General features: G+C 43.5%; 1 long non-coding RNA gene across 1 annotated transcript; it reads left to right on the top strand.

Moving 5' to 3' along the window:
• Positions 1 to 25,812: 25,812 nt before the first annotated feature.
• Positions 25,813 to 35,091, top strand: LOC123483180. The gene is made up of 3 exons (XR_006658104.1): positions 25,813 to 25,831; positions 31,865 to 31,981; positions 35,059 to 35,091. It is a non-coding gene; the product is annotated as an uncharacterized LOC123483180 (long non-coding RNA).
• Positions 35,092 to 72,089: the final 36,998 nt, after the last annotated feature.

The raw sequence follows: 72,089 nt of genomic DNA on the forward strand, positions 1-72,089 counted from the left end.
AACACTCACGGTGTGTTGGAGGGTGGTAAAGCAACACTCACGGTGTGATGGAGAGTGGTAAAGCAACACTCACGGTGTGATGGAGAGTGGTAAAGCAACACTCACGGTGTGATAGAGAGTGGTAAAGTAACACTCACGGTGTGATGGAGAGTGGTAAAGCAACACTCACGGTGTGATGGAGAGTGGTAAAACAACACTCACGGTGTGATGGAGAGTGGTAAAGCAACACTCACGGTGTGATGGAGAGTGGTAAAGCAACACTCACGGTGTGATGAAGAGTGGTAAAGCAACACTCACGGTGTTCAGATGTAAAATAAATAAGTGTTAGCTTCCTCAGCACCATGCACCCACTGTTGCCCGGCGGTGACCAGAAGAAGAAACCGGAGACAGTGACAGACTACAATCACACAAAGGTATATACAGTATCTCTACCATATACAGATAGCCTTCCCATCTGCCAAACACCAAATAGGATCCCCTTTTATTATATTACATTCATATTATTACTATTAGTATTATCATTCTATATAATTATAACCTTTTCTATTCTATTTTATTTTATGTAAAAGGTTGGTGTGGATGCTAGACCAGATGTCCAGACTGTACTCTGTAAAAGGGGGGTACTCTCCTCTGGCCTGTTGACTGTACTCTGTAAAAGGGGTACTCTCCTCTGGCCTGTTGACTGTACTCTGTAAAAGGGGTACTCTCCTCTGGCCTGTTGACTGTACTCTGTAAAAGGGGGTACTCTCCTCTGGCCTGTTGACTGTACTCTGTAAAAGGGGGTACTCTCCTCTGGCCTGTTGACTGTACTCTGTAAAAGGGGTACTCTCCGCTGGCCTGTTGACTGTACTCTGTAAAAGGGGGTACTCTCCTCTGGCCTGTTGACTGTACTCTGTAAAAGGGGGTACTCTCCTCTGGCCTGTTGACTGTACTCTGTAAAAGGGGGTACTCTCCTCTGGCCTGTTGACTGTACTCTGTTAAAGGGGTACTCTCCTCTGGCCTGTTGACTGTACTCTGTAAAAGGGGTACTCTCCTCTGGCCTGTTGACTGTACTCTGTAAAAGGGGGTACTCTCCTCTGGCCTGTTGACTGTACTCTGTAAAAGGGGGTATCGTATCTGAAGATTATGCCTTTGTTAAATGTTTTTCATGACGAAATGGAATGTTGGTTATGTTAGTATAATGTAACATATAATAGACAGGAAGTGTATTGTAAACTGGCCAGAAGAGGGAGCCCATCTTGTTGCATTGGTTATAAATAGGGGTACACGAAGAAGATAGGACAGAGCAGACATTAGAATTGGACGACACTGCTCTCCGGACCACACGTGTGTCTGTAAACTCATGCTGAAGCTTGTGGTCTGAATAAACCTTATGATCAATGTTCAGTATGAGCCGACTCCTTTTGTTGACAGCAATAATTGCCACCATTCATCATATACGACATAATGGCGCCCAACGTGGGGCTGGTTTGCGTCTCCTCTGTGTTTCAGTCAATCGCCGGGCTAACTCTCTCTGAGGGAAAAAAGGGTGAGTGTTCTTACCGCTTCGGAGTTTGTTAGATTGGATATGACTTGTGTACACTGAGGAGATGTTCCATTATAACCTGGCCTCAGGTGGCGTTATGGCTGTTAACTGGGAGTCTGAACGAAAATATTTTAAATTTGGTTGATGTGTAAACGCTGTTTACAACAATGGATTGTACAAATGGATTGGTAGAGAATAATGTTGGGAAGATATCTGCATAGTTAGGGCACCGTGAATACGGAAAAGACCTCGAAAGGGGCGACTCGTAATAATAATTATTATTATTATTGAGTGGGCTACAAATCCTGTGTGAAGTGTTAGGCTTTGGCAGGTTGATTCCTTAAGCGGGAATTATGAAGTGAATGGTTGTATTTATGTTATACTCCTCCTCTGGTCGACGGGAAATTGGTTGGGGATAACCGCTTGATATGAGATTCATCTTTCAAGGCAACAAAAAGTTAGACGGGGAGATAATTGTGATGATGATGATTTGGCCACGGTGCGGGGTGTTCATTTGTATAGCTAGTAGGCCGCAGTTAGCTGGAGGCTAGGGCTAAGGCTGGATTGTTTCGGGTCACGTGGTACATCGTGGCTAAATGCTGATGTTAATGCTTAAGGCTAACGGCTAATTGTGTTTTGTGCCACGGTGTACCTTAGGCTAAGCTAAAGGCTAATGCTACAGGCTAATTGTGTTGCGTGCTACATGCTAACGGATATCCTTAGAGATTCCATTGCGATGGGTGAAAGTCTTTTAAACTTGTTTATGTGTTTGTAAGTCAGGTTATATGTTTTGTGAGCGCTGGTAAATGTTGTTTGATTATAAGGGGGAAATGGGAAGTTACAGCTGGCTGTTATTCTTTCTGTTTGGGGAGAGAGAAGAGAGAATCTTTCTTCCACGGTGAAATTGTATTGAGGAATGGGTATGCGCATGCGTTTAATTTTGCGACACTACAGTACCAAACGTGGGAGTTGGAGTTTATGGCACGAGATTAGGGAACGTTTTGTTTTACGGCACCATGAGGGGGATGCTGAGACTCAAGTATGAGGTTAAAATTATATTTGCGCATGCGTGATTTCTACGGGGCTAAAAACTACAACATGTGGTTATGTGCTAAGCCTACAAAGCACGGCATTATGGGTAAGGGTCATAGGTCCCATGTGACGCGGCAAGGGATAATAGTCACAGAATAAGAGAGATTTTGGGAAAAAAATCTCTTAGGTGTTAAACGGCTGTTGTTCGAACGGGAAACTATTTTGGCGAGATGTGGTAAAGTTATAAATCAAATATATGTTGACGGAGTACAATTAATTAAATTAAAAGACGATTAAAATTAAATGAAATGTTTTGGAGCGATCTATGTAATAAATGATATTTGCGCATGCGGGGGATTCTGCAAAACAACACATTGGTTAAACTGCAGGGGAGACAGAGGAACACAGACGACGGAACAAATAGGCACAGGGAGAGTTTAACACGAATCTTATAAGTTTAAACTGCGATTGGTTAAAGATGAAACTTGTTTTGTAGCCTATTGAATTTATAAATTAAATATAGGATAACGGATTATAATAGATTGAATTAAATAATTAAATGACGGATTGAAAGCAAAAGGTTTTTAGGGCGATCTATCATTAGTCCTGAGTTAAAGTCTTACAGTGAATAATGTAGAACAAACGAATATTGAATGGTTGGAAATACTCAGTGATTGCATTGACTACTAAAGTCTTTTTCTGTGTATGTTCTTCTGTCATATGAGAGGAGCAATAGGACTAGACGACAGACGAGAGCAAAGGAGAGAGAGAGAGGACGGGCTGACGTGCACGTCACGTGGCAGAGGATCAAGTCAAAAAGGTTTTGGTACTGATTATGGTTACAAAATCTTTCCCGAACAGAATATGTGATGTTATGACGAGTTTACATGGGCTTGGCAAATTCTATTTCAATAAAAGTTACATTTTGGAGGCTATGTGCATCACTGGGCTGGATTACAGTTCGATTGGAAATCAGGTACTGACATTATTTTGCAATTATGATACTTGGGGTTTATATCATAGGAAGAAACAAGGGGTTATGGGAATTGGAGTAATGCAGGATTGTAAGGTTAGAAGGCTTTGTTTATGGGTATTTTAGTCTGAAGATGACTAACTTGCATTTACTTGCATTTGATGGGTTGTGGTAATATACTCAACACTAATGGATAAGTTGGTGACATAGGATATAGGAATAAAATTGGGTTTAATTATTCAGGATTTATTTGGAGTTGTTAGGGTTATATTAATAATTACAGGGGGGGAAGTCTATATAACTTATACAGTCTAGAATAAGATAGTTCACAATAAAGGAATATAAAGGGCTTGATATAGGGGAAAATTGATTAAAATAGTCCTTTTTTAATCAAAGTAATCAAAGTAGGGTTAGAGTAGTGTTAGGAGAGACTAATGGCAGAAGTTAGTACACCTTTTTCACATATGGATTCAGCAGAAAGACATCATCCAGCAGGGTGATTATGGCATCAGAGATGAAGACGAATACGAGCAGAAACGCACGATGAAGATGAATTCAAAACTCCAGAAGGAAGGAAAACCGGGATGTCTGGGAACTTAAGGAGATGAGGATGATGAACATGAGAGTGATTGAGAGAGGTCATGCATGGGAGGTGACTCTGTGATCAGAAGGAAGTGGCAAGAGAGGAAAGAAGGATACTGGAGACTTGATCTCTGATGAAAGTTGAACGAAGAAGGAGACAAGATATTCGAGTTCTGATGAAGAAAAGTAAGAAGATGATGGAAGATGATATTTCAAAGACAGAATTTAGAAGAGAACCTTTTGAAGAATACTGATATGTCAACGCATCGAGAAGAACAGGACGAAGAAACTCTGAGAAGTCAATTATAACTGGTGGTGGAGAAGAAGAAAATAAGTGTTGGTTATGAAGAATCAGAGGGAACCAAATCAACAATCACTGTTACAGTTTCAACTGAACAATATCAAATGCAATTGTACCAGCCAAGGGGGGACCAGATGTTCCATATCGACTGTCAGTTTCTGGACAGACACAGAATTGGAGAAGAAGAAACAGAGGAAGATCAACGAGCAAGTGAAGATCACCTGTGCTTCAGGTGAACACTAAATATTCTAGAGTGCCGAGAATATCCGGAAGGGGTGCATTGCTGAGAGCATCGATTAGAGAAGAAGAGAAAATAGCTAACAGTTGAAACAACCGACCATTAGAAGTGATAGTGAATAGGGGAAAATGTATGTGTTCAGCCTAAAGAGGTTAAACATCTCACTATGTAAAATTAATTAGGGTAGGATAGGGATTTGAGGTAGTAAAACAGTTTAAATACTCTTAGGGAATCAATTGAGCTCTGCTATAGAAGTCAAATAGGAATTAAAAGAGACAATATACCAATGACATTGTGGGAAGAGATGCATGGTGTAAATTGAAGTATTCAATCAGAGGCACACTAGACGACTGACTGTCTGGTAGACTATTTTAAGAAGTAGGGGTTTTGGGGAATCATTTGCTTAAAAGATAAATATCATAGGAAGGATGATAATGTATTAGATTGCCTGTTAGACAATCTGTCTGGGAAAAAACTTAATAGGGGTGACTGTTATTTTGGGTTACATTCTTACACTAAGAGATTTGAGGTTAGGCTAAAAGGTGTTTAGTCGGTTTTGCCAAGTCTGTGTGTAATGAGTCAGAAGCAGGTGGGGAACTTTCCCAATCACATATTCCAAAAATTTGGTGGTAAGAGATTTTGTCAATAGATCAGGGGAAAAGGTTTTAAATGTTATGAGAGAAAAGATTAGATTAAAATAAGTTAGGGGTAGGCTAGGTTGAAGGGACTCTGAGACAGTAAGCTAAGTTTCAAAGTTAGTAGTAAGACAGAGAGAGAACAGTGAGGAAGGACATTTTAAAGTTTAGTGGGAAGATATGGTAGGAGTTTAAATCGGTTAGGAGCAGATGCATTGAGAAAGTATGTGTTGCTGAATGATTTGAGGGTGATTGAGTATCTATATTTACAGTTTCCAGCAGGGAGATCAATGTCATTATAGGTGTATTTTGTGTAATCAAAAGTTTAAAGTTTAGAGGTAGAACTGAAAGGGGGAAAAAGTGATACTAGTGGTGATTTGATGGAAGTACAAGGAAAGAGTTCAGAGCTTAGGGGGAAAACTAGGGATGAGGTAGTAACAATAATGACATCAACACGTGAGTCTATTAAAATAACAGGTAGAAGTAATTTAACTCTTTCAACATTGATAGTTATTAAAGCCATAAATATAGCGCATTTGATTAAGGGTCCAGCATCAATTATAGGGGGAAAATACTGTTATGAGGGTTAGGAGAATAATAATTATAATATGCCATTTAGGATGATGACGTTTCTTTCACAGAGAGAGAGAGAGAGAGATAATTAGGGAGGATAAGTATGGTTAGCAGGATCAGAAGTAGGAGCTGTTGCACCTACTCAAATAAGGGATTATTTTGCGTAATGTTACAGAGAAAGGTTAGGGAGAATATATGTGTACTTATCTAGTGCAAGCATTAGAAGTTGTTCCGGTTAAGAATTATTGGTTAAAGGGCTATGTAATTTGTAAGGTGATGCTTATAATGGAAGATTTGAAGTCTGTAAAACTTTCCACAGTCACAGAGGGAGTTAAGGATAAGTTTATTACAGTAGTCACTCCAACAGTGAATAATACACATAGGATATGGGTAGCTTTTCCACTAGAGGGAATTAAGGGTTTTAATTCATCAACTAAATCAACAACGTTAATGGTAACTTTGGGAAGGGATTAATGATACGATGGTAATAGCAAATGTAGGAAGGATGACAACTTTTCTGAAATTAAAGGAGGCAGCAAGAGAGACTCAGGGGTTTAGGTTACGACGAATAGGGTTAAAAAAAGGAGAACAGATAGTAGTAGAGAGAATATAGATTCATCATGGAGGACAGGATGAGGGTCTTTGATTTTGATGACAGATAGGGAGAGGTATCTGATCAGTGCCGCTCGTTCTTCTGTTGTGGAAATTAGAGATAGATTAACTCATTCTGTAAGGTCAGTGAGGAATCTTGAGGGTCCATGTCTGTTGAGAATTCCATCCCAAACCTGTTAGACGGTTGCGCAGCCTCTGTCAGGTGTGGGTCAGTCTTGAGCTTTGTCATGACTGTGGAATTGGCAACAGTCATTGACAGATAAAATAATGTCGTTGTCAGAACAGTAGGGTTTAGGTGTTCTTGGGTAAATGGATTACCCTATGGGAATTGTTAGATGTAAAGTCAGGTAACAGTGGAAACCTGAAGTATTCAGGTGAAATATTGAGGGATAAAAGTTGTTTTTGCTCTAATAAAACATATGAGGTAAGGGGTATGTTTATGGGAAGATCAGTGTGATGTTATATGATAACCTGGGATAAGTATGACCTTAAGGGTAGTAATGACAAATAATAGGTTACTTTTTATATATCAGGTAGTAAGAAGAGCAGGACTTTGATGGTTAAAAGATTAGCTTTTGACTGACAATGTGACTATGGGAATTTTAGAGATATTTGGTGGGTTTGTGATGATAGAGTATATTCTTACCCTATGGGGGACAGGATTTGGTTACATGTCAACGTTGAAGCTTCCATATGAGGTTTTACCATTATAAGAGGGATAGCATTGGACACAGCTAAATCTAGGGTTAAAAGGGTGACATTACATTTACATTTTAGTCATTTAGCAGACACATGGCGACATGTCATAGTCTTCAAGCCTATCATTGAAGGGTAAGTCTAAGGGAGAAAGGGGGACTTCATTCATGGTATGGTGTAACATTTGGGAAGATCATATTGATAAATATTAGTTATACTTTGAGTCCAGATAGTTCAGATAATATCACTGGGGTTATAGATGCATTATAAGGGATGCATTTGAAAGGATTTGGTTGCAAGATCAATTAGGCCCAGTAGGGGCAGTGATGGGTCAGATTCTAGTTTAAGCTTTGATAACACTGTGTGATGTTTGTACTGACTTTTGAGAAAGTTATGAGATTGAGATAGGTTGGAGAAGTGGTGCCTGGAGACAACACTCAGATGCCGGTGTGGACTGTTCCTGATCTGGATAAAGATGGACAAGTGGAACTGAGGGATAAATATCATTTTGGATTATTTGATGATTTTTCAAATTATTTTTTCAATATTAGTGTGATTTTTAGTATGATTTTTTATGAATCAAGGGGGGATAGGTTAATGTTATTCATACATCATGGATATGTCATTTTTTATATTCTTAAATTGATGTTGAGGTTTAATTTGAAAAAGTTGTTTTGCAAAGGATACTGTTTGGTCGTTTCTTTTCTTTTTCATTCCAGAAGCATTTGGGAGAACATGTGGAGATTGGAATACTCAAGCAAAGACAATATGAAGGGACAATATGACTGGAGGAGATGAAACAAGGAGGGTGTGGCTGATTCCATCATCAACAAGTCCATTGGAAGAGGGACATTACAGGGAGATGAAGTGTAGTGGACTACATTCCAGTGTCTGCAATGAAATATAGACATGTGTAATACATAATTGTGTCATATTCTTAGGTATTGATTTTAGTAGAATGATGTTTGATGTTATTGAATGCAGATGAGGATCTTAGATGCTTTTGTTTATTTCGATGGGGTTAGGGACAGAAGGTCTAGGAAGGGAGAGATTCATTGTACGATTCGATGGGTTGACCAGTTGTACAATGGATATTTATGGATAGGATTTTGTTTACATGGGTATTTAATTACATCATAGTTTCAAATGCATTTACATGGTTAATGAGGTTATCTGGAGTACCGACGGTGGTTGCCTGGGGCAGAGGGACCGTGAGAGAATTTTACTGTCTTGATTGATATGGATGGATGGCTGCTGGACAGTTTTTCGCTCTCACACTCCATAGAGATTTATTCATAATTCATAGTAATGTGTTCACACTCCATAGAGATTTATTCATAATTCATAGTAATGTGTTCACACTCCATAGAGATTTCTTCATAGGTCATAGTAATGGATTCACACTTCATAAACAGGTATTTCATAGGAAGGTATTTACACTCTAGAGGAGAATGTGTTTGGTTTAATGTTAAAGATACTCAAGGAGATAAATGGTTAATGGTCATAATCTTATTCTGTTTGTTTTCGAGACGTTTATTTCGTCTCGAAAGGGGGGAATATCGTATCTGAAGATTATGCCTTTGTTAAATGTTTTTCATGACGAAATGGAATGTTGGTTATGTTAGTATAATGTAACATATAATAGACAGGAAGTGTATTGTAAACTGGCCAGAAGAGGGAGCCCATCTTGTTGCATTGGTTATAAATAGGGGTACACGAAGAAGATAGGACAGAGCAGACATTAGAATTGGACGACACTGCTCTCCGGACCACACGTGTGTCTGTAAACTCATGCTGAAGCTTGTGGTCTGAATAAACCTTATGATCAATGTTCAGTATGAGCCGACTCCTTTTGTTGACAGCAATAATTGCCACCATTCATCATATACGACAGGGGTACTCTCCTCTGGCCTGTTGACTGTACTCTGTAAAAGGGGGTACTCTCCTCTGGCCTGTTGACTGTACTCTGTAAAAGGGGGTACTCTCCTCTGGCCTGTTGACTGTACTCTGTAAAAGGGGGTACTCTCCTCTGGCCTGTTGACTGTACTCTGTAAAAGGGATACTCTCCTCTGGCCTGTTGACTGTACTCTGTAAAAGGGGGTACTCTCCTCTGGCCTGTTGACTGTACTCTGTAAAAGGGGTACTCTCCTCTGGCCTGTTGACTGTACTCTGTAAAAGGGGGTACTCTCCTCTGGTCTGTTGACTGTACTCTGTAAAAGGGTTACTCTCCTCTGGCCTGTTGACTGTACTCTGTAAAAGGGGGTACTCTCCTCTGGCCTGTTGACTGTACTCTGTAAAAGGGGGTACTCTCCTCTGGCCTGTTGACTGTACTCTGTAAAAGGGGTACTCTCCTCTGGCCTGTTGACTGTACTCTGTAAAAGGGGGTACTCTCCTCTGGTCTGTTGACTGTACTCTGTAAAAGGGGGTACTCTCCTCTGGCCTGTTGACTGTACTCTGTAAAAGGGGGTACTCTCCTCTGGCCTGTTGACTGTGCTCTGTAAAAGGGGGTACTCTCCTCTGGCCTGTTGACTGTGCTCTGTAAAAGGGGGTACTCTCCTCTGGCCTGTTGAGGGGTTCTACAATGTGCTCGACATGACTGCTATCAACACGTGTTGTACAAGCAATGCCTTGACAAGACAGTCAGCAGGAGACATTTCATCATGGATCTGGCATGTGAGCTTGGTGAGAACCACATGAACACAGAGAAAGAAGCTACAGTCACCAAGCAGGCCGCCAAGACAGCAGGTCCTGCTCTCCCTCTTCCACAAGCACCACAGCTCCCACTGGGGAAAAATACACAATGTCAAGACAGCAGGTCCTGTTCTCCCTCTTCCCCAAGAACCACAGCTCCCACTGGGGAAAAAAGACACAATGCCAAGACAGCAGGTCCTGTTCTCCCTCTTCCCCAAGAACCATAGCTCCCACTGGGGAAAAATACACAATGTCAAGTTGGCAGGTGCACACGAACAAGGCCCATGAAAACTGTGTGCAGGGAACCGATTTGATTGTGGGGCTTGCTCACACAAAGCCCGAAGCTGTGTGCTGAGTGTGGACCTGAAGCATAAAGAGAAAGACGTGATTGGTTCATGTGTAAAGGCTCGGTACAGTGTCTGATACAATCAACACATTATTGTTTTATATCTTGTCATAAATATATTTCCACAAATATTTATTTATGCAATTCATCCTTTACAATTGTTCATGCACTGGTGCTTTTGTTTAGGAATTCAGCAAATCATTTCACCTGAACACCTGGCTAGTTATATTATTATTATTATTATACTTTTTTCATTTGTACTTTGTCAAAATAAACTCTAAATGGACTTTATTAACTCTATTACTAATTGAATCTACAAATATAGTTGATTAAATGCTTTACACTGTAATGTTTTTATTGTAAGGGAAACAGAAATAGGCTATAGGCCTATTTTGTAGAATTAACTATTGTTGTTATTTTTTTATTGATATATTTCCACAAATATTTCTTCATGCAATTAACCCTTTACAATATATGATGCACTATTTATCAAGCGTTTATTTAACAAACCATGTTTGCACAGCTTGCACCTTGCTGGTTGATATGCATCTGATGCATATGGTAAAGTGGACGCCTGGTAACTTTCTCTAGCGGGTTCTTATATGCTGAAAGAACAGGCGGTTCTAGTGTTAAGGACTGGTAGATGGGTGTTGCTCATGCATTCACTCATGCTGACCGGCTCCAGTACTTTGTTCTTGACTAAAGCCTCCAAGTCAGCCTTGACTTTTGGTCTGATAGCATAAGGTACAGGTCCTGCTTTCAGAAACGTTGGTTTGCTGTCTGGCTTAATGCTAAGCTTCCCTGTAATGTCGTTCATACTACCCAGATGTCCATTAAAGACTTCTCCGTGTTTCTTTAAGATGGCAGGTAGGTCTGTGTCTCCATGTGTCATTGTATGCACTGATGGCCAGTCCAGTGTGATTTTCTCCAACTATGAACATCCCAGTAGTGATGCATAGTCTCCTTTCACAACAGAGTGGCAGCTTTTCAGTTTGTCTGTTTACCTGAACTGTGACATCAGTGATGCCTCTCACAGCGACAGATTCACCTGTGTAAGTCTTTAACACGAGGTGCGCTGGTTGAAGTGGAAGGTGTTTCATTGTCTTATTTCTGACACAAGAGATACAGCTGCCCCTGTGTCAATCTCCATACCCACCGGCTGTCCCTCTAGCAAGGGGGAGACATAGTAGCCGTGCGACCCGCCAGGAAAAAGTCTGGATTTTCAGTATGACTTCCTGGTCTGATGAGTCACTCACCTCAGTGTTCTCTTACTCAACAGTGTGAACATGTCTATGTGTCTTTCGTTGGAATGTCTGTTTCTTGTTTTCAGTTTTTTCCGTTCTCTTTTTGTTTCTGGAGACTTGTTAGATGTTGCCCTTTTTACCACAGGATGGACAATCCATGTCCTTACACCAGCATGAGACTTGATTTCCCGGTCTCTGATTTTCAGTTGAAACCCTGTGCACTTTTCCTTTTTTTGTGATCAACTTTTTATTTATTTTAAAGGAACATAAAGACAAGGACAAATAGCACCAGGAATGGTTATACAGCTAGAGACACAATACTGTTAAAATATATATCAGAACAAATAGCAGCAGGAATGGTTATACAGCTAGAGAAACAATACTGTTAAAATATATATCAGAACAAATAGCAGCAGGAATGGTTATACAGCTAGAAACACAATACTGTTAAAATATATATCAGTATATTATGGAAACTAGTTATTGCAGATAAATACAATTATAATAAACCACATATACAATCACCCACCTCAGCTGCATCAGCCCACCCTCCAACCCCTCCTGGGACCACCCCAACCCACCCTCCAACCCCTCCTGGGACCACCCCAACCCACCCTCCAACCCCTTCTGGGACCACCCCAACCCACCCTCCAACCCCTCCTGGGACCACCCCAACCCACCCTCCAACCCCTCCTGGGACCACCCCAACCCACCCTCCAACCCCTCCTGGGACCACCCCCAACCCACCCTCCAACCCTCCTGGGACCACCCCAACCCACCCTCCAACCCCTCCTGGGACCACCCCAACCCACCCTCCAACCCTCCTGGGACCACCCCCAACACACCCTCCAACCCTCCTGGGACCACCCCAACCCACCCTCCAACCCCTCCTGGGACCACCCCAACCCACCCTCCAACCCCTCCTGGGACCACCCCAACCCACCCTCCAACCCCTCCTGGGACCACCCCAACCCACCCTCAACCCTCCTGGGACCACCCCAACCCACCCTCCAACCCCTCCTGGGACCACCCCAACCCACCCTCCAACCCCTCCTGGGACCACCCCAACCCACCCTCCAACCCTCCTGGGACCACCCCAACCCACCCTCCAAACCCTCCTGGGTCCACCCCAACCCACCCTCCAACCCTCTTGGGACCACCCCAACACACCCAACCTGATCTCCATTAAATTAAATACTAAATCAAGGTGCACATTTGCACAAAATTATAATGAACGGTCAATCTGTCAATCTGATCAAACACTGATTCCAATGTCCTTTGCCAAGGTCAGATGACTTTCAGTCAACAGTCTGTTTGTGTAGCTTCACTCCGTAGCCCACAGAGCTCACACCCAGTGGCTCTCCAGGACCAGGTTCAGAGAACACCTGACTCACTGATAATAGTCTAACACCTGGAAGGACAAGGGATTCACTAAAATTATATTTAGTGGGTTTTAATGAAGGGTTTTAATTGAAGATATTGTTTAAAGATATTGTCCATCATGTTGTGTGCAGAAGAGGCTTTGGCCTTCTGGGCTTGTTCAATGACAAGGCCATTATGGAAAGAGTTGTTCAGCTGTAGAGACACATCAACACAGTAATTCAGTATATCTGGTCCATTATGGAAAGAGTTGTTCAGCTGTATAGACACATCAACACAGTAATTCAGTATATCTGGTCCTCCATTATGGAAAGAGTTGTTCAGCTGTATAGACACATCAACACAGTAATTCAGTATATCTGGTCCTCCATTATGGAAAGAGTTGTTCAGCTGTATAGACACATCACCACAGTAATTCAGTATATCTGGTCCTCCATTATGGAAAGAGTTGTTCAGCTGTAGAGACACATCAACACAGTAATTCAGTATATCTGGTCCTCCATTATGGAAAGAGTTGATCAGCTGTATAGACACATCAACACAGTAATTCAGTATATCTGGTCCTCCATTATGGAAAGAGTTGTTCAGCTGTAGAGACACATCAACACAGTAATTCAGTATATCTGGTCCTCCATTATGGAAAGAGTTGTTCAGCTGCATTGTGACGTTCTGGCTCCGGGACTCTTAGTTGTGAGCCAGGGTTGTCATTTTCTTTTGGGTGTATTTCTATGTGGGATCTAGTTGTTTCATTTCTAGGTTTGGGTTTTATGTTGATTAGTCATATGACTCCCAATCGGAGGTAACGAGTGTCAGCTGTCGGCTCGTTATCTCTGATTGGGAGCCATATTTATTCTGTATGTTTTCTTGTGGGCATTGTGGGTTATTGTTCCGTGTTTCAGTCGTTGTACTGTGGACTTCACGAGTCGTCTTTTGTTTTGTATTTCGGTGCTTTTTCCTATTAAAGTCATGTTCGTTCAACGCGCTGCGCTTTGGTCTCCTTCACTCCTAGACGATCGTGACAGAATAACCCACCATAAAGGAACCAAGCAGCGCGTCCAGGAGCAAAGGGTCTGGACATGGGAGGAGGCGCCGGGTCAGGAGAGAACGTTGGTGGATGTCCTCCTCGGCTGGGGACATATTACCCAGGAGGAGGCCGTCCGGTACCGGAGGGCGATGAAGGGGAGAACCTGGCAGGAGAGGAGCAACGGCATCGGCAGGGCCATCGTCGGAAGGACGAGAGGCAACCCCAAAAAGTTTTTGGGGGGGCACATGGCAGGCGACTGAGCAGCAGGAGGCTGCGACAAGGCAGATTCAGAAGGCTACCAGGTTAAGGGGGCTGACGGAGGCAGAGAAGGGACGGATTCAGGAGGCTACCAGGTTAAGGGGGCGACTGGGAAAGGCAGGGAAGGAAGGTGTAGAGGCACGGCGAGAGGTACTGGGGTGTGTAACCAGTCCGGTCCGGCCCGTTCCTAATCCCAGGTACAGCCAGTAGTGTGTGTCCCCAGTACGGTACGGCCTGTTCCGGCCCCTCGCACTAAGTGTACGGTGCGCGTCGCCAGCCCAGCCCGGCCTGTTCCTGAGCCTTATCGAAGCCTACGGTGCGCGTCGCCAGCCCAGCCCGGCCTGTTCCGGCCACTCGCACCAGGATACGGTGCGCGTCGCCGGCCCAGCCCGGCCTGTTCCTACTCCACGCACCAGGGATACGGTGCACTTCGCCAGCCCGGCCCGGCCTGTTCCGGCCACTCGCACCAGGGATACGGTGCGCGTCGCCAGCCCAGCCCGGCCTGTTCCTACTCCACGCACCAGGGATACGGTGCGCTCGCCAACTCGGCCCGGCCTGTTCCGGCCTCTCGCACCAGGGATACGGTGCGCGTCCGCCAGCCCAGCCCGGCCTGTTCCTGCTCTCCGCATTAGGCCTTATGTGCGTCCCCAGGGTCCAGCATGCCCTGTTGCTGCTCTCCGCACTAGGCCTTATGTGCGTCCCCAGGGCCTAGCATGCCCTGTTGCTGCTCTCCGCACTAGGCCTTATGTGCGTCCCCAGGGTCCAGCATGCCCTGTTGCTGCTCTCCGCACTAGGCCTTATGTGCGTCCCCAGGGCCAAGCATGCCCTGTTGCTGCTTCCCGCACTAGCCCTGAGATGCGTGTCCTCAGCCCGGTACCTCCAGTTCCGGCACCACGCATCAGGCCTACGGTGCGTCCCCAGGGCCAAGCATGCCCTGTTGCTTCTCCCCGCACTAGCCCTGAGATGCGTGTCCTCAGCCCGGTACCTCCAGTTCCCGGCACCACGCACCAGGCCTACGGTGCGCCTCAGACGGCCAGAGTCTGCCGTCTGCCCAACGGGCCTGAACTGTCCGTCTGCCCAACGCCGTCTGAACTGCCCCGTCTGCCCAACGCCGTCTGAACTGCCCGTCTGCCCAACGGCGCCTGAACTGCCCCGTCTGCCCAACGCCGTCTGAACTGCCCGTCTGCCCAACGCCGTCTGAACTGCCCGTCTGCCCAACGGCGCCTGAACTGCCCGTCTGCCCAACGCCCGTCTGAACTGCCCGTCTGCCCAACGCCGTCTGAACTGTCCGTCTGCCCAACGCCGTCTGAACTGCCCGTCTGTACTGAGCTTGCAAAGCCGCCCGTCTGCCATGAGCCTTCAGAGCCGTCCGCTCGGGGACCGGAGCCGCTGGAGCTCTCCGCCAGACAGGATCAGCCAGAGCCTTCCGCGAGACAGGATCAGCCAGAGCCTTCCCGCCAGACAGGATCAGCCAGAGCCTTCCGCCAGACAGGATCAGCCAGAGCCTTCCCGCCAGACAGGATCAGCCAGAGCCTTCCGGCCAGACAGGATCAGCCAGAGCCTTCCACGCCAGACAGGAGCAGCCAGAGCCTTCCGCCAGACGGGATCAGCCGGAGCCTTCCGCCAGCCATGAGTGGCCAGATCCGTCAGCCAGCCATGAGCAGCCAGATCCGTCAGCCAGCCATGAGCAGCCAGATCCGTCAGCCAGCCATGAGCCGCCCAGCCAGGATCCGCCAGAGCCGTCCAGCCAGGATCCGCCAGAGCCGTCCAGCCAGGATCCGCCAGAGCCAGCCAGCCAGGATCCGCCATTTAGTCAGGTGCTGCCCTTAGTCCAGTGCTGCCCCTTAGTCCAGTGCTGCCCCTTAGTCCGGTGCTGTCCCTTAGCCTGGTGCTGCCTCTTAGTCCGGTGCTGCCCATTAATCCAGGTGGGTTTAAGTGGAGGGTGGTCATTGGGAGGAGGTTAAGAAAGCGGGTAGTAACTATAGTGGGGTGGTGGTCAAGCCCGGAGCCGGAACCGCCTCCGGGGGAGCAACACCCACCCAGCCCTCCCCTATTGTGGGGTTGTGAGGCGCGGTCGCAGTCCGCGCCTTTAGGGGGGGGTACTGTGACGTTCTGGCTCCGGGACTCTTAGTTGTGAGCCAGGGTTGTCATTTTCTTTTGGGTGTATTTCTATGTGGGATCTAGTTGTTTCATTTCTAGGTTTGGGTTTTATGTTGATTAGTCATATGACTCCCAATCGGAGGTAACGAGTGTCAGCTGTCGGCTCGTTATCTCTGATTGGGAGCCATATTTATTCTGTATGTTTTCTTGTGGGCATTGTGGGTTATTGTTCCGTGTTTCAGTCGTTGTACTGTGGACTTCACGAGTCGTCTTTTTGTTTTGTATTTCGGTGCTTTTTCCTATTAAAGTCATGTTCGTTCAACGCGCTGCGCTTTGGTCTCCTTCACTCCTAGACGATCGTGACATGCATAGACACATCAACACAGTAATTCAGTATATCTGGTCCTCCATTATGGAAAGAGTTGTTCAGCTGTATAGACACATCACCACAGTAATTCAGTATATCTGGTCCTCCATTATGGAAAGAGTTGTTCAGCTGTAGAGACACATCAACACAGTAATTCAGTATATCTGGTCCTCCATTATGGAAAGAGTTGATCAGCTGTATAGACACATCAACACAGTAATTCAGTATATCTGGTCCTCCATTATGGAAAGAGTTGTTCAGCTGTAGAGACACATCAACACAGTAATTCAGTATATCTGGTCCTCCATTATGGAAAGAGTTGTTCAGCTGTATAGACACAACAACATAGTAATTCAGTATATCTGGTCCATTATGGAAAGAGTTGTTCAGCTGTAGAGACACAACAACACAGTAATTCAGTATATCTGGTCCATTATGGAAAAGAGTTGTTCAGCTGTATAGACACATCAACACAGTAATTCAGTATATCTGGTCCTCCATTATGGAAAGAGTTGTTCAGCTGTATAGACACATCAACACAGTAATTCAGTATATCTGGTCCTCCATTATGGAAAGAGTTGATCAGCTGTATAGACACATCAACACAGTAATTCAGTATATCTGGTCCTCCATTATGGAAAAGAGTTGTTCAGCTGTAGAGACACATCAACACAGTAATTCAGTATATCTGGTCCATTATGGAAAGAGTTGTTCAGCTGTAGAGACACATCAACACAGTAATTCAGTATATCTGGTCCTCCATTATGGAAAGAGTTGATCAGCTGTATAGACACATCAACACAGTAATTCAGTATATCTGCATTATGGAAAGAGTTGTTCAGCTGTAGAGACACATCAACACAGTAATTCAGTATATCTGGTCCTCCATTATGGAAAGAGTTGTTCAGCTGTATAGACACAACAACATAGTAATTCAGTATATCTGGTCCATTATGGAAAGAGTTGTTCAGCTGTAGAGACACATCAACACAGTAATTCAGTATATCTGGTCCTCCATTATGGAAAGAGTTGTTCAGCTGTATAGACACATCAACACAGTAATTCAGTATATCTGGTCCTCCATTATGGAAAGAGTTGTTCAGCTGTAGAGACACATCAACACAGTAATTCAGTATATCTGGTCCTCCATTATGGAAAGAGTTGATCAGCTGTATAGACACATCAACACAGTAATTCAGTATATCTGGTCCTCCATTATGGAAAGAGTTGTTCAGCTGTATAGACACATCAACACAGTAATTCAGTATATCTGGTCCTCCATTATGGAAAGAGTTGATCAGCTGTATAGACACATCAACACAGTAATTCAGTATATCTGGTCCTCCATTATGGAAAGAGTTGTTCAGCTGTAGAGACACATCAACACAGTAATTCAGTATATCTGGTCCTCCATTATGGAAAGAGTTGATCAGCTGTATAGACACATCAACACAGTAATTCAGTATATCTGGTCCTCCATTATGGAAAGAGTTGATCAGCTGTATAGACACATCAACACAGTAATTCAGTATATCTGGTCCTCCATTATGGAAAGAGTTGTTCAGCTGTAGAGACACATCAACACAGTAATTCAGTATATCTGGTCCATTATGGAAAGAGTTGTTCAGCTGTAGAGACACATCAACACAGTAATTCAGTATATCTGGTCCTCCATTATGGAAAGAGTTGTTCAGCTGTAGAGACACATCAACACAGTAATTCAGTATATCTGGTCCTCCATTATGGAAAGAGTTGTTCAGCTGTAGAGACACATCAACACAGTAATTCAGTATATCTGGTCCTCCATTATGGAAAGAGTTGATCAGCCATAGAGACACATCAACACAGTAATTCAGTATATCTGGTCCTCCATTATGGAAAGAGTTGATCAGCTGTAGAGACACATCAACACAGTAATTCAGTATATCTGGTCCTCCATTATGGAAAGAGTTGTTCAGCTGTATAGACACATCAACACAGTAATTCAGTATATCTGGTCCTCCATTATGGAAAGAGTTGATCAGCTGTAGAGACACATCAACACAGTAATTCAGTATATCTGGTCCTCCATTATGGAAAGAGTTGTTCAGCTGTATAGACACATCAACACAGTAATTCAGTATATCTGGTCCTCCATCATGGAAAGATGTGTTCAGCTGTATAGACACATCAACACAGTAATTCAGTATATCTGGTCCTCCATTATGGAAAGAGTTGTTCAGCTATAGAGACACATCAACACAGTAATTCAGTATATCTGGTCCTCCATTATGGAAAGAGTTGTCCAGCTGTATAGACACATCACCACAGTAATTCAGTATATATGGTCCTCCATTATGGAAAGAGTTGTTCAGCTGTATAGACACATCAACACAGTAATTCAGTATATCTGGTCCTCCATTATGGAAAGAGTTGTTCAGCTGTATAGACACATCAACACAGTAATTCAGTATATCTGGTCCTCCATTATGGAAAGAGTTGTTCAGCTGTATAGACACATCAACACAGTAATTCAGTATATCTGGTCCCCCATTATGGAAAGAGTTGTTCAGCTGTATAGACACATCAACACAGTAATTCAGTATATCTGGTCCCCCATTATGGAAAGAGTTGTTCAGCTGTATAGACACATCAACACAGTAATTCAGTATATCTGGTCCTCCACCATGGAAAGAGTTGTTCAGCTGTAGAGACACATCAACACAGTAATTCAGTATATCTGGTCCTGGTTGCCATAGTTACAGTAGGAGCCCATGTTGATGAGCTACAGGGATTTAGAATTTCAACACAAAAGCTTAAATGAAGAGAAAAGTTTCCTGTTTCAGGTCAGGGGCCGTATCCACAAACCATCTCAGAGTAGGAGTACTGATCTGGGATCAGTTTAGCCTTTTAGATCATAATGAATAAGATTATATGGACAGGTCCTAGATCAGCACTCCTACTATGAGGCCCAGTATCCTGTTTCAGGTCAGTTCTACCTTTCTGTCTGAAAATGGAATGTTCTGAACATCCTGAAATCATAGCTTCATACTAGACTCGGGTAAAGGACTCATAATGTTAGGTACTGTATTTTAGATGAACTTGATTTCCACTGATCTTTGCACCTTTGGGACTATTCCATTCCATTTAAACAATAACTTGTAGTTGTTTTAAGAATAAATTGTGGTGTGACAGTGACACTCTGACTCTACCTAGTGGTGTCCCCACAGAGTTACATATGGGGATCCCTCTCCACCTGCCATGTCATATCAACAAATATGGTTGAGGGTTTGCATCACTGGGTTCACTCAGGTGCTGTAGTACAGGACGTGTTCTGGATCTCTTTCTACACTGAGGACAGTCATAGTCTCCTGGAGGAGCAGGTTTCTCCCAGTATCTGGTGATGCACTGTCTGCAGAACCCGTGTCCACAGGTGATAGAGACTGGATCCCTCAGCACCTGCTGACACACTGCACACCTGGACTGATCCTCTGGCAGAGAGCTGAAGGAACATTATAAAAACATAAGGACATTGAGATTGTTCACTGCTATTTCTCAATGAATGTGATGTCATGATGAACTTTTTAACAGAGCAGAGTAAGCAACATGTACTGATATGTAGTTATGTCCCTTTCTCGCCAACCCAGGAAGTGAACTCAAAACCCTCTGAACAATAAAAGGTACTATTGAAAGTGCTGTCTCTCTCATATTACCTTTGATCAAATGGTGTACTTCTGCTGATAAAATGTGGAGATTGTCCATGGACCAGCCACTCTTCATAGAGACAGCTGGGAAACTGGAGACTCTACTCTCTGGGTCTGGTTGGAGTCTCTGACAGCTGGGTACTGGAGACTCTACTCTCTGGGTCTGGTTGGAGTCTATGACAGCTGGGTACTGGAGACTCTACTCTCTGGGTCTGGTTTGGAGTCTCTGACAGCTGGGTACTGTAGACTCTACTCTCTGGGTCTGGTTGGAGTCTCTGACAGCTGGGTACTGGAGACTCTACTCTCTGGGTCTGGTTGGAGTCTCTGACAGCTGGGTACTGGAGACTCTACTCTCTGGGTCTGGTTGGAGTCTCTGACAGCTGGGTACTGGAGACTCTACTCTCTGGGTCTGGTTGGAGTCTCTGACAGCTGGGTACTGGAGACTCTACTCTCTGGGTCTGGTTGGAGTCTCTGACAGCTGGGTACTGGAGACTCTACTCTCTGGGTCTGGTTGGAGTCTCTGACAGCTGGGTACTGGAGACTCTACTCTCTGGGTCTGGTTGGAGTCTCTGACAGCTGGGTACTGGAGACTCTACTCTCTGGGTCTGGTTGGAGTCTCTGACAGCTGGGTACTGGAGACTCTACTCTCTGGGTCTGGTTGGAGTCTCTGACATCTGGGTACTGGAGACTCTACTCTCTGCGTCTGGGTTGGAGTCTCTGACAGCTGGGTACTGGAGACTCTACTCTCTTGGTCTGGTTGGAGTCTCTGACAGCTGGGTACTGGAGACTCTACTCTCTGAGTCTGGTTGGAGTCTCTGACAGCTGGGTACTGGAGACTCTACTCTCTGGGTCTGGTTGGAGTCTCTGACAGCTGGGTAATGGAGACTCTACTCTCTGGGTCTGGTTGGAGTCTCTGACAGCTGGGTACTGGAGACTCTACTCTCTGGGTCTGGTTGGAGTCTCTGACAGCTGGGTACTGGAGACTCTACTCTCTGGGTCTGGTTGAGTCTCTGACAGCTGGGTACTGGAGACTCTACTCTCTGGGTCTGGTTGGAGTCTCTGACAGCTGGGTACTGGAGACTCTACTCTCTGGGTCTGGTTGGAGTCTCTGACAGCTGGGTACTGGAGACTCTACTCTCTGGGTCTGGTTGGAGTCTCTGACAGCTGGGTACTGTCTCTGACAGACAAACCCCAATATAATTTCAAATTAAATCAAATTGTATTTGCCACATGTGCCGAATACAACAGGTGTAGACATTACAGTGAAATGCTTACTTACAAGCCCTTAACCAACAATGCAGTTTTTTAAAGAAAAAAATAATATTTCATACAGTAATGATGATCAGTAGTATCAGAAATCACCCTGGATCATTAATAAACCCCATAGTATTTCATACAGTAATGATGATCAGTAGTATCAGAAATCACCCTGGATCATTAATAAACCCCATAGTATTTCATACAGTAATGTTGATCAGTAGTATGAGAAATACCCTGGATCATTATTAAAACCCATAGTATTTCATACAGTAATGATGATCAGTAGTATCAGAAATCACCCTGGATCATTATTAAACCCCATAGTATTTCATACAGTAATGATGATCAGTAGTATCAGAAATCACCCTGGATCATTATTCAACCCCATAGTATTTCATACAGTAATGATGATCAGTAGTATCAGAAATCACCCTGGATCATTATTAAACCCCATAGTATTTCATACAGTAATGATGATCAGTAGTATCAGAAATCACCCTGGATCATTATTAAACCCCATAGTATTTCATACAGTAATGATGATCAGTAGTATCAGAAATCACCCTGGATCATTATTAAACCCCATAGTATTTCATACAGTAATGATGATCAGAGTATCAGAAATCACCCTGCATCATTCATCATGTCAGACATTTCCCTCTATTTCTCCCCACATGGAACTGCTGATGTAAAAGGGCTTTATAAATAAATGATTGATATAACGTTGAACTCCCAACCTCCCAACCAGACTACAGTCTGTTACATTCTCACATTATCCACAGATCTGGGAGGAATTCCCCTTTATGATCTATAATGTATGGCAGTAATCTTACTTTGGGTCAAGGGCATTGGTCCACTGATAACATTGAGAGGATTGTACATGGACCAGTCATAGACAGACAGCTGGGTACTGGAGACTGCTCTCTGGGTCTGGGGGGTTGGCAGTGCCCCCTCCTCTCTCTCTTCAGAGACACTCATCTTAGGAGTGTGTTCCATCTTCCAGAATTACAGTGTGATAAAAAGACTCACACACCATTTAGAGACACACACTTCCTTGATTAAACTTTTTTTTTCATATACATATACTTACTAGAGTTTACAGGATATCCTGCTCTGTCCTCTCTCCAGTTTAGAGTTTATAGGATATCCTGCTCTGTCCTCTCTCCAGTTTAGAGTTTATAGGATATCCTGCTCTGTCCTCTCTCCAGTTTAGAGTTTATAGGATATCCTGCTCTGTCCTCTCTCCAGTTTAGAGTTGATAGGATATCCTGCTGTCCTCTCTCCAGTTTAGAGTTTATAGGATATCCTGCTCTGTCCTCTCTCCAGTTTAGAGTTTATACAATATCCTGCTCTGTCCTCTCTCCAGTTTAGAGTTTATAGGATATCCTGCTCTGTCCTCTCTCCAGTTTAGAGTTTATAGGATATCCTGCTCTGTCCTCTCTCCAGTTTAGAGTTTATAGGATATCCTGCTCTTTCATCTAAAAATATGTAATGGCTGGACAAGAACAAATATACTTTTATATAGGTATGCTTTCTACACACCATGAGGATAAACCATTAACCATGAGGTGTAGCTAACTGTTTTCTTTACTGACAACTGGGGATAGAGACAGACAGAGACAGAGAGAAACAGACCTCAGCTAACAGTTTTCTTTACTGACAACTGGGGTTAGAGACAGATGGAGACCGAGAGAGACACACACATCAGATAACAGTTTTCTTTACTGACAACTGGGGTTAGAGACAGACAGAGACTGAGAGAGACACAGACATCAAATACTCATGATCTTTGACCTTCCACCATTTCAGGCTTTTTTCACAGAAATTGCATGGTAACACTTTACATGGCAGATGATAGGCATTAAAATACATTCATAAAGCCCTTGACCATTTTAAATAATAGTATTTACATTTTAGTCATTTAACATACACTCTTATCCAAAGATAAGCAAGGGCACATCTACAGTTTTTTTACCTAGTCAGCTCAGGGTTTCGAACCAGCAACCTTTCGGTTACTGGTCCAACACCTTATCCGCTGGGCTACCTGCCACCAGTGTATGATGGGCATCTTACAACAACTACAGCTGACATTATTGTGGTCATGTTAAGTATTTCGTTTTTTATTGGGATCCCCAAATAGACGTTGCCAAGGCAATCATTTTTATTTGTATTTTTATTCAGGCTGCAAAGTAAGGATCCTACCAGGGATTATTGATGTATGATGTTGGTAGAATGTATACATTGGGATAGTAGTAAGGATCCTACCAGGGATTATTTATGTATGATGTTGGTAGAATGTATACATTGGGATAGTAGTAAGGATCCTACCAGGGATTATTGATGTATGATGTTGGTAGAATGTATACATTGGGATAGTAGTAAGGATCCTACCAGGGATTATTTATGTATGATGTTGGTAGAATGTATACATTGGGATGGTAGTAAGGATCCTACCAGGGATTATTGATGTATGATGTTGGTAGAATGTATACATTGGGATAGTAGTAAGGATCCTACCAGGGATTATTGATGTATGATGTTGGTAGAATGTATACATTGGGATAGTAGTAAGGATCCTACCAGGGATTATTGATGTATGATGTTGGTAGAATGTATACATTGGGATAGTAGTAAGGATCCTACCAGGGATTATTTATGTATGATGTTGGTAGAATGTATACATTGGGATAGTAGTAAGGATCCTACCAGGGATTATTTATGTATGATGTTGGTAGAATGTATACATTGGGATAGTTAGTAGTAAGAGGCCGGTGGGTAAATGACTAAGATTCAAGCCTCCCGTCAGTTAGGGAGATTTGTTTCTTTATTGTGTGTTTAGTTGTACCTTTACCTTCCTGTAGTTGGCCATTTGGAAGGATTCTGTATGGAGGAATGGTCTAAGATCACTCCAACTCAAAACATTTGAGAAAAAGGCTCAGTGCCGTTATCCTCGCAAGGGAGGTATTGAAAGGGAGAGCCAATTTTGACCCCTACCTTTTTGAGAAAAAAAGTATTACTTGTTAAACAAAATCTATTTCTCTGAGCAATTGTATTAGTATAAAATCATTTAATTTAATAATTTGGGACCCCACTGTATACTTCAAAGTTAGAGATATGTTGAAACTGGATCCCTCATAATGGTTCTACATTTTATAGTATGCCATGGCCTTTACTGGCCAAAGGTTAAACTACTGTTCTGTAAATGCTATACTATGGTGTTGTGCCACTAGACTTTGACCAGATATTATTGCATCCTAAGATCAACTGTACCTAGAACATAGATACAGAGCCACTTGTCATCAGGAAGGTGCTCTCTCAGCACAACGGAAAATATCTCAATGACTTGACATGTTCTGGTTGTGAATACAGGCTACAAGGTAAGAATCTTCCAAGGGATTATTGTAAAGTGTGTAGGGAAATTAAATATATGGTGTTATTATAGTATAGAGAATGACAGTAAAACACTCAGATCTAACATTCCATTTCACCTGGGACAGGTACGTGACAGTTCAATCATACAAAATGGCGCTAACTGGGCGTAGGCAAGTCAAATTCAAAAACATATTGTTCATATCTCGTATTATAGGATTCGTATATCGTGGTTATTTTACAATTTGTAAAAATGTTAATGTATCATAGTTCCTAAATCATCTTTCAGAATATCAGAACATTTGTTGTTTTCAAAATTACAATGAGCTCCTGCTTCCTGTGTAATTTGGTATGAAACCTGAAACGTACTTTTCTTAACATTGATATTATGAATTAAATTCAATAATATCATAATAATAGCAGACCTGTTGAACAAAGCAACACACTAGAATGTGTGGAATTATTACAAGAGAAAGTGAGACATTATTATTAATATTATATTATTATATTATTATTATTATTATTATTATTATTATAATTATATTATTATTATTATTAGTTCCACTACATGGAGAAAAGGTTAAAAATATCAGTCATGACTACGTGTTGATGTGATTGCAATAAATCACCTGACTGTTTGGACGTGTCAGTAAATGTTTTATTTCTAAGAGATAATGAATAAAATAGAAGAATTGACCTTCAATAATTAGTTGTCACTGTGTTCACCACAACCAACATGTTGGATCTCTGTTTAGGGGTCAGTGAACAAAAATGAGTCTCTCTGGGGAGAGAGAGGAGGGGGGCTCTGCCTCTAAAATGAGTCTCTGGGGAGAGAGAGGAGGGGGTCCCTGCCTCTAAAATGAATCTCTCTGGGGAGAGAGAGGAGGGGGTCCCTCGCTCTAAAACAAGTCTCTCTGGGGGACATGACACCAAAGCTAAGAGGTGAGATGACAATGTTGTTTAAGAATGTATAAGGAGTTTATTTCTAAAACGTTATATCTATATTTTCATGTTTGTTATTTTCCATCAGAAATGATTGCTTATGGGTACCTTCATGTGTCTGTCAGATATTGTTGTTCTGAGATTTTAATTAATAGATTTTTGTGTATGAATTTTTGTTTTGCAAAACGCTATATAGCTGGAATGAAATGTTTGTATCCTGTATATTTGACTGTGATATGTGGTTGTCTCACCAGCACACACACACACACACACACACACACACACACACACACCTTTACCAGCATACACACACACATCTATAGAAGTTTTGCATGACACAATCATTTATCCTACTCTTAGTTATTGTCTAATATGTTGTCATGCAGAACCTTATTGTTTTTACTAGTTCTGATCGTTGTTACAAGCGGAATTTTGACAATACTACCGTCAAATCAATACACTCTTCACTCCTGTTTAAACCAAAAAAGGGTTCTATCACCTGCTTAATATATGGAACCACTAAAAGTTCTATATAGAGTCCCTTTTATAGGGTTCTTTAATCAGAACTCTAGAGGTTCTTCTTCCCTGAACCAAAATGGCTCCATATAGAACCCTGCATGGTGCCATTTATGAATTATGGCTACTACTATTAAATAGGAATATTTTTAGCTAAGAATATAATTTATAGGACAATTGGAATGGTTGAAAAATCCCAATATTCATTTAAAATTATCCTTAGAAATAGCAGTGCTGGGGATTTGGAAAGCCATAGTCAGTCAATCAAAAATAGAATAATACTCTTATGAAAAATATTGATCTTTAATTTAGTCTGTGGATACTATGCGACTAGAAAGGTTAAACATGCATGTATGACATCACAGCACAGTTGAAAAAAATATGGCAGGTGGAAATCAAAAGAGGATGTTCTACGGAGATAGGTGGGTGGGACTGAGAGTAGCAGAGGGGGTGGGATTAAAAAAGATCATGATCGGTAATAGTCATTACTGTAAACACTATAGATGTCTGAGTATTATCTATTAAAAATGTATTGTGTATAATTAATTATTATTATTATTATTATTATTATTATATATATATAAAAGTAAGTACTGTGTATAAAAGTATTGTATGGGGGGTAGAATTGATCTTGGTTATATGCAAACACACTGTTGGCCAGGGAGGCATCTCTTTGTTTGAACGATGTCCCACGTCAACTCTGGCTGACTTCTTTACAATACAATACATTACAATACAGTACAACTTTGTCCATTAGTTACAGCAAACAACAAAATGTGTCGTCTGCTCCGTTCTTAACCCCCCCAAACAGCAGACCTCACACATACAGTTGAGACCAGCACAGGTTCAAGCTGCAGTGCAGCGCCCCTGGATGGAGAGCGTGTTGTGGGGTTAAGGGCCTTGCTCAAGGGCCCAATGAAAGGTGAATGTTTTGAGGACGTGAACCCAGCAGCCCTCCAGGGGTCAGATCAATTCCGTCCGTTCTTTCCAGCGCCCGGCCCAGGATTCAAACTGGACACTTTTCGGCCACAGGTCCAACGCCTGCCACAGCTCCAACTCATTTGCCGCTGGGCGAAAACCTGAGTTAATATTCAGAAATAAGCATGAGTTAATCTGCCAAAATGAAGACAAAATGTTATGCAGACATCATTATTATGATAACTTACATGAAGTTGTCATCAGCCACAAGAGAGAGAGCCTCTGATAGTTCTGGGTAACTGCCAGACTGAGCAAAACATAGATAGTGTGTTAAAAGACATGTAATGATTAACTAGGCTATTGAATCACCAACACTTATTATACATAATTATTATACAGAAATCATTGTCAAAAGCTGAAGAGAAACTGTTGCATGTAGGTCTATATTATTTATGGATTGATCATCTAGAAATATAGAAACATTATTTTAACTACTCCAAAGCAAATTGCATGTGGCGCAGGAACCACTGACTCGCTGCATTTTCCTATTATCAAGACACCTTCTGTTAACCCAGATCTCAAAATATTGTTTTTAAAAACTAAGAATTTTGTTTTACGTAATAATAATGATAATGACCGTCCATGTACGGTTTGGTGCCAAGCATATTGTCTAGTTAGGAGCAGAGTGAGGTGATCTTGGGGAATAACGACGGAGTTCGTTACAGTGTTGAGACACCGAAGTTTATTGTTCAATTTGCTTTTTGCTTTATGGTCAGGAGACAGTGTGAGTGTAGCCAGATCCCTTTCACTCACTATCCTTGTTTCATTTTGTGGTTCACCGGATTCATCATAATCTTCGAGACGAGGGAAAGACGAACGACCTGCTAGCTAGCCAAGCTAGTCGGTACAGCTAGCTAAGCTAGCTACTCTACCAGCAGCATCCTAGTTACCCTAGCTACCACTACATCATCACCGGCTGCCTGCATTTCTTGTGGATCGATGGAGCTCCCGGGTTGTTTCTTCCACCTGTTTAATACCGTGGAGGGCTTCTCTCTCTCTCTCGTTGACGGATGCTGGCTTCCTATGCTCCCTCTGTCCGGTTCTCCTCTCTTCACTAGATGGGCGGTAACTTTAGTGTTTAATCCCTCTGTGTCCAAGGACCGAACTTTTGAATATTATTTTCGGGGCGCCTCACGTTTGTAACGCTTTTTTCTGATAAAAACTAGTTTCATAATATTACCTTCTGTCCCTCGTTATAAAGTAATCTCGAAACAACAGGCCTTATGTTTGGGCATTTTTCACCCTACCAGCTCCTATTAGTTCTGTTGAGCTCCGTGACACCGACTCGCCTTCAGAACGTTCTATTCCCAGCCCATTGTTCTGCGTCACAATGCCAGCTTCACTATTGTTATCAATGAGACCTGCCTGCGTTAACCCTGTAGGTTTACCTCAGGTAACTTATTATTAACAAGGTTACGGCTACTAGGTGAGCGTTAACCCTGTAGGTTTACCTCAGGTAACTTATTATTAACAAGGTTACGGCTACTTGGTGAGCGGTAACCCTGTAGGTTTACCTCAGGTAACTTATTATTAACAAGGTTACGGCTACTTGGTGAGCGTTAACCCTGTAGGTTTACCTCAGGTAACTTATTATTAACAAGGTTACGGCTACTTGGTGAGCGCGCACACTGTTCACCTGAGTACTGTTGTAGTCACCTATAGTGAGGTGAGACACAGTTTAAGAGGCGATGGCTGGCGGATAGCCATCAAACATTAAACATTTTCTGGTCAAGGTTAACCATATTTGTTTAAAAAAAAAAAGTGTACAATCTAAACAAAACGCATGTCCTGTCCTCTTTTTCAAGATGTGGCCGATTTAAACAGCCAGCCATTTTTTTGACGACTTGTTGTTTCTAAGTGGCTGCTGGGTAATTTGATATGCATCGAACTCTTCGTTCGTAGGCATCAAATTGAGCGAATGCTGCGCAGGTTCACTGAGTTGCAAACCAAATGGGTATAATGGTGTGATTGTTGTCTAATCGGGTGGTGTAGCCTCAGATTATGAGCCTAGCAGGTGTCGTGAATGAGTTATGTAGTACCCACAGACGGCCACAGGGAGGTGCAAAAGAGCTATAAACCATACTGTCTTTTGCCTTAAAAACCCTAAACCTAACAATCAATCAAATGTATTTATAAAGCCCTTTTTACATCAGCAGATGTCACAAAGTGCTATACAGAAACTCTAACCCTACGTATAACCTATTTTAGCATTAACCCTAACCCTAATTCTAGGGTAGGATAGCCTAGAACACTTTTAGAAACTATTTTAGTAATAATATTATCTTAGTAAATACAATTATAGTACTAAATAGCATTTTGATTATTGTGTTTCTCAAAACCTGCGTTTTGCTGTTTGTTTTTCTGTTATTAGTTATGATATTTATAGTTGCAAGGCAGAACATTTGATAAACAAGAAGCATTTATTTTATTTTTCAAATGTGGTTTGAATTGGAGGACCTAGTAACCTCTATGTGAAAGTCCAGCTATTGGCGTGGGATAGGTGGGGCAGGTTTGAGACTGATCTAAGGAATTAACAAGAAAAATACACTTTATTTCTCAGCTGCCTCACCAGTGTCTGTACGTGAATTAACAACTTTTAATTGTTACATTTTTCCAATAGATGGCAGCATAAGAACACAAAGCAGCAGTTATAGGCTACAAGTAGCATTATGATTGACATAAAATAGCATGCAACCAAAGACTATATGTCCCAATATATCTCGTATTAGGCCTGTGTTGCTTTTGGAAGAGCAATTAAATAGTGACTATAGCAGGTGTTGAACCCCAGGTAAATAATCACTAGTCAATGCGCTAACCTCAACCCTAGTATACATGTATTATAAAAAATGATCTTAATATCTGATTTTGGGAGTAAACAACCTCGGAATAGAAAAGACAAGAGTGCGTCTTCCAGCCCACCAATAAATTACATCATGCTACCCTCCCGGTTAGCAAATGTACCTCAACATGCCCCTCGCTTGTGCTAGAAGGCAGAGTGCTCACTGCTGGTTGATGAATCTGACAATGAATGTACTAGGATAATACGTTTTTCTCGACCAGAGGTGACTAAATTAATATTCAGGCTTATTGATAATCGTTATAGTAATGAAGTATAATTTCAAAACATGAGCATAAAACAGGTAATAATAAACATGAATCATCATTATTTTATTTCACAGTAATCTGTTACATGCTTTTTCAGTCGTTCCTCTTGCATTAGCAGTGCTTCATATGTGTTCCCAGAAGATGTTTTTTACATCAGCAGTTGTCACAAAGTGCTTATATAGAAAACCAGTCTAAAACCCCAAAGAGCAAGCAATGCAGATGTTGAAGCAAGGTGGCTAGGAAAAACTCCCTAGAAAGGCAGAAACCTAGGAAGAAACCTAGAGAGGAACCAGGCTCTGAGGGGTGGCCAGTCCTCTTCTGGCTGTGCTGGGAGGAGATTATAACAGTACATGGCCATTAAGGCCAGATCGTTCTTCAAGATTTTAAAATGTTCATAGATGACTAGCAGGGTTAAATAATAATCATAGTCGTTATAGAGGGTGCAACACGTCAGCACCTCAGGAGTAAATGTCAGTTGGCTCTTCATAGCCGAGCATTCAGAGGTCGAGACAGCAGGTGTGGTAGCCTTAAGATGCTTTTGTCAGACTGGGCCCTGTATAAGAACTAAAATGTAATGTAATGTTTTACGTACAGATCTCATATTACTGTATTGCATTTTGTATATTTGTACAGATTTTTATTTAAAATGTAGTTATTTGTTACATTTGACTGTGTAAAACCTAGCAGTACTACGTATTTCTCTGAGAGTGAGGCAGATATATATTATTACTGTGTAAAACCTAGGAGTACTACTTATTTCTCTGAGAGTGAGACAGATATATATTATTACTGTGTTAAACCTAGCAGTACTACTTATTTCTCTGAGAGTGAGACAGATATATATATATATATATTATTACTGTGTATAACCCAGCAGTACTACTTTTTTCTCTGACAGTGAGGCAGATATATATTATTACTGTGTAATAACTAGCAGTACTACTTATTTCTCTGAGAGTGAGGCATATATATTATTACTGTGTAAAACCTAGCAGTACTACTTAATTCTCTGAGAGTGAGGCAGATATATATATTATTACTGTGTAAAACCTAGCAGTACTACTTATTTCTCTGAGAGTGAGACAGATATATATTATTACTGTGTAAAACCTAGCAGTACTACTTATTTCTCTGAGAGTGAGGCAGATATGTAGCATTTTGCAAAAAAACATGATTATTTGTCTCTCTGAAATGAAACCATCAAGTGATAGATTTTAAACAAATATATGTCTGTAATTGAACAACCCCATACCATGATTAGATAGTGAAAAAAATACACCAATCTCTTTCATAATTTCTTTAAACTATAAAAGCTAATTTACAAACATTTCTGAAAATGGATTTATAGGGTTTTGAAAAGAAACTCTTCTTATGTTTCCCCATCTGAGCTCAAGGTAGATGAGATACATAATGTTTGTCTCTGTTGTGTTGAAGCCCAATCAAGCAGGAGAGACCAGCCTCCCCTGTACCCAGCTGTGTGTCCATGAAGAGTGACCAGTCTATGGGTCATCCTATACTGTTTAGAGAGGGAGCCTTTTCTACTGAACAAAGGTAAGAAGAACTCATGGTTCATGGTCAGTGAGTTAAACAACACTGTCTCTAGTCATTTCTCCTCTCCCATTTTACCATTTATTTTCGTTGTTTTCACAATCCATAGGCCAATCCTTTTTCCATTTTTCATAGTCCTAAAACAATATTAAATAAACACAACACTCCCCTGTGTGTGTGTGTGTGTGTGTGTGTGTCTGTCAGTGTGTGTGTGTGCACTCCCTGGATGAGGAGATGTAATCTCTGTCCTGATTGCCTAGTCACTTTTACCCCTACCTACATGTAAAATATTACCTTAACTTCCTGGTACCCCTGCACATTGACTCGGTACCCCTTATAGCCTCATTACTACCTCAACTACCTGGTACCCCTGGACATTGACTCAGTACTGGTACTCCTTGTATATAGTCTAGTTATTACCTCAACTACCTGGTACCCCTGCACATTGACTCAGTACTGGTACTCCTTGTATATAGTCTAGTTACTACCTCAACTTCCTGGTACCCCTGCACGTTGACTCAGTACTCCTTATAGCCTCATTATTGTTATTTTATTATGTTACTATTTCCTTTTTTTATTTAGCTAATTTTTGTGACTTTTTAACTGCATTGTTGGGGAAGGGCTCATAAGTAAGCATTTCACGGTAAAGTGTACCACTGTTGTATTCGGCGCATGTTAGAAATACAATCTGATTTGATTTTAAGCTCATGCACAGAAATACGTCATTGGGTCTAAGGGTCGTCTTGTGCCGAACTGCACAGGTGCAGGCCGTCAAATCAAAGGCACTCCTTCGATATAAAGTTGTTTTTGACTAACATGTGTCAGTTTGTTGAACTACTTAAGACAGAACATTTTCCAAATGTAAAACTAAGGAAGTCATTTTTACCTCTCATTGACTTCCAAACCCCAAACCCTGGCCTGGTCTGCTTCATATGTGTTCCCAGAATACATTTTTTACATCAGCAGTTGTCACCAAGTGCTTATATAGAAACCCAGTCTAAAACCCCAAAGAGCAAGCAATGCAGATGTAGAAGCACGGTGGCTAGGAAAAACTCCCTAGAAAGGCAGGAACCTAGGAAGAAACCTAGAGAGGATGCTAGGGGGAGATTATAAGAGGATATGGCCATTAAGTTCAGATTGTTTTTCAAGATTTTAAAATTTTCATAGACGACTAGCAGGGTCAAATAATAATCACTGTGGTTATAGAGGTTGCAACAGGTCAGCACCTCAGGAGTAAATGTCGTTTGGCTTTTCATAGCCGAGCATTCAGAGGTCGAGACAGCAGGAGTGGTAGAGAGAGAGGGAGAGAGAGAGAGAGAGATGGTCGAAACAGCAGGTTCGGGACAAGGTCGCACGTATGTTGAACAGGTCAGAGTTCCAGATCCGCAGGCAGACCAGTAGAAACTGCATCAGCAGCATGACAAGGTATCACATCCGGTGGAGCATGTTTCAATACTGATAGGATCAAAAGAAGGGGAGCGCTGCTCTTGGATCAGCTTTCTCCATTCAAATCTTTCCTTAATATTATAATTATTTCACAATACTGACCACGGATCAGCTTCTAGAATAATATTACTACCTACGGCTGCAAATATTGAGGTAGTTTATTCTAATGCTTACCCAATAAAAATGCACTAAATCACAGATTCGGCACATCATTGGGCACATGTTAGGCTACACATCATGAAATATATTGAGACAAATTACAGACAGTAGCCTACAAGTAGCAACATAGAACTCAATTAATTAAACATGAAATGTATTTCAATATGATTTAAATAGGCCTATAGCCTGCTGTTTATATTTTAATGCAATTATCTCGGTTTTCATTTGAAGCATAATTTTATACATCACTTGTTTGTATCAATTGCAAAGATATTTGCAACTTTTGTATTTGTAGTCAACTTTGTTCTGAATTGATCAGCAACACAGAGAGACAGATAAACTATGTGATTCTATGTTTAGGGGAGATCTTCTGTGTTTAAAGTGACGCGGGAGGGCAAAAAAGCATCTAACGACGCACTTGGCTGTTCTACAAGTGGTCTGAGGCAGGTGTTAGATTATGAGCGTTTTCAAGTGCAACGTTAATAACAATGGTTTTTTGAACCAGCTCAGAGATTTTACAATGCTCCTACGAATGTTCTAACAATACACTATGATGCTCCTATGAATGTTCTAACAATACACTATGATGCTCCTATGAATGTTCTAACAATACACTATGATGCTCCTATGAATGTTCTAACAATACACTATGATGCTCCTATGAATGTTCTAACAATACACTATGATGCTCCTACGAATGCTCTAACAATACACTATGATGATCCTATGAATGTTCTAACAATACACTATGATGCTCCTATGAATGTTCTATCAATACACTATGATGCTCCTATGAATGTTCTAACAATACACTATGATGCTCCTATGAATGTTCTAACAATACACTATGATGCTCCTATGAATGTTCTAACAATACACTTGGCCTTAAGATGCTTTTGTGAGACTGGGCCCTGTATAAGAACATCTGCTAAATGACTAAAATGTAATGTTTTACGTACAGATCTCATATTACTGGATTAAATTTTTTATTTAAAATGTAGTTATTTGTTACATTTGACTGTGTAAAACCTAGATGTACTATTTATCTGAGAGTGAGGTAGATACATATATTATTACCGTGTAAAACCTAGCAGTACTACTTATTTCTCTGAGAGTGAGGCAGATATATATATATTATTACTGTATAAAACCTAGCAGTACTACTTATTTCTCTGAGAGTGAGGCAGTTATATATTATTACTGCGTAAAACCTAGCAGTACTACTTATTTCTCTGAGAGTGAGACAGATATATAGCATTTGGCAAAAAAAACTGCATTATCTGAAATAAACCATCAAGTGATTTTAAACAAAAAAACACACCCATTTCTTTTATAATTTCTTTCAACAATAAAAGCTAATTTACGAACTTTCTGAAAATGGAAATATAGCGATTTGTAAAGAAACTCTTCTTATGTTTCCCCATCTGAGCTCAGAGTAGATGAGAGACGTAATGTTTGTCTCTGTTGTGTTGAAGCCCAATCAAGCAGGAGAGACCAGCCTCCCCTGTACCCAGCTGTGTGTCCATGAAGAGTGACCAGTCTATGGATCAACCTTCAGGGTTTAGAGAGGGAGACTTTTCTAGTGAACAAAGGTAAGAAGAACTCATGGGTCATGGTCAGTGAGTTACACAACACTGTCTCTAGTCATTTCTCCTCTCCCATTTTACCATTTATTTTTGTTATTTTCATAATCCATAGGCTAATCCTTTTTTCCATTTTCATAGTCCTGAAACAATATTAAAGTAACACAACATTTCCCTCCCTGTGTGTGTGTGTGTGTGTGTGTGTGTGTGTGTGTGTGTGTGTGTGTGTGTGTGTGTGTGTGTGTGTGTGTGTGTGTGTGTGTGTGTGTGTTGTGTGTGTACTCCTGGATGGGGAAATGTAATCTCATGTTTTGTCCACAGAAACCAACAGGAGAGATCAGAGTCAAGAGATTCTCAGTGGTCAGTCTTCCCAGAGTCATCAAACAGACCTGGCCTCCATATTCAGTGTATGTGGTCCTGTTATGTACATTTGTTTTGTTTACCTCAAGTAAAGTTGATCTGTCAATCATTCATTAATGTGTTAATGAGAAAGCATTTATTCTCTTGCTTAACTTATTGACTTGATTTATTTCAGTTGCTTGAAGAGAATATTATGACATTTGTGAAGAAACGAGCTGAAGATGTTCAAGAGGATTCTTAGTCCAGAACTCCCAGAAGGCTTTGAGAGTCAGAAGCAGGATAAGGAAGTGGTGGATGCTGAAGATGAGAAGCAGGAGAGCAGTGCCAGAGAGGGGGCTCTGAAGATCACACTGCACGTCCTGAGGAAAATGAACCAGAAGGAGCTTGCTGACACACTGGAGAAAAGTAAGAGCTGTCTGCCTCATGTTGAATGCTGTTTTAGAACATTTAAAAGCTGTAGCTAAAGTACAGCTAAAGTAGCTGTGTAACTCAATGATATTGTAGCAGCCTTAACACAACACCTAGTGACCTCATCAAGTAGCAGCAGGGATGTGTTGTGGTGATTAAATTAGAGAGAGAGACAGAGAGAGAGAGAGAGAGAGAGAGACAGAAAGAGAGAGAGAGAGAGAGAGAGAGAGAGAGAGAGAGAGAGAGAGAGAGAGAGCATTAATGATACCATCATTAATACGAATAATAATATAATCAGTCACTCCAGTCTGTAATGCATTATGAAAACATTTACAGATTTATACAGACAGTTAAGAGAATAAATTGTTATAATTTAAACTTTATGACACAGTCTTACAATACTGTAGGCATTAAAACAGATGTAATATTAATATCCTCTGTGTTATTTCTTCATTCAGATGAGCTTGCTGTGATTTGCCAACGTGAACTCAAATCTAATCTAAAGAAGAAGTTTCAATGTGTATTTGAGGGGATCGCTAAACAAGGAAACCCAACACTTCTCAATAAGATCTACACAGAGCTCTACATCACAGAGGGTGGAACAGGAGAGGTCAATAATGAACATGAGCTGAGACAGATTGAGACAACAACCAGGAAACAAGCAAGACCAGAGACTGCAATCAAATGTAACGACATCTTCAAACCCTTAACTGGACAAGACAAACTTATCAGAACTGTGCTGACAAATGGAGTCGCTGGCATTGGAAAAACAGTCTCTGTGCAGAAGTTCATTCTGGACTGGGCTGAAGGAAAAGCAAATCAGGATGTCCAATTTGTATTTTCCTTCCCTTTTCGGGAGCTGAATTTGATGAACGGGGATAAACACACTTTGATTAAACTTCTCAATCACTTCTCAATGGAAACCAAAGAATCAAGAATCTCCAACTACGACAAGTACAAAGTTCTGTTCATCTTTGATGGTCTGGATGAGTGCCGACTGCCCCTAGACTTCCAGAAGAACAAGATCTGTTGTGACATCACAGAGTCAACGTCGGTGGATGTTCTGCTGACAAATCTCATCAAGGGAAATCTGCTTCCCTCTGCTCTCCTCTGGATAACTACCCGACCTGCAGCAGCCAATCAGATCCCTTCAGTGTGTGTTGACCAGGTGACAGAGGTACGAGGGTTCAATGACCCACAGAAGGAGGAGTACTTCAGGAAGAGATTCAGTGATGAGGACCTGGCCAGCAGAATCATCTCACACATAAAGACATCAAGGAGCCTCCACATCATGTGCCACATTCCAGTCTTCTGTTGGATTTCTGCAACAGTCCTTGAACACATGTTGAGTACAGACAAGACAGAAGAGATGCCCAAGACTCTGACTGAGATGTTCATACACCTTGTGGTGTTTCATACCAAACAGAAGAATGAAAAGTATCTTGGGAAAGAAGAGACAGGTCCACACTGGAATAAAGAGAGCATTCTGTCACTGGGAAAACTGGCTTTTCAACAGCTCGTGAAGGGCAATCTGATTTTCTATGAAGAAGATCTGAAAGAGGCTGGCATTGATGTCAATGAAGCCTCAGTGTACTCAGGATTGTGCACACAGCTCTTTAAAGAGGAATGTGGGCTGTACCAGGAGAAGGTGTACTGCTTCGTGCATCTGAGCATTCAGGAGTTTCTGGCTGCTGTATATGTGTTCCTCTCATTCATCAACAACAATGAGAATCTAATGGCAAAACCTCAATCAACGTCCAATAACTTTTCTGTGAGGATCAGACACAAGCGTAAAGTTAATGTCTACAAGAGTGCTGTGGATAAAGCCTTACAAAGTGAGACAGGAAACCTGGACCTGTTCCTCCGCTTCCTTCTGGGCCTCTCACTGGAGTCCAATCAGAAGCACTTACGAGGTCTACTGACAAAGACAAGAAGCAGCTTACAGAGCCATGAAGAAACAGTCAAGTACATCAAGGAGAAGATCAGAAAGAATCCCTCTCCAGAGAGGTGCATCAATCTGTTCCACTGTCTGAATGAACTGAATGACCATTCTCTAGTGGAGGGAGATCCAGAGATACCTGAGATCAGGAAGTCTGTCAAAAGCCAAACTGTCACCTGCACAGTGGTCAGCTCTGGTCTTTGTGTTGCTGACTTCAGAAAAGGAGCTGGATGTGTTTGACCTGAAGAAATACTCCAGATCAGAGGAAGGTCTTCTGAGGCTGCTGCCAGTGGTCAAAGCCTCCAGATCTGCTCTGTGAGTACATAGAATTACATTTAAGTACTAATCATCAGGAAGAAATATTCAGTTTGAGAGATATACAGTGGGGAGAACAAGTATTTGATACACTGCCGATTTTGCAGGTTTTCCTACTTACAAAGCATGTAGAGGTCTGTAATTTGTATCATAGGTACACTTCAACTGTGAGAGACGGAATCTAAAACAAAAATCTAGAAAATCACATTGTATGATTTTAAGTAATTAATTTGCATTTTATTGCATGACATAAGTATTTGATCACCTACCAACCAGTAAGAATTCGGCTCTCACAGACCTATTAGTTTTTCTTTAAGAAGCCCTCCTGTTCTCCACTCATTACCTGTATTAACTGCACCTGTTTGAACTCGTTACCTGTATAAAAGACACCTGTCCACACACTCAATCAAACAGACTCCAACCTCTCCACAATGACCAAGACCAGAGAGCTGTGTAAGGACATCAGGGATAAAATTGTAGACCTGCACAAGGCTGGGATGGGATACAGGACAATAGGCAAGTAGCTTGGTGAGAAGGCAACAACTGTTGGCGCAATTATTAGAAAATGGAAGAAGTTCAAGATGACGGTCAATCACCCTCGGTCTGGGGCTCCAGGCAAGATCTCACTTCGTGGGGCATCAATGATCATAAGGAAGGTGAGGGATCAGCCCAGAACTACACGGCAGGACCTGGTCAATGACCTGAAGAGAGCTGGGACCACAGTCTCAAAGAAAACCATTAGTAACACACTACGCCGTCATGGATTAAAATCCTGCAGCGCACGCAAGGTCCCCTTGCTCAAGCCAGCGCATGTCCAGGCCCGTCTGAAGTTTGCCAATGACCATTTGGATGATCCAGATGAGGAATGGGAGAAGGTCATGTGGTCTGATGAGACAAAAATAGAGCTTTTTGGTCTAAACTCCACTCGCCGTGTTTGGAGGAAGAAGAAGAATGAGTACAACCCCAAGAACACCATCCCAACCGTGAAGCATGGAGGTGGAAACATCATTCTTTGGGGATGCTTTTCTGCAAAGAGGACAGGACGACTGCACCGTATTGAGGGGAGGATGGATGGGGCCATGTATCGCGAGATCTTGGCCAACAACCTCCTTCCCTCAGTAAGAGCATTGAAGATGGGTCGTGGCTGGGTCTTCCAGCATGACAACGACCTGAAACACACAGCCAGGGCAACTAAGGAGTGGCTCCGTAAGAAGCATCTCAAGGTCCTGGATTGGCCTAGCCAGTCTCCATACATGAACCCAATAGAAAATCTTTGGAGGGAGCTGATAGTCCGTATTGCCCAGCCACAGCCCCGAAACCTGAAGGATCTGGAGAAGGTCTGTATGGAGGAGTGGGCCAAAATCCCTGCTGCAGTGTGTGCAAACCTGGTCAAAACCTACAGGAAACGTATGATCTCTGTAATTGCAAACAAAGGTTTCTGTACCAAATATTAAGTTCTGCTTTTCTGATGTATCAAATACTTATGTCATGCAATAAAATGCAAATTAATTACTTAAAAATCATACAATGTGATTTTTTGGATTTTTGTTTTAGATTCCGTCTCTCACAGTTGAAGTGTACCTATGATAAAAATTACTTAATTGCATCCACCATGGAGCCCAGTTTCATAACAGCTTTACACACTCTTGGCATTTTCTCAACCAGCTTCACCTGGAATGCTTTTCCAACAGTCTTGAAGGAGTTCCCACATATGCTGAGCACTTGTTGGCTGCTTTTCCTTCACTCTGCGATCCAACTCATCCCAAACCATCTCAATTGGGTTGAGGTTGGGTGATTGTGGAGGCCAGGTCATCTGATGCAGCACTCAATCACTCTCCTTCTTGGTCAAATAGAGGTGTGTTGAGTCATTGTCCTGTTAAAAAACAAATGATAGTCCCACTAAGCTTAAACCAGATGGGATGGCGTGACGCTTCAGAATGCTGTGGTAGCCATGCTGGTTAAGTGTCGTTAAATTCTAAATAAATCACAGACAGTGTCACCAGCAAAGCACCCCCACACCATAACACCTCCTCCTCCATGCTTTACGGTGGAAACTACACATGCGGAGATCATCCGTTCACCCACACCGCTTCTCACAAAGACACGGCGGTTGGAACCAACAATCTCAAATTTGGACTCTAGACCAAAGGACAAATGTTCACCGGTGTAATGTCCATTGCTCATGTTTTTTGGCTCAAGCAGGTCTCTTCTTCTTATTGGTGTCCTTTAGTAGTGATTTCTTTACAGCAATTCGACCATGAAGGCCTGATTCACACAGTCCCCTCTGAAAAGTTAATGTAGAGATGTGTCTGTGACTTGAACTCTGTGAAGCATTTATTTGGGCTGCAATTTCTGAGGCTGGTAACTCTAATGAACGTATCCTCTGCAGCAGAATAAACTTTAAAAGTTCTTGAAATGTTCCGTATTGACTGACCTTCATGTCTTAAAGTAATGATGGACTGTCGTTTCTCTTTGCTTATTTGATGTAACGTGTCAGTGTGCAGGGGTAGGACGGAGTCAGGCGCAGGACACAGAACTGAGTAAATAACAAACTTTACTCGGAAAAACAACAAATCTAATTTCCACGCAGGGAAACATAACAGCTCACAGCAGTATACAACAACAAACAAATAACAAACACGCACAAAACCATGAGGGAAGCAGAGGGTTAAATAGGGAAATAATCATAACGTGATGGGAACCAGGAACAATCAAGACAAAACAAATAGAAAAATAAACGTAGATCGGTGGCAGCTAGAAAGCCGGTGACGACGACTGCGATTGCTTCCGCACAAGGCGGCAGGTAGCTTAGTGGTTAAGAGCGTTGCGCCAGTAACCGAAATGTAAGTCGCTCTGGATAAGAGCGTCTGCTAAATGACTAAAAAAAAAAATAACAAGGAGAGGCACCAACTTGGGCGGAGATCGTGACATTTGACCAGGCACACATAGTCCACACCATATGTGTTTGGACAGTGAAGCTTACAGTTTTACATTTGGTGCTATGCTCCAGCAATTTGGATTTGAGATAGAATGTTTCATATTAGGCGACAGAACAGAATGTGTTGGATCATTGTCCTGTTGAAAAACAAAAGATAGTCCCACTAAGGCCAAACCAGATGGGATGGCGTATCGCTGCAGAATGCTGTGGAAGCCATGCTAGTTAAGTGTGCCTTGAATTCTAAATAAATCACAGACAGTGTCACCAGCAAAGCACCCCCACACCATAACACCTCCTCCTCCATGCTTTACGGTGGGAACTACACATGCCGAGATCATCCGTTCACCCACACCACGTCTCACAAAGACACGGCGGTTGGAACCAAAAATGTCCAATTTGGACTCCAGACCAAAGAACAAATGTCCACCGGTGTAATGTCCACTGCTCGTGATTCTTGGCCCAAGCAGGTCTCTTCTTCTTATTGGGGTCCTTTAGTAGTGATTTCTTTGCAGCAATTCGACCATGAAGGCCTGATTCACACAGTCCCCTCTGAACAGTTGATGTAGAGATGTGTCTGTGACTTGAACTCTGTGAAGCATTTATTTGGGCTGTAATTTCTGAGGCTGGTAACTCTAATGAACTTATCCTCTGCAGCAGAGGTAACTCTGGGTCTTCCATTCCTGGGGTGGTCCTAATGAGAGCCAGTTTCATCATAGCGCTTGATGGTTTTTGTGACTGCACTTGTTCTTAAAGTTCTTAAAATTTTCCGTATTGACTGACCTTCATGTCTTAAAGTAATGATGGACTGTTGTTTCTCTTTGCTTATTTTAGCTGTTCTTGCCATAATATGGACTTGGTCTTTTACCAAATAGGGCTATCTTCTGTATACCCCCCTACCTTGTCACAGCACAACTGATTGGTTCAACCACATTGAGAAGGAAAGAGATTCCACAAATTAACTTTTAAGAAGGCACACCAGTTAATTGAAATGCATTCCAGGTGACTACCTCATGAAGCTGGTTGAGAGAATGCCAAGAGTGTGCAAAGCTGTCATCAAGGCAACGGGTGGCTATTTGAAGAATCTCAAATATAACACATATTTTAATTTGTTTAACACTTCTTTGGTTACTACATGATTCCATATGTGTTATTTCATAGTTTTAATGTCTTCACTATTATTCTTCAATGTAAAAATTAGTTGTTGTTTTTTTTACAAATTTGAATGAGTAGGTGTGTTCAAACTTTTGACTGATAGTGTATATATACATATATGAATAGATATGGCAGGTTTCAGGACTCTGATGTATCTGAAAATGTTTTAAAATATATTTTCACCACCAAAGAATAGCAGTGTGGTTTTAATATGATTTTACTCTTGCAGGCTGTCAGGCAGTCTAGTCACAGAGGAAGGCTGTGATTCTCTGGTCTCAGCTCTGAAGTCAAACCCCTCACACCTGAGAGAGCTGGATCTGAGTAACAATGACCTGAAGGATTCAGGAGTGAAGCTGCTCTCTGCTGGACTGGGAATCCCCACTGTAAACTGGAGACTCTGAGGTCAGTATTCCTGTAGTTGGTCAACAAGTGATAACTGTTCACCAGATCCACATGTGTTTACCAGGTACACATAGTCCACACCATATGTGTTTGGACAGTGAAGCTTACAGTTTTAAATTTGACGCTATGCTCCAGGGATTTGAGATAAAACGTTTCATATTAGGCAACAGTATGTAATGTCACCTTTTATTTGATGTTAATGGTGAGAGGTTAGCATGTTTTGTTGTATCCTCTGTAACTCTCTCACTCATTATTATTCATGATTCATTCATTATTTTTCTTAATCATGGCATCATTAGGATTAATTTAGTAGTGTTTAGAAACCTGTTATCTACTCACTTAGACAGAAAATTACTCCAGTCATCATCCACCATTCAGTTACTATTGGGCAAAACATAACCCAAAACACAACCAAAACAAACTGCAAATGCAACCAACGAGTTTGGGACCAAATACTCAACTTTTGACTACTTTAATACACTATAAGTTAATTGGTCAGAATACTTATGACTTTTTCAAATGGGGGACTAGATACAGAAAGTGCTTTCATTTCTAAATGGTGAAACAGATATGTATGAAAATACCCTCAAATAAACGGTGACATTATATACTGTCACCTCATATGAAACATTTAATCTGAAATCCAAAATGCTGGAGTACAGAGCCACATTTAAAATGTTATCTTTGTCAAAATAGATATGGTGTGGACTGTATACTCAATACAATCTAAATCTGATACCTCACTGTCTGTCTTTTGACTGATACTGCTTGTTAAACTGCTCTTGGTCAGTCTACTCAAATATTTGTACTATATATGTTTCTCTCTACAATCAATATATGATCATTTCTAGTAATGAAACATTAATTTATTTATTAATAGATATGGCAGGTTTCAGGACACTGATTTATCTGAAAATGTTGAAAAAATATTTTGCCACTCTATTTTGACCACCAAAGAATAGCAGTGTGGTTTTAATATGATTTGACTCTTTGCAGGCTGTCAGGCTGTCTAGTCACAGAGGAAGGCTGTGCTTCTCTGGTCTCAGCTCTGAAGTCAAACCCCTCACACCTGAGAGAGCTGGACCTGAGTAACAATGACCTGAAGGATTCAGGAGTGAAGCTGCTCTCTCTGCTGGACTGGGGAATCCCCACTGTAAACTGGAGACTCTGAGGTCAGTATTCCTGTAGTTGGTCAACAAGTGATAACTGTTCACCAGATCCACATGTGTTTACCAGGCACACATAGTCCACACCATATGTGTTTGGGCAGTGAAGCTTACAGTTTTACATTTGGTGCTATGCTCCAGCATTTTGGATTTGAGATAGAATGTTTCATATTAGGCGACAGTACAGAATGTCACCTTTTATTTGAGGATATTTTCATACATATCTGTGTTACTGTTTAAAAATGAAATGACTTTATGTGTCTAGTTCTCCCATTTGTACATGTCGTAATAATTTGGACATATTCACTTCTATTGTATTAAAGTAGTCATAAGTTTAGTATTTGGTCCCATATTCCTTACCCACAGTAATTACCTCAAGCTTGTGATTCTACAAACTTGTTGAATGCATTTGCAGTTCGTCTTGGTTGTGTTTTGGATTATGTTTTTCCCAATAGAAACTGAATGGTGAATAATGTCCTGTCATTTTGGAGTCACTTCACTTGTATTGTCAGTAAGAATAGAAGATGTTTCTGAACACTTCTACATTCATGTGGATGCTACCATGATTATGAATAATCATGAATGAATTGTGAATGATGATGAATGAGAAAGTTACAGAGGAACAAGGATCATACCCCCTCTGTTATTGGTAATGGTGAGAGGTTAGCATGTTTTGTTGTAGCCTCTGTAACTTTCTCACTCATTATTATTCATGATTCAGTCATGATCTTTCTTAATCAACGCATCATCAGGATTAATTTAGTAGTGTTTAGAAACATGTTATCTACTCACTTAGACAGAAAATTACTCCAGTCATCATCCACCATTCAGTTACTATTGGGCAAAACATAACTCAAAACACAACCAAAACAAACTGCAAATGCAACCAACGAGTTTGGGACCAAATACTAAACTTTTGACTACTTTAATACGCTATAAGTGAATTTGTCAGAATATTTATGACTTCTTCAAATGGGGGGCCTGATAAATAATGTGCTTTCATTTCTAAATGGTGAAACAGATATGTATTAAAATATCATCAAATAAAAGGTGACATTATATACTGTCACCTCATTTGAAACATTTGATCTCAAATCCAAAATGCTGGAGTATAGAGCCACATTTAAAATGTTAGCTTCACTGTCAAACTAGATATGGTGTGGACTGTATAGTCAATATAATATAAATCTGATATCTCACTGTCTGTCTTTTGACTAATACTGCTTTTTAAACTGCTCTGGTCAGTCTACTCAAATATTTGTAATATGCAATTTTCTCTCTACACACAATATTATGATTTTTTCTAATAATTATATATATATGGCAGGTTTCAGGACACTGGTATAAATGAAAATGTATAAAAAAATATACTGCCACTATTTTCACCACCAATGAATAGCAGTGTGGTTTTAATATGATTTGACTCTTTGCAGGCTGTCAGGCTGTCTAGTCACAGAGGAAGGCTGTGCTTCTCTGGTCTCAGCTCTGAAGTCAAACCCCTCACACCTGAGAGAGCTGGACCTGAGCTACAATCACCCAGGAGACTCAGGAGTCAGACTGCTCTCTGCTGGACTGGAGGATCCACACTGCAGACTGGAGAAACTCAAGTATGTAGAGGGTTTATGTCAATGTTCATATCAGACATGTTGGAGTTATCAGGCTAGTTAAGACAAACATTCTGACCACCACTTGGACTAAGTTATATAAAGACTGTGTGTGTGTGTGTGTGTGTGGGTCCAGTGTGTGGGTCCAGTGTGTGTGTGTCCAGTGTTTGTGTGTGTGTGTGTGTGTGTGTGTGTGTGTGTGTGTGTGTGTGTGTGTGTGTGTGTGTGTGTGTGTGTGTGTGTGTGTGTGTGTGTGTGTGTGTGTGTGTGTGTGTGTGTGTGTGTGGGTCCAGTGTGTGGGTCCAGTGTGTGTGGGTGTGTGTCCAGTGTGTATGTTTGTGTGTGTGTGTGTGTGTGTGTGTCCAGTGTGTGTGTCCAGTGTGTGTGTGTGTGTGTGTCCAGTATGTTTGTGTGTCCAGTGTGTGTCCAGTGTGTGTGTGTCCAGTGTGTGTGTGTGTCCAGTGTGTGTTTGTCTGTGTTTGTCCAGTGTGTGTGGACACACACACACACACACACACACACACACACACACTTGGACACAGACAAACCTACACAAACACACACACACTGGACACACACACACACTGGACACAGACACACACACTGGACCCACACACACTGGACACACACACACACACACACACAACTGGACACGTACACTGGACACACACACACACAAACTGGAGACACATAATGTACACACACTGGACCCACACACTGGAACCACACACACACACACACACACACACACACACACACACACACACACACACTGGACCTACACACACTGGACACGCTCACACACACTGGACACACACACACACACACACACACACACACACACACACACACACACACTGGACACACACACACTGGAAACACACACACACACACTGGACACACAAACACACACACTGGACCCATACACACACACACACTGGACACACACACACTGAACACACACACACACACACATTGGACACACACACACTGGACATTCACACACACACACACTGGACCTACACACACTGGACACACACACACACACTGGACACACACACACACACACACACACACACACACACACACACACTGGACACACACACACACACACTGGACACACACACACACACAAACACTGGACACACACACACACTGGACACACACACACACACACACTGGACACACACACACACACATACACTGGACACACAAACACACACAAACAAACACACACTGGACACACACAAAGTTTTATGCTGACTGTGTGTGTGTGTGTGTGTGTGTGTGTGTGTGTGTGTGTGTGTGTGTGTGTGTGTGTGTGTGTGTGTGTGTGTGTGTGTGTGTGTGTGTGTGTGTGTGTGTGTGTGTGTGTGTGAGAGAGTATCCCTCAATGACTGTCTGTTCTTCTGCTTACCTACAGTGTGGAACATGGTGGAGAGAACACAATGAAACCTGGACTTAGAAAATGTGAGTGTTGACTGCTGGGAAGAATATGACTAAGAATAAGTATTAATTCAAGTGAAGTCAAAGTCAAAGACCACCATCATTACTTACTTGGTCATATTAAATATCAGCTGTAGTTCTACAGAAGCACAAATCAGGGACACCAAAGTTTACAAAGAGTTGCTTTGACAATGTGTGTGTCTGTGTATGTGTGTGGCGTATTCCTGTTACATTAGAAATGTGTGTGTGTGTGTGTGTGTGTGTGTGTGTGTTCATGCTTGCATGCATACAGGTGTGTGTGTGTGTGTGTGTTCAGGATGTGTGTGTTTGTTCAGGATGTGTGTGTGTGTCCTGTGTGTGTGTGTGTGTTCAGTGTGTGTGTGTGTGTTTGTGTGTGTGTGTGTGTGTGTGTTCAGTGTGTGTGTGTGTGTGTGTTCAGGATGTGTGTGTGTTAATTAATGGGAATAAGTGCGTTTTATATTACCATACATTATAGAGTGGAGTGGGAGCAGGGTTGATATAGGAGTGACATATATAGGAATCAGCAGGAGAGGAAGGCTTGAGGACTGTCTGATTGGAGGTAATGACAAGTCCTGGAGTCTGCTCTGCTCTGACAACAGTTACTCTGCCAGGCACAATAATAAGTCCACTACCATAGACGTCCCCTCCTCCAGCTCCCACAGAGTAGGAGTGTATCTGGACTGGCCAGCCGGCACTCTGTCCTTCTACCATGGTAACACTGACACACACACACACACTGGACACACACACACACTGGACACACGGACACACACACACACTGGACACACACACACACACACACACTGGACACAAACACACTGAACACACACACACTAAACACACACACACACACTGGACATACACACTGAACACACACACACAAACAGGACACACACACTCATACACACACACACACACACAGGACACACACACTGGACACACACACACGTACACACTGGACACACACACACTGAAAACACACACACACACACACACACACACACTGGATCCATAAACACAGACACTGGACACACATACACACTGGACAAACATACACACACTGGACAGACACACACACTGGACAAACACACACATACTGGACACACACACACACTGGACACACACCCATACACACTCCCATACACACACACTGGACACACTGGACACTGGACAAACACACACACACACACACACTGGACACACACGCACACTGGACAAAGACACACACACTGGACACACACACACACACACACACACACTGGACACACACAAACACACACACACTGGACACACACACACTGACTGGACACACACACACACACACACACACACACAAACACACACACTGGAAACACACACACACACTGGACACAGACACACTCGACACACACACACTGACTGGACACACACACACACACACACACACACACACATACACACACACTGGAAACACAAACACACTGGACACACACACTGGACACACACACATACACATATACCGAACTCATATACTGGACACAAACACACAAACTCTTGACACACACACTGGACACACTCACACTGGACACACAACACACACTGGACACACATACACACTGGACACACACACACACACTGGACACACACACACACTGGACACACATACACACTGGACACAAACACTGGACACACACACACACCCTTGACCTGTCGTCTGCCTGCCCCCTGTTTTGTTATGAAACATCTGTGATTCGAACGGTCTGCATCTGGGTCTTATCCTGAGTTCTGATTGTGCGAACCGGCCATGACTGACCCAGCAGACTCGGACCAGCTCCGCCACGCCGCCTCCTCCCAAGGAGCCACCATTGGGAGGCACGAGGAGTTACTTCGAGGTCTTATGGAAGGATTCCAGACCTTGGCGGAATGCCATGACCGTGTCTTGAAAACATTGCTGGAGCAATTCCGCTGATTATCTGTTAGGCAGCCGGCCAGACAGTAACCTCCCAGCCCCTCAGTAACTCCGCTGTCAGCAGCGCGTCTCTCCAGGCCACCCCGGCTTCCCGAGAACCTCGCCTACCTCCTCCGCAACGCTTCGCTGGAGAGTCAGGAACCTGTCGAACATTTCTCTCCCAGTGTTTCCACATCTTCGAGCTGCAGCCCTCGTCCTTCCCCTCGGACTGCTCGAAGATAGCGCACCTCATAATGTCCGGGGAAGGCTCTCGCCTGGGCTACGGTGGTGTGGGAACAGCAATCTGCCGTGTGCTTCAGTATGGAGGAGTTTGTGGCTGAGGTGAAAAAGGTTTGGGAGAGAGGCTGCCCGGAGAGTTACTCCAGCTTCGCTCAAGACTCCCGCAGTGAAGCGGACTATGAAGTTGATTTCCGCACATTGGCTTCCGAGAGTGCCTGGAACCTGAATCCCTGTTCGACACGTTCTTTCATGGATTATTGGAGGAGATTAAAGACGAGTTCACAGTCCGGGAGCTGCCTACGGATCTCGACTCACTCATTGCCTTGACCATCCGGATCGATGGGCAGCTATGGGAATGTAGGAGGGAGAAGAGGTCTGATTCCGGTCCCACTCGCCCAATGATCCCACCTCGCCTCCGAGGAATCCCAGAAGTCCCCGGAATCAGACCTCTGGGGCCGATGAGAGTTTCATGGACGCTACCCTGGTGTCAGATCTGGGCATCCCCACTCAGCCCCTCTCCATTCCCATGGACCTTAGAGAGCTGGATGGGCACTCTATAGGCAGAGTCACCCACACTAATCCTCCTATCAACCCGCGAGTGTCAGGGAATGCAGCTCATCAAGTCTCCTCAGGTTCCCGTGGTATTGGGGTTTTCTTGGCTCCAGCGACACAATTCCCTTATCAACTGAACTGTGAGGTAGATTTTTTAGTGGACTATGAGATAAAACTGAGTTAATCACGAAAATATAGTTAGAATTCTCTGTTGCTAGGCAATAACTTAATTGGGTCATTTCACTGTGTGTGTGTGAAGTGGGAATCTGACCTCGGGTCCGAATTGCCGTTCTTACTTAAATCCATGGCTGTCCTACTTCATCAGAGACTGAAACCAGACTGTAGGCCTTTTGCCTCTCTCCTCAAACAAAGTGGAAAGAGCGGCCAGGGTTGAACAGAGTTCAGGCTAAATCTTTGTCTCTCCTTGGCTATCGTCTTGATTGATTACAGCATGATGGGGTGGGGTTTGTGTATGTTTGAAAGATTAAGTATGGACCTGTCATGTCCAACAATCAGTCTTCAGGTCAAGCCCGGGAGAGCCGGGGTTGAACAGAGTTTAAACTAAACATAAGTGTTTTTGCAAGATAAGGGATTGATTGATTGTATTACTATTGATTCTGAACTGAATGAAAGTCGATTTAGCCGCCTTTGTAGACAAAGGAAGTGGGCGGAGTGATAGAGAGCGGGAAACTGAAGAGGGAGGGATTTTGAGCTAGAAGAGATGGGAATGGGACTGTATAGCTGGGGAAGAGAGAGAGAGAAAAGTGGGCTACTCTGCAGAACAGCACGTGCTTTGTTTAATTGAAATAAAGTCAAATCTTGATTCTACAAAAACTCTGGAAGAACTTCGATTTTTAATAAAGTATAGTGATTATTTTCCACAACAACTGCTGGTGCTATCATGGGCTGGAGCCCGTTCTGCCACACCCATTGCCTGAAGTCGGCGCCGCCTGCCCCCGGACATCTTCCTGTGTGCTCGGAAGAAGCCTCGGACCTCTCCGTCATTCCTGCGGAGTACCAGGACCTCCGGGAGGTTTTCAGCAAGGTCCGGGCCACTTGGCCGCATCGAAACTATGACTGCGGGATCGACCTTCTCCCCGGGCACTACACCACCCCCAGGGACGGCTGTATTCACTGTCGGGTCCGGAGACCAAGGCTAAGGAGACGTACATCGAGGACTTCCTGGCTGCAGGGTGTATCCGTCTTCTGCCTCTCCCACCGGCGCAGGTTTCTTCTTTTTTGGAGAAGAGGGACAAAACCCTGTGTCCGTGCATCAACTACCGAGGCCTTAATGACATCACGGTTAAGAACCGCTACCCGCTACCACTAATCGCCTCGGCATTCAAGCCACTCCAGGGGGCCACTATTTTCTCTAAGTTAGAGCTGCGGAACTTCTACCATCTGCTGCGGATACGGGAAGGTGACGAGTGGAAGACAGCCTTCAACACTGCTAGCGGACACTACGAATACCTGGTGATGCCATTCAGTCTGACCAACGCTCCTTCTGTGTTCCAGGCCCTGGTTAACGACATTCTCTGCGACATGTTGAACCGGTTCGTGTTTGTCTACCTCGACGACATCCTCGTCTTTTCCCGCTCAGCTCAAGAACACGTTCTCCACGTCCCACAGGTCTTCCAGCGGCTCCTGGAGAACCAGCTTTATTGACAAAGCAGGAAAATGCAATTCCATCGCTCCACCATCTCCTTCCTTGGATAAATCATCGCTGCTGGTAATGTGCAGATGGATCCCGGAAAGGTGAGAGCAGTGGTGGATTGGCCCCAACCCACATCCAGAGTGCAGCTGCAACGCTTCTTAGGATTTGCTCATTTCTATCGCAGTTTTATCTGGGGTTACAGCACCCTGGTTACATCACCCTGGTTACAGCACCCTGGTTACATCACCCTGGTTACAGCACCCTGGTTACAGCACCCTGAATTCCCCCCTTTCAGCACTGACCTCTCCCAAGGTCCTGTTCACGTGGTCCCCAGCTGCTGACCGGGCGTTCCTGGACCTTAAACACAGCTTCACCATAGCTCCCATATTAATCCATCCGGACCCGTCCCGTCAGTTCGTGGTGGAGGTAGACGCTTCGGATGTCGGCGTCCTGTCCCAGCGTTCTGCCCTGGACCTTAAGCTCCATCCCTGCGCCTTCTTCTCCCATCGTCTTAACTCCATGGAGAGGAATTATGATGTGGGGAATCGAGAACTACTCACGGTGAATATGGCATTGGAGGAGTGGAGGCGGATCACAAGAACCTGGAATATCTCCGCACCGCCAAGTGTCTCAACTCCAGGCAAGCTCGATGGGCCCTGCTGTTCACCCGGTTTAACTTTACCATCTCCTACCGCCAGGGGTCCAAGAATGTTAAGCCGGATGCGCTTCACGCTGCTATAGCCCCGCTGCTACACCCTCGGACCCTGAGACCATCCTTCCTACCTTGTGTCTGTTGGCTACACTCATCTGGGGAATAGAGAACCTGGTCCCTGAGGCTCTGCGTTCCCAGCCGGACCCCGACGCTGCCCGCTCCCTGGTCTTTGAATGGGCTCATTCCTCCAGGCTTGCCTGGCTCCCGTCGGTCCCTGGCCTTTGTGTGACAACACTTTTGGTGGTCCCTGACGTCTCCACGTCTCCACACCATGGTCCCTGACGTCTCCACTTTCATCGCCGCCTGAACTGTCTGTGCACAGAATAAGACTCCTCAGCAAGCTCTGGCTGGCCTCCTTCAACCTCTTCCTGTCCCTCACCGTCCCTGGTCACATATATCCCTGGACTTCGTCACTGGTCTCCCTCTGTCTGATGGCAACACCACTATCCTCACGGTGGTGGACAGGTTTTCCAAAGCCACCCATTTCATTCCCCTCCCCAAGCTACCCTCTGCCAAGGAGACAGCCCGGCTCATGTAGCACCACGTCTTCCGGATCCATGAACTTCCGGGTGGACACGGTCTCCGACCGTGGTCCTCAGTTCTCATCCCGGTTCTGGAAGGCATTCTGCACCTTCATTGGGTCAGCCGGCCAGCCTGTCCTCCACCAGCAACTCGTGTGGGTAAAATACGCACGCAACACCCTCCCCCTACTCAGCCCCTGGTCTCTGCCTTCGAGTGTTCAATGGGTTATCAGCCCCCGCTCTTCCCTGAGCAAGAAGAAGAGGTCAACATACCCTCGGCCCAGATGTTCGTCCGCCGCTGTCGCCGTACCTGGAAGAGAGTCCGGTCTGCTCTTCTCAAGACCACCTCCAGGTATCGACGACAGACGGAGCGCCACCGGACCCCGGCTCCCCGTTATCGTCTTGGGCAGAGGGTATGGCTGTCCACTTGGTATCTGCCCCTTCGGGTGAAGTCCCACAAACTTTGCCCCCGTTTTTTATCGGCCCTATCCCTATCTTTTAGATCCATAGCCCCTCTGCTGTTCGTCTTCTGTTGCCCCGCACCCTCCGTATTCACTTTTCATGTATCAATGATTAAACCTCTGTCTCACAGCCTTCTGTCTCCTCTTTCTCATACTCCTGTTTCTCTCTAGCCCCAGTTTTTCTAGTTTTTACGGTGTTGACCACTCTGCCTGCCCTGACCCTGAACCTACCTGCCGTTCTGTACCTTACTGACTCTGCCCTGGATTACCGACCTCTGCCTGCCCTTGACATTTACATTAACGTCATTTAGCAGACGCTCTTATCCAGAGCGACTCTACAAATTGGTGCATTCACCCCTATAGCCAGTGGGATAACCACTTTACAATTTATTTATTAATTTATTTTTAGGGGGGGTAGAAGGATTACTTTATCCTATTCCTTAAAGAGGTGGGGTTTCAAATGTCTCCGGAAGGTGGTGAGTGACTCCGCTGTCCTGGCGTCGTGAGGGAGCTTGTTCCACCACTGGGGAGCCAGAGCAGCGAACAGTTTTGACTGGGCTGAGCCGGGAACTATACTTCCGCAGAGGAAGGAGCCAGCAGACTAGAGGTGGATGAAACGCAATGCCCTCGTTTGGGTGTAGGGACTGATCAGAGCCTGAAGGTACGGAGGTGCCGTTCCCCCTCACAGCTCCATAGGCAAGCACCATGGTCTTGTAACAGATGCGAGCTTCAACTGGAAGCCAGTGGAGTGTGCGGAGGAGCGGGGGTGACGTGGGAAAGAACTTGGGAAGGTTGAACACCAGACGGGCTGCGGCATTCTGGATGAGTTGTAGGGGTTTAATGGCACAGGCAGGGAGCCCAGCCAACAGCGAGTTGCAGTAATCCAGACGGGGAGATGACAAGTGCCTGGATTAGGACCTGTGCCACTTCCTGTGTAAGGCAGGGTCGTACTCTCGAATGTTGTAGAGCATGAACCTGCAGGATCGGGTCACCGCCTTGATGTTAAGCGGAGAAAGACATGGTGTTGTCCAGGGTCACGCCAAGGCTCTTCGCACTCTGGGAGGAGGACACAACGGAGTTGTCAACCGTGATGGCGAGATCATGGAACGGGCAGTCCTTCCCCGGGAAGAAGAGCAGCTCCGTCTTGCCAAGGTTAAGCTTGAGGTGGTGATATGTCTGCCAGATTTGCAAGAGATGCGATTCGCCACCTGGTTATCAGAAGGGGGAAAGGAGAAGATTAGTTGTGTATCGTCAGCGTAGCAATGATAGGAGAGGCCATGTGAGGATATGACAGAGCCAAGTGACTTGGTGTATAGGGAGAAAAGGAGAGGGCCTAGAACTGAGCCCTGGGGGACACCAGGTGTGAGAGCACGTGGTGTGGAGACAGCTTCTCGCCACGCCACTTGGTAGGAGCGACCGGTCAGGTAGGACGCAATCCAAGAGTGAGCCGCGCCGGAGATGCCCAGCTCGGAGAGGGTGGAGAGGAGGATCTGATGGTTCACAGTATCAAAGGCAGAGCAGACAGGTCTAGAAGGACAAGAGCAGAGGAGAGAGAGTTAGCTTTAGCAGTGCGGGAGCCTCCGTGACACAGAGAAGAGAAGTCTCAGTTGAATGACCAGTCCTGAAACCTGACTGGTTTGGATCAAGAAGGTCATTCTGAGAGAGATAGCAAGAGAGTTGGCTAAAGACGGCACGCTCAATAGTTTTGGAAAGAAAAGAAAGAAGGGATACTGGTCTGTAGTTGTTGACATCAGAGGGATCGAGTGTTGGTTTTTTGAGAAGGGGGTGCAACTCTCGCTCTCTTGAAGACGGAAGGGACATAGCCAGCGGTCAAGGATGAGTTGATCAGCGAGGTGAGGTAGGGGAGAAGGTCACCGGAGATGGTCTGGAGAAGAGAGGAGGGGATGGGATCAAGCGGGCAGGTTGTTGGGCGGCCTGCAGTCACAAGTCGCGAGATTTTATCTGGAGAGAGAGGGGAGAAAGAAGTCAAAGCATAGGGTAGGGCAGTGTGAGCAGGACCAGTAGTGTCATTAGACTTAACAAACGAGGATCGGATGTCGTCAACCTTCTTTTCAAAGTGGTTGACGAAGTCATCCACAGAGAGGGGGAGGACGATTCAGCAGGGAGGAGAATGTGGCAAAGAGCTTCCTAGGGTTAGAGGCAGATGCTTGGAATTTAGAGTGGTAGAAAGTGGCCTTAGCAGCAGAAACAGATGAAGAAAATGTAGAGAGGAGGGAGTGAAAAGATGCCAGGTCCGCAGGGAGTCTAGTTTTCTTCCATTTCCGCTCAGCTGCCCGGAGCTCTGTTCTGTGAGCTCGCAATGAGTCATCAAGCCACGGAGCTGGAGGGGAGGACCGAGCCGGCCGAGAGGATAGGGGACACAGAGAGTCAAAGGATGCAGAAAGGGAGGAGAGGAGGGTTGAGGAGGCAGAATCAGGAGATTGGAGGGAGAAGGATTGAGCAGAGGGAAGAGATGATAGGATGGAAGAGGAGAGAGTAGTGGGAGAGAGAGCGAAGGTTGCGGCGAGGCGCATTACCATCTGTGTAGGGGCAGAGTGAGTAGTGTTGGAGGAGAGCGAGAGAGAAAAGGATACAAAGTAGTGGTCGGAGACATGGAGGGGAGTTGCAGTGAGATTAGTAGAAGAGCAGCATCTAGTAAAGATGAGGTCAAGCGTATTGCCTGCCTTGTGAGTAGGGGGGACGGTGAGAGGGTGAGGTCAAAAGAGGAGAGGAGGGAAAGAAGGAGGCAGAGAGAAATGAGTCAAATGTAGACGTAGGGAGGTTGAAATCCCCCAAAACTATGAGGGGTGAGCCATCCTCAGGAAAGGAACTTATCAAGGCGTCAAGCTCATTGATGAACTCTCCAAGGGAACCTGGAGGGCGATAGATGACAAGGATATTAAGCTTAAATGGGCTAGTGACTGTGACAGCATGGAATTCAAATGAGGAGATAGACAGATGGGCTAGGGGAAAAATTGAGAATGTCCACTTGGGAGAGATGAGGATTCCTGTGCCACCACCCCTCTGACCAGATGCTCTCGGGGTATGCGAGAACACATGGTCAGACGAGGAGAGAGCAGTAGGAGTAGCAGTGTTTCAGTGGTAATCCATGTTTCCGTCAGCGCCAGGAAGTCGAGGGACTGGAGGGTAGCATAGGCTGGGATGAAGTCAGCCTTGTTGGCAGCAGAACGGCAGTTCCAGAGGCTGCCTGAGACCTGGAACTCCAGGTATGTGGTGCGTGCAGGGACCACCAGGTTAGGAGAGGCAGCAGCCACGCGGTGTGAGGCATTTGTGTAGCCTGTGCGGAGAGGGAGAGAGCAGGGATAGGCAGAGGCATAGTTGACAGGCTGTAGCAAATGGCTACAATAATGCAGAGGAGATCGGAATGAAATGAACTAAACATCTGGGAAAGGAGAGAGCGGGGCCTCCCTCACCACAACTCCCAAATATAACTCTCCCAACTTCCACCTCAGAAACTATAATTGTTTCACTGAAACACCGAATAAAACTCTCCCAACTTCCACTTTTAGAAATTAGAATTGTTGTAAACTACAGCGGTTCAATGTTTCAAGGAATAGACTGAAATTAGTTTATTCAGCTAGCTAACTATGACGACATAGCTAACTAGCATGCTAGCATCCAATAACACACGGTTTAGCACCAATACTTGGTTACAAAACTACCAATAGTGTGTTAACACACTAAACAGATAATTCGTGTCCGTGTCTAGTTCCTTTCATAACGCAGCAATAATTAAACGTTGGCTAGCTAGCACAAAGATATTGTGTTTAGCTGCTACAGTACTGCTAGCTGGTAGTGTTGGCTAGCTAGCAATGGCTGCTGTGTTGACTTTGTTTGAAAAACGGCGCTAGCGAACGAATGTAGCTGGCTAAAATTATATTGTATTTAGTTGCTATAGTACTGCTAGCTGGTAGCGTTGACCTATCGTCTGCCTGCCCCCTGTTTTGTTAATCAACATCTGTGATTCGAACTGTCTGCATCTGGGGTCTTATCCTGAGTTCTGATAGAGACGGACGTAGCAGGAAAACAACGTGATTAAAAAGGGAGGAAACATACAGTGATTAAAGGAAAGGACATTTATTCAACTGTGAAGACAAACCTTTTAATTAAAACTGCTAAATGAGCTAATTTAGGATGAAACTTCTGTGAGTGAAGTGAATGAAGATCACGTGACTGAGGAAACCATTGCCGTGGTTGAGGACAATATTGAAGTGAGTGATGTCCGTAATTGTTGGAAACGTTGGACAGTTTAATGAAAGTATTGAGCAGTGGAGCCTCATATACAGAACGGTTTGAATATGTTCATCAGGAATTGAGTGGGTTCATCTAACAATCCTAATCACCAGTTGATACATTTTAATCTCATACACAGGGTAAACCTTCCACCTAGAAAACATCAATTTAATAAAAATCACAACCGCTCCTCTGTGAGATCTATGTAATCAAGGTGCCTTGGGCTCCTTTAATCGTATGTACTGGGAGTGACCAGGAGGACATGTTTTGGAAAGAGGTATCCTCATACCTTGTTCCCCAAACTGTTATTACTGAATGATAATTCACCACTGTCATTACAGCAAAGACATATAATGTTGTCAGGTTTGGAACTAAGATGGCAACCACCACACCTCATTGGATCAGAACTTTTATAGATATAATTTATTTAGAACTATCCACTGCTAGGTTCCATGGGGCTAGCCAAACAACAATAAACAGCTGGTTATCTGTAGCTGAAATCATAAAAGTGTGTTTTTTACCCAACAGATTGCCCATTCACTAACATGTTCATGCAAGTGTGTGCCTTACTGATTGTATCACAACTTAATTTTTGTATTTAACTTCATGGAGATCAGGTTGGGTGGGTTGGGGTGATCCCATTAGGGGTTGGAGGGTGGGTTGGGGTGGTCCCAGGAGGTTGAAGGGTGGGTTGGGGTGGTCCCAGGAGGGGTTGGAGGGTGGGTTGGGGTGGTCCCAGGCGGGGTTGGGGTGGTCCCAGGAGGGGTTGGGGGGTGGGTTGGGGTGGTCCCAGGAGGGGGTTGGAGGGTGGGTTGATGCAGCTCAGGTGGGTGATTGTACAGTACCAGTCAAAAGTTGGCTGGTAACTCTAATGAACTTATCCTCTGCAGCAGAGGTAACTCTGGGTCTTTCCCTTTGGCGGTCCTCATGAAAGCCAGATCATAGCGCTTGATGGATTTTTGCAACTGCACTGGAAGAACCTTTTGAAGTTCTTGACATTTTCCGGATTGACTGACCTTCATATCTTAAAGTAATGGACTTTTGTTACTCTTTGCTTATTTTTGCTATTCTTGCCATAACATGGACTTGGTATTTTACCAAATAGGGCTATCTTCTGTATACCACCCCTACCTTGTCACAACACAACTGATTGGCTCAAACGCATTAAGAAGGAAAGAAATTCCACAAATTCACTTTTAAGAAGGCACACCTGTTAATTGAAATGCATTCCAGATGACTACCTCATGAAGCTGGTTGAGAGAATGCCAAGAGTGTGCAAAGCTGTCATCAAGGCAAAGGGTGGCTACTTTGAAGAATCTCAAATATATAAAATATATTTTGATTTGTTTAACACTTTTTTGGTTACTACATGATTCCATATGTGTTATTTCATAGTTTTGATATCTTCACTGTTATTCTACAATGTCGAAAATAGTCAAAATAAAGAAAAACCCTTGAATGAGTAGGAGTGTCCAAACTTTTGACTGTTTCACGGAATCATGGCTCTCTCCGGATATACTGTCCCCGTCCATAAAGCCAGCTGGGTTCTCAATACATCATGTAGATGGGAATAATATATTATATATATATTCCATATTCTCTCCATATATTCTATTGAATCTGTCGACAACATTCTAACTGAAAGGTACACTGTATTTAAAGGGATGGCCGAAGATAAATGCGCTAAAAACCCCATTGAATGAAAACTCCACGAGAAAATCTGTTGGCCAGCAAGTGGGAGGGTTTTCAGCTGTTGGATGACGTTTATTCAGAGGTAGCCACACCTGCAGAGAAGTCTGAATACCAAATACTGAGAAGTGGGTACATTCCTACGTCGGGATAAGCCCTAAATTAAGTGAGTTAACGGTTCTAATGTTAATGATGATGATTTCTAATATTGTGTCTGGTTTCATCCATCAGATGCCTGTGATCTCACACTGGACCCAAACACAGCATACAGATATCTATCTCTGTCTGAGGAGAACATAAAGGTGACATGTAGGGAGGATGATGAAGCAGCCGTATCCTGATCACCCAGAGAGATTTATGGACCGTGGAAATGTGCTTTGTAGAGAGGGTCTGACTGGGGCGCTGTTACTGGGAGGCAGAGGGAGTGGAAGCGATTCTTACATAGGAGTGACATATAAAGGAATCAGCAGGAGAGGTAAGCATAGAGACTGTGGGCTTGGAACAATGACAAGTCTGGAGTCTGTTCTGCCCTAAAAACATTTTCAGGCACAATAATGAGTCCACTACCATAGACGTCCCCTCCTCCAGCTCCCACAGAGTAGGAGTGTATCTGGACTGGCCAGCCGGCACTCTGTCCTTCTACAGAGTCTCCTCTGACACACTGACCCACCTGTACACATTCCACTCCACATTCACTGAGCCCCTCTATCCAGGGTTTTATGTTTGGTATGAGGGCACCTCAGTGTCCCTGTGTCAAACATAACATGATGTTTCACTCTGATCATGGTCATGTTCAGTAAGACACACTGGAGCAACAATGTAGAATATCTCTCTAGTGTGTAAACATATGATTGTAAATATTCATGAATAAACACCATTGAAGTTGACAGACATTGTCAACTAGAGACATTCATTAATATAATGAATCACCACACTGTGTTGTAAAAACTGGTTTCATTTATAAATCATTGATCTTGTTGTTATTGGGCTTCTTGGTGTACTTAAAGGACATTTTTCACCAGAACCACTAATTAATGCTGAAAGGTTCAGGTTCCACAGGAGACATCAGGAAGAGGGAGAATCAGTAACAATGTTTGCTGCTGCATTAAAGAAACTACCAGAACACTGAGTTTAATGCTGTTCTAAATGACATCATTAGAGACAGACTAGTATGTGGGCTACGGAGTGAAGCTACACAAAAGAGACTGTTGACTGAAAGTCGTCTGACCTTGGCAAAGGACATTGAAATCAGTGTGTCCATGGAACTAGCTGCTAAAGAGGCTCACCAGTTGAGTTCATCAGGAACTTAGTGGGTTCATCTAACAATCCTAATCATCAGCTGATACATTTTAATCTCATATACAGGGTAAACCTTCCACCTAGAAAACATAATTTAATGAACATATTAACCTCTCTTCTGTGTGATCTATGTAATCAAGGTGCCTTTGGCTCCTTTTATGCATATTCATATGTAGCAAAGAACTATTGACAGCTGGTTACCATAAAATAACTACTGCAGTGGGTTTCACCCAACAGATTGCCCATTCATGATCATTTAGTGCAAATGTGTACCTTTACTGATTTTATTATAATAATTGTATTTACCTGCAATAACTAGTTTCATAATATACTGATATATATTTTAACAGTATTCTGTCTCTAGCTGTATAATCATTCCTGCTGCTATTTGTTCTGATATATATTTTAACAGTATTGTGTCTCTAACTGTATAATCATTCCTGCTGCTATTTTTTCTGATATATATATTTTAACAGTATTGTGTCTCTAGCTGTATAACCATTCCTGCTGCTATTTGTTCTGATATATATTTTAACAGTATTGTGTTTCTAGCTGTATAACCATTCCTGCTGCTATTTGTTCTGATATATATTTTAACAGTATTGTGTCTCTAGCTGTATAACCATTCCTGCTGCTATTTGTTCTGATATATACTTTAACAGTATTGTGTTTCTAGCTGTATAACCATTCTTGCTGCTATTTGTTCTGATATACACTACCGTTCAAAAGTTTGGGGGTCACTTTGAAATGTCCTTTGTTTTCGAAAGAAAATAATTTTTTTGTCCATTAAAATAACATCAAATTGATCAGAAATACAGTGTAGACATTGTTAATGTTGTAAATGGCTATTGTAGCTGGAAACGGCTGATTTTTAATGGAATATCTACATAGGCGTATCAGAGGCCCATTATCAACAACCATCAGTCCTGTGTTCCAATGGCAAGTTGTGTTTGCTAATCCAAGTTTATCATTTTAAAAGGCTAATTGATCATTAGAAAACCCTTTGCAATTATGTTAGCACAGCTGAAAACTGTTGTGCTGATTGAAGAAGCAATAAAACTGGCCTTCTTGAGACTAGTTGAGTATCTGGAGCATCAGCAATTGTAGGTTCGATTACAGCCTCAAAATGGCCAGAAACAAATAACTTTCTTCTAAAACTCGTCAGTCTATTCTTTGTTCTGAGAAATGAAGGCTATTCCATGTTCTGTTTCATCTCAGCCGTCTCCACACCCTGATAAAAGTGTTTTATTGGTATCTTCCACTAGATGGCAGTAAACACCTGCTGTAACTAGACTACGACTATGTGTTCGGTTTCATACATGCAGTTTCCCAGAGGAGGAGTGCTGATCTAGGATCAGGTCCCCCCTGTCCATTTAATCTGTTTCATTATGATCTAAAGGCTAAACTGATCCCAGATCAGTACTCCTACTTTTATGAATACTGTCACAGGTGACTCCTCAAGATGAGGCTCATGATTTAAAAGTTATATTCTTTAAGAATCAATTAATATCATTAAATGAACTGCTTTGCCATGAACAGATCTGTGAGGTCTTAACTTAAAGGTGCTATATAGACTTTATGGTCATTTAAATGGGGTTGAACATTCATCCCATCAGATTGTGTAAAGGATTGTATGAGTTCAGAAAAAATACTGACTTGGAAGCATCTCTCTGACCTCACCCTGCTGGAAACACACTCAAGTAAAGACCACATAGCTACAGTTATATGCTTTTCTGTTTTTACCCACTTTTACAGCCAATGAATGGACTGGTATCAATATGAATCAGTGGAATAAACAGACTAGTTAACCATTAATAACGCTTTCCAGATCTTGCACTACTCATCTCATGTGTATATACTGTATTATATTCTATAATATTCTACTGTATCTTAGTCAATGCCGCTCTGTCATTGCTTGTCCATATATGTATATATTCTTAAATCCCATTCCTTACTAGTTTTGTGTGTATTGGGTATATGTTGTGAAATTGTTAGATATTACTGTTAGATATTACTGCACTGTCGGAGCTAGAAGCACAAGCATTTCGCTACACCCGCTATAACATCTGCTAAACATCGTGTATGTGACAAATAAAATGTGATTTGATTTGATGAGGACTGTTATTTATTTAATCAATTGTAGAATGCTGTAACGTAACAAAATGTGGAAAAGGTCAAGGGGTCAGAATCTTTTCTGAATGCCCTGTATCCTCCTCTTTCTACCTGGTTTCCTTTTCCTCTGTCAACCACCAGCCTCTCATCTCCAAGACAAATGAATGAGGTGAGAAAAGGAAGAGGTGGATGTACTGAGGCGGCAGGTATTTAAGGGGGTCAGCCGTGCAGCACTAGCCGGGACTCCGGACTAATCACAAATTCTTACTCTGAATGTATCCTGCAGCGCGCATGGATACCATATTTGAGTGATCTAATGTAGTGCCACATAACTACCTTCATTAGCAGCTAAGCACTCGATCAACATGTCACCAGAATAAGACCCTCGATATTTATTGGAAAGGAGCATCAATCTCATCACCTTGCACGTTCACCATAATTTATTTAACCTGTAGCCCGGGCGGCAGGATTAACTCGGCAAGGGGGTATCGGAAATTACTAAGGGGGCACAACTATTTTCGCTTGCTGATAACACAGGGTGGATAATAATCGATAGTACAATTACACACAATGTATTTGCAGCCACACGCAGTGTCTTGCCGCGAAGAATACAGCTACTGCACCGCTTTACAAACGTGGACAATTCATAACCGCTCGAGAAATTGCAAGTTATGACAACGCTACACAGCTACATGCAAAATACCCATCAATCCAATGCAAAACAGTTGCTAATTACCATAATAACACTTCCTCATGCCAATACAATGCAAAACAGTTGCTAATTACCATAATAACACTTCCTCATGCCGATACAATGCATTTCCAATCGCGGAAAGCAAACAATAATGTACAACGCACTACCAGGACTTATCGGTACAATGCAGCTACCAAGCTGTCTTCCCACAAGAGTGCCGTCCTACGCTGCGTATGATAACAGATAAATTAGTATTCCATAGCAACGAGTTGTTGATGGCAACACTATAGCTACATCGTTACTCAACCATTGGTCAAGGTCTGCCCACCCTCATCAATGTAATGCAAAGCACCTCTTCTGACATTATAAAACAACATTAAAAAAAACAATCCGATTATATTATATACCAAACATTTCCAATCCAATCACAGAAATCAAGCAGTAGACTTGGCAGCAACGCCAATAAAAAAAATCACGTCTAAGCCTATTTCTGACGTTTGCCACGCATTTCCAAAAGCTAGCAAATAACTAAATACTACAAGCCCAGCAAGGCTGCTTGTTCTTACCCAGATTCAAAAGAGTTGCAGCCGCCTTGATGCTGTGTTGAACCTCCTCAGCAGTCTCTCGTTCCACTCCCCACGGAATTTGCTTTACAAGATCCCCTCTCAAATGTCAGTTGAATCAGCTGCTCTTTCCTCCTGTGCAACATGCTCCGTCTGTGCTCACTGAATGTGCTTGTATCTCTCCCCCATAACTCATCAAACTGCATCTGCCTTGCAGCAGTCACTCTCTGCCTTTGAACCACGTGCTACAAAATGTCCGTTTTCTCCCACAGTACAGGCAGGTTGGGTATTTCCCCAGACAAACCTTCGCGCTTGCTCCTCATCACCGAAGGTCGCCAGGCACTAACGGAGGCGTCGGTGCTTGTAATATACTGGCGGTGCTGCTGCTAGGTTTGGTCTTGGTGGCTGCAGGCCGGGTTGGTTACTTCCTATGTCACCAGGCTGCAGGCCGGGTTGGTTACCTCCTGGTCACCAGGCTGCAAGACAGTTGCGCAGCTGCCTTTGCTGCTGGGCTCGGCGGCCTTGGCCTCGGTGATTAGCGTCGGCCCAGTGGCCTTGGCCTCGGTGATTAGCGTCGGCCCAGCGGCCTTGGCCTCGGTGATTAGCATCGGCTCAGCAGCCTTGGCCTCTGTGATTAGCGTCGGCCCAGTGGCCTTGGCCTCGGTGATTAGCGTCGGCCAAGCGGCATTGACCCCGGTGATTAGCGTCGGCTCAGCAGCCTTGGCCTCAGTGATTAGCGTTGGACCAGCGGCCTTGGCTCGGTGATTAGCGTCAGCCCAGCGGCCTTGGCCTCGGTGATTAGCGTCGGCCCAGCAGCCTTGGCCCCGGTGATTAGCGTCGGCCCAGCAGCCTTGGCCTCGGTGATTAGCGTCGGCCCAGCAGCCTTGGCCTCTGTTATTAGCGTCGGCTCAGCAGCCTTGGCCTCGGCCTTGGCCTCGGGGATTAGCGTCGGCCCAGTGGCCTTGGCTTCGGTGATTAGCATCGGCCAAGCGGCCTTGACCCCGGTGATTAGCGTCGGCTCAGCAGCCTTGGCCTCGGTGATTAGCGTTGGACCAGCGGCCTTGGCTCGGTGATTAGCGTCAGCCCAGCGGCCGGCCCGGTGATTAGCGTTGGCCCAGCGGCCTTGGCCTCGGTGATTAGCATCGGCTCAGCGGCCTTGGCCTCGGTGATTAGCGTCGGCCCAGTGGCCTGGCCTCGGTGATTAGCGCGGCCAGCGGCCTTGACCCCGGTGATTAGCGTCGGCTCAGCAGCCTTGGCCTCAGTGATTAGCGTTGGACCAGCGGCCTTGGCTCAGTGATTAGCGTCAGCCCAGCGGCCTTGGCCTCGGTGATTAGCGTCGACCAGCAGCCTTGGCCTCGGTGATTAGCGTCGGCTCAGCGGCCTTGGCCTCGGTGATTAGCGTCGCCCAGTGGCCTTGGCCTCTGTGATTAGCGTCGGCCCAGTGGCCTTGGCCTCAGTGATTAGTGTCGGCCAAGCGGCCTTGGCCTCGGTGATTAGCGTCGGCTCAGCAGCCTTGGCCTCGGTGATTAGCATCGGACCAGCGGCCTTGGCTCGGTGATTAGCGTCAGCCCAGCGGCCTTGGCCTCGGTGATTAGCGTCGGCCCAGCAGCCTTGGCCTCTGTGATTAGCGTCGATCAGCATGCCTTGCCTTTGGCCTCTATGTGGCAGGGCTTCTCCTCCCCCGCTTTGATCCGATGCTGCCGTTGTGGCCCGGGCGAAGCCACTTCTAATATCCATCATACTATCAGCTACCTACCTAACTGTTAACATTAGCTAAATTCCATCCAGCTGCGCGTTTTGTTTTTCGTAGTAAGTAACCTTTGAAAGTAAAACCTAAACGGTCAAATTGACCCCGCCTCTAACCGGTAAAATGTGTATGACGTGAGGTATGATCGTGCAAGGGAGTTGGTAAGAATGAAGCATACACAACAAATGGGTTGGGCATGACGGAGGGGCAGATTGTGGGACAGAAATGGATACAGAACTGAGGAGGCACAATATTCCAACTATGGGGCATTGCTCCTTCTCTGCCCCCTGGTGGCGCCGGGCCTGGGTGTAAGTGTTGAACATGGCAATGAGTGAATATGTGTGAATGGCTAACCTTTTGACAGGATGAATAGCCTCCCGTGTGAATGAGGAGAGGGGGTTGTTATTTCTTAGACTGTAAAGGATCAGATTAATAACCAATAAAATGAGTGTGGGTATCGAAGAGAGAACCGTGACAGAACAGGTGGAAATGTGAGGGGAACTGAACTCTTAGGACACGAAGCCTGAAGACTACTGAACCAATCATTGCATAATAAGATTGAAATGTTGATAATAATAGATTGGAATTTGCCTAGTCAGCTGATTGAATAATACGTTTCGATATATAACGTTATCTAGGGGTTCCGATATATGGCTTCTGTGAAGATATGGGAAAAAATGAGAAATTGTATGTGTGTATAATCGATTACTGGAGATTTGATAAAGGAATCATGGAAATAATAATTGTTTTACAAACTTGTACACCCAAACGTAGACGCGTGTAGGGGGTGAGAAAAGTATTCTGAGTTGGTCCCTTTATGGATCATTTGATAAAGATGGTTAAAGCATTGTATGACTGTCCAAAGGCTCTGGGAAATAGTCTACAGAAAAAAGATTGCCATATGTTCACATTTGGTAAAAAGTATGGGAATTGACTTACCCCTAACTAATAAAAACTATAAATGCTTATGGGATTTCCTCCGTCTTGGTAATACATTTGAAACAAAACCTATGCCCTGTTAAATAGAACCATTGAAATGTTGAACATGTGAGAGATTTGTTTTTAAACTTAAGGTTATAATTTATTGTACTCCCGATGGAGTCTTTGTTGATATTCCAACCGTTGATGTTCTAAACCAATTAGTGAGTAGGCAAAATGGAAAGTGTCTGTTTTCCTGTCCTACCCTCAGGTTCGCCAGACTTATGATGGACGGAGATCGCCATCTACTGGGGACGGATGGACAGTGCCAGGCCATTCATAGTGAAAGATACAATCAGAAAGAAACCTGGTCTCGAGAGCTGCCTGGGAGAGTAGTCTCCCTCCGTGGGATGTACAAAGTTTCTTTCTTTTTTTTTATAACCCAACCCTGATCTGTACTTCTTCACAACTTTGTCCCTGACCTGTTTGGAGAGCTCCTTGGTCTTCATGGTGCCGCTTGTTTGGTGGTGCCCCTTGCTTAGTGGTGTTGCAGATTCTGGAGTCATTCAGAACAGGTGTATATATACTGAGATCATGTGACAGATCATGTGACACTTAGATTGCACACAGGTGGACTTCATTTAACTAATTATGTGACTTCTGAAGGTAATTGGTTGCACCAGATCTTATTTAGGGGCTTCATAGCAAAGGGGGTGAATACATATGCATGCACCACATTTCCGTAAAACATTTTTTTTGAATTTATTGAAACAAGTTATTTTTTTCATTTCACTTCACCAATTTGGACTATTTTGTGTTTGTCCAATACTTGAAATCCAAATAAAAATCCATTTAAATTACAGATTGTAATGCAACAAAATAGGAAAAACGCCAAGGGGGATGAATACTTTTGCAAGGCACTGTATGCAGCTTGTATGTAGTGCAGCCCTTGGCCTGTGTCTGGGTCACCTAAATCATCCTCCTCCCTACCATTTGCCCCTGGCTGCTGCTGTTCTAAGGGGATCCACTGGCCTGCTGTTGTCATCTGTCCTCCTCGCTTGGCTCATCTGAAAGGTAGAAAGGTAGAGGTGCAACATGTCATTAGTTAGTTTTAAAGGGCGTTACTGCACTTCCTGATTTGGCCTCGTTTTAGATTGGGTTCGTTAAGAAATATTAGCGGCCATGACTGAATTCGGAAGTGAGTTGCTTTTTGGGGTGTGGTTTGATGTGGGTGTCTCTTGTGTGGGTTTGCGTTCCCAAATGTCACCTGACTGCCTTTGGATAGGGGGTTAGTTGGGACATGTCACCCCTGACTTCTCTCTGGATAGCCTCCATATCAGGGTCTAGTTAGGGACATGTCACCTGACTGCCTTTGGATAGCCTATATCAGGGGCTAGTTAGGGACATGTCACCTGACTGGCTTTGGATAGCCTATATCAGGGTCTAGTTAGGGACATGTCACCTGACTGCCTTTGGATAGCCTATATCAGGGTCTAGTTAGGGACATGTCACCTGACTGCCTTTGGATAGCCTATATCAGGGTCTAGTTAGGGACATGTCACCTGACTGGCTTTGGATAGCCTATATCGGGGGCTAGTTAGGGACATGTCACCCGACTGGCTTTGGATAGCCTATATCAGGGGCTGGTTAGGGACCCGGCAGTAAATTACACAATGAAAATGAGACAATAGTGTCATATCTTTACATTTTCTCTTTAAATTCTATCAATATTTGTATATGAACAATAGTGTCATTGTCTCATTTAGAAATGCATTTGTATGTGAATTTCTAAAATGTATAGTTGATTAGAATTTTTTATGTAATTTAAGCTATTTGGAGCTATTGACATTTTTACATATTGTTCCATGAACATTGTGTAATTTACCGATGGTCCCTAACTAGCTCCATAGATATCTAAAGTCAACTCAAATGTACCACAGACATTAGGACCGGGTGGCGTGCAGCTTCACTCCAAATGGATGATTACTGTGTGCTGCCAGCCGTCATCTGCCAGCCTCTTTACATTCTGTAGTCAATTTTGACAGAAGAATGAATGTTTCTCGCTCATTTCGGTCCCACAGAGGCTGTTTTCTAAATGAGAAGTGTATTTTTTTAGGTGCAGTTCCTCTTTAAAGTGACTGTATACTGACAGGACCAAGGCAACTCAACTATAAAGGCATAACAGCGCAACACAACTCCAATCATGACAGATACGAAGCTACATAGCCCCCAGGGTATATGAATATAAACACGACACAAAACAAATGAGCCTGTAGAATGGAATAAGTTATAAGACCTCAATGATTCATTTCATTTCATCAGCTAATGTGAGATTTTTAGATTAAATAATATTTGAGGACACATTACTTAAGGGCCTTGTGTATTTTCTAAGTTATGTTCACCTTCAATCTAACCACAAAGCTGGCCATCTTCTCTCCTTTATGGCTGATCCCTTCCCTTCTAAGTTCAAGTGTGTTTATTTATTATATACACATGATATACACTGTGTGGACAAAACATTAGGGATACCTGCTCTTTCCATGACATAGACTGACCAGGTGAATCCAGGTGAAAGCTATGATCCCTTATTGATGTCACGGAGGACTGTGGTGGTCATGACATTCTGTCAGCCGGTGATTGTCATTCAGATAACTGCCGGTCTCATGCTTATTGACCTTAATTAACATCAACACATTTAGCATTCCCTGGATTCCACGCATAGCCTACAAGTCACTGATGCGGACCATTGGAACATCTACATTTAAAAAGTCTAATAAATCCATTCAATAGCCTACACCATCACAATAACTCCAGTATGAAAATGTATGCATTCACTAACTGTAAAGTCGCTCTGGATAAGAGCGTCTGCTAAATGACTAAAATGTAAAATTATTTATTTTAGACAGGTCTAAAGAAACATGACATTGGGAGAAAATGTAGGCCCTATTTAGAAGAACACACTAAGAATTAGGGGTTCAATTAGGAAAGTTTAAATGTAAAAAAGGTTCTTATATTTGGAGAGTTCCTCTGGGAACGTTTCCTAATTAATGGGTTCATATTTGAACCTTTCTGATCATAAATGGTTCTTGGAGGAACCTGAAGGTGAAAACCTTTCAATATGCTGACGCCCTCTTAATATCAATAGGTTCCACATGACTACTACCACCCATATCAACAGTTTCTCCAAATGTACACAAAAAACTCCTGCTAAGTGGTAGTCCCTGTTCTCCTGCATTCTTTAGGGAGAAGAACATCTAGCAAAGTTTTGTTAGCTAGCGGGCTAATTTTAGCTAATTTTGACCCCATTGGTTCTTGCATGAACAAACCCCCTCTGTCTGAATATCTCGGTGCTGACTGCCCATGGTTTTCACTAATTGTCCCAGTTCACCACTTCCATAAGGTCTGTAAAGTCAGTCTATTTCCAGCCTGCAGTCATTTGATCCTAGATTTGCTGTTTTCCTTTTCACTGTATGTATTTTCCAATGACAGCCTGTGTTGTGATATCAGCAAGAAAACATTCTGATAAGTGTCATGTTATTATAGGAAGTGACAGTGACTTGGCACTTTTGCAGTTACCTTTTTGGTAATTTGACTAGAACATTTCTGATAAAGAAATATTTTATTTGAGTTCAGGTCTGGTGATTCCCTCCATTGGGCGACATGATGTGAATGTGCCCATTCCCTGTTGACCTTGGTGATCAGGAGAACCTCCCCCTTACTTCCCCCCACAAATTCACTGGGTCACTCAGGTCTTCCACTGCTGGACATCTCATCATCCAACCCACTGGGTCACTCAGGTCTTCCACTGCTGGACATCTCATCATCCAACCCACTGGGTCACTCAGGTCTTCCACTGCTGGACATCTCATCATCAACCCACTGGGTCACTCAGGTCTTCCACTGCTGGACATCTCATCATCCAACCCACTGGGTCACTCAGGTCTTCCACTGCTGGACATCTCATCATCCAACCCACTGGGTCACTCAGGTCTTCCACTGCTGGACATCTCATCATCAACCCACTGGGTCACTCAGGTCTTCTACTGCTGGACATCTCATCATCAACCCACTGGGTCACTCAGGTCTTCCACTGCTGGACATCTCATCATCCAACCCACTGGGTCACTCAGGTCTTCCACTGCTGGACATCTCATCATCCAACCCACTGGGTCTCTCATGTCTTCCACTGCTGGACATCTCATCATCCAACCCACTGGGTCACTCAGGTCTTCCACTGCTGGACATCTCATCATCCAACCCACTGGGTCACTCAGGTCTTCCACTGCTGGACATCTCATCATCCAACCCACTGGGTCACTCAGGTCTTCCACTGCTGGACATCTCATCATCCAACCCACTGGGTCACTCAGGTCTTCCACTGCTAGACATCTCATCATCCAACCCACTGGGTCACTCAGGTCTTCACTGCTGGGCATCTCATCATCCAACCCACTGGGTCACTCAGGTCTTCACTGCTGGACATCTCATCATCCAACCCACTGGGTCACTCAGGTCTTCCACTGCTGGACATCTCATTATCCCCAAACCCAACCTTCACCGTTTTGGCAACAGGACATTCTCCAGGGAAGCACACAGACAATGGAACTCCCTGCCTCCATCTGTCTGTGGCAGTTGGTAACCAATGGTTATTTAATTGGTTTAAACTTCAAATGTGAACTTTGACCATAGCATACTTTGCTGTCACACCTCGCATGCAAATACATTTTTCATATTGTGTGGAGTAGGGTGAATAATGGATGTGCCCGAATCAAATCTTTCCAAGAGAGGTGTGGCATCAAAGTAATGCGGTGACCACTTCAAGGTCGTAGGCTTTCATAATATAATATCTATAATATATATGGATAATATCCATTCATTTAAATAAAGTGTTAACCATTTACATTACATTTTTAACCACAAAGTATGGGCTTGTTGTTTTGTTTTGGATTCATTGTTTCATGTTTATTCGTGTTGTTTCATGTTTCATGTTTAATATTGACATATGTGTCATATCAATAAGCTGATTAAACAGCATGATCATTACACAGGTGCACTTTGTGCTGGGGACAATAAAACGGCACTCTAAAATGTGCAGTTTTGTCACACAACACAACGCCACAGATGTATCAAGTTTTGAGGGAGCATGCAATTGGCATCCTGATTGCATGAATGTCCACCAGAGCTGTTGAATGAGAATTTAATGTTGAATGTTAATTTCACTACCATAAGCCGCCTCCAACGTTGTTTTAGAGAATTTGGCAGTACGTCCAACCGGCCTCACAACCGCAGACCACGTGTAACCACGCCAGCCCAGGACCTCCACATCCGGCTTCTTCACCTGTGGGATCGTCTGAAACCAGCCACCCGGACAGCTGATGAAACTGTGGGTTTGCACAACCAAAGAATTTCTGCACAAACTGTCAGAAACAGAAGCTCATCTGCGTACTCGTCGTCCTCACCAGGGTCTTGACCTTACTGCAGTTCGGTGTCATAACCGACTGCATCGGGCAAATGCTCACCTTCGATGGCTACTGGCATGCTGGAGAAGTGTGCTCTTCACAGATTAATCCAGTTTCAAATGTACTGGCGTCGTGTGGGCAGCAGCCCGATCAACTCTATGCGAAGGAGATGTGTCGCGCTGCATGAGGCAATTTACATTTTAATTAGGCCTACATGAAGCACAGAAACAACAATATTAATACATGAAACATGAAACAACAATATTAAACATGAAAGCAATAAATCCAAAACAAAACAACAAGCCCATACTTTGTGGTTAACACTTTTTTAAATGAATGAATATTATATATTCTATAGAAATTATATTAT

The sequence above is a fragment of the Coregonus clupeaformis genome, unplaced genomic scaffold (genome assembly GCF_020615455.1).
Source record: "Coregonus clupeaformis isolate EN_2021a unplaced genomic scaffold, ASM2061545v1 scaf0040, whole genome shotgun sequence".
Lineage (NCBI taxonomy): Eukaryota > Metazoa > Chordata > Actinopteri > Salmoniformes > Salmonidae > Coregonus > Coregonus clupeaformis.